The sequence below is a fragment of the Hyaena hyaena genome, unplaced genomic scaffold, assembly GCF_003009895.1.
Source record: "Hyaena hyaena isolate Hyena2069 unplaced genomic scaffold, ASM300989v1 scaffold_171, whole genome shotgun sequence".
Lineage (NCBI taxonomy): Eukaryota > Metazoa > Chordata > Mammalia > Carnivora > Hyaenidae > Hyaena > Hyaena hyaena.
Genome location: NW_024080803.1, coordinates 488679 through 560767, shown reverse-complemented (window position 1 = coordinate 560767; position 72089 = coordinate 488679). Strand labels below are relative to the sequence as shown.

Sequence of the window (72089 nt, the reverse complement as noted above, 5' to 3'; positions counted from 1 at the left end):
AAAGTATGGACTGAACGTGGGTCTCCAATGTAAAATGCAAGTTGAAAGAATTTTGAAGATTCTTGTGGAAAAATAGATTCATTTTAATTTATTCATAGGCATGAGTATCTTAACATGTCTTAAGTTGAAAATATTCAAATTTACTAAAGAATTTTAATAGTATCTCTGCGTTATATAATTTTAATGCACCATAATAATATAAAATACCCCTTCTCTGGGTCAGAATTCCCTTCAGTGTTAATGGTTTTAACATGATAAATAGGTGGATTGGTAGCTATGTTTGTGTCTGTGTATTTTTGAGGAGGCAAACTTAAAACTGAACATGGGTCCATTAATGACAAAAATTGATCAGACATGAAGGACAGGGACTGGGGGCAAGGTGTCCAGGCTGACTCCATGCTTCTAACAAAAGAGGAGAAGTGGGTTTGTAGAAGCGTGGACATGTTGGTTAGACTGGAATGGAGGTAGATTATTGATTGGAATACTCCAATCCCTTCCCTAACTGATTTTTTTTTAATTTTTTAAAATATTTTTATTTATTTCTAGGAGAGAGAGAGAGAGACAGCGTGAGCAGGGGAGGGTCAGAGAGAGAGGGAGATACAGACTCTGAAATAGGCTCCAGGCTCTGAGCTGGCAGTCAGCACAGAGCCCGACGCGGGGCTCGAACCCACGAACCGCGAGATCATGACCCAAACGAATGTCGGACGCTTAACCGACTAAGCCACCCAGGCGCCCCCCTACCCGAATTTTATGAAGACACAATAAACCCAATTCCTAATTCCAACTTTTTCCATTTAATTTAATTTTAAAAATTCTTCCCATGATTATCATTTCTAATCCTTTAATCTAGTGACCTACTGAAGTAAGGATGATGAGGTGATGGTCTTCTGTTTTCCCATACTCCATGCTGTGGGGTATGGTAGCTGTGAATATTTCCTGCCATAGTTCTCCCGTTGCTGAGTGATCGTAGTTAAGGCTTTTGATCTCACTTTGGATCTGAAAAATAAGACCAATGAGGCTAATCTATATCAGTGTGTTAGGTCCCAAGAAATAACACATTTCAACATTTCCCCTGGCAGATAAGGCTGAGGTGAGGCAATTTCATCATATGCAGGGAAACAGGAAGTGTAAAGACAATAACAGAAAGAGGTTAAAAAAAATGAAATGGTGTGTTAAATCCTTTTTTTTTTTTTTTAATTTTAAATCTTCAGAAGTTTGATTTCAGAATTAGGTGAGGGTGCACGTCAATGCCTTTGATAGGACCAGCAAGAGATAAAAAGAACCAGTATGTGGTGAATATCTTTTGATGAGAAAAAACAAATTCAGGTATCTGTGGTAACACTGTCTCCTTGTTTATCTCCTCAACCATCCCTCAAGCTACACAGAACCACCAGAGAAAAACCACTGCACAGTCATCTTGTTGCCCCAAATATATCTTAGAGAGATGACCTGAAAATTCAGATGGAAATTCCGTGACTGGAGTACTGCCTTGCTCAGAGTGTGCTCTTGGCCATTGTTGGATATCCACCAATCTCAAGTGTTCACACAATCTTTCTATTTAATTACTTTGACTTGGAGAAAGCTGGCTGCAATCCTAGTTCAGAATCTATCCCCTTTAATCTGTAAACTGGGCAAACAATCCTTAGAAGTGATTCCTGAGATAAAAGGGATTTTAAAAATATTAAATGCATCATCTAGTAATTACTATTTAGAAAAATATCTCAAATTCTTCTGCAGGGAGTCTGACAAGTTGTTTCCTTGCAGTGTTAAAGCTGAGAATTCTGTCCCCATTTTGTGTATGAAACTTAGAGATGGGGAGCACAGCATTTCTACCACGCTGAAAGGGCTGACATTTCAGAGCTGAAAACTGCCAAGGGCTTAGAAAGGACATACATGAAGCCCATCATTATTCAGTTCTGTGGTTTTGTGGCCTGGAAGCTCCCGTAATTGTGAATTTGGAAGTCATCGCTCTAAGAGGAGATTCTAGATCTAATTTGGATGCTCCCAATACCCTTTCTGGAAAACAACACATTAGATTAGTTTATCTGTTTGTATTTTATACAGAGCAGAATTCAAAGTTTTCCCAGCCGTCCAAACAGATTAATTTTCTAAGTTACCCCAAGTCTATAAAGCTTTGGTCTTTTTCTATTTTATGTTCTTCTGTACCAAGTTGAGTTCTAATGCATTAGATCTACATCAGGGAAATGTACCTTCAGGGAGCTTAGAGCCTGTATTCTTTTCCTTTCTATAATAAAAAATCTACTGCAAATTCTGGACACGTTTTCATGACATTTTCATCTTTGCCTTCTATTACAACTGCCACCACTCTGTGGATGATGCTTAGACATCTTTCAGGACATTTAAAATCTCTCCTAAGCTGTGTTCTAAGATTTTCAACTTTCTGCTCTACGTACTTACATATATCTCAAACTCATGTTCTCTGAGACCATTTACATAAACCTTCCCCTCTTGTCTGCCAACCATAACATCCTCATAACTTTTCCCTTTCTTTTAATGGCACAATACTCCCCCACTCCCTAGTTGGGAACCGTCCCCCTCCAGGGACCCCTACATGTACAGTATGTCAACAGGTCTTTTCATTCAACTTTCTCTGTGTGTTCCCCATCAGTTCTAACTCTCTGCTCCCTTTGCCATTTCATCCTGGTTTAACTTGTCATTATCTCTTGCCTACTCTGTGAAAGTCATCCATCTCATCCCTTATTTTTTCTCTTGCCTTCATCTTAATCCTCATGCATACTGCAGATTACTCTTTCCAAAGCCTTGTCTTTTTGTACCATTCCATTGCTCAATCACATACCTTCATTGGCTTCCTTCTATCTACAAATAAACCCTAAATGAAGTAATATTCATTTTCTGGCCATAACTTACCAATTTTGTCCTTATTACCCAGGATTCTGCTCATATGTCTGTCATTCTTATCAATCTAGACAATCGCTGTTTACAAACATGCGTTCTGCTATGATTTGCTTGAAAATGTTTCTGTTAGAAATGCTTTCTCTTTTGGCTTTCTTTCCCTGAAAATTCTGTTTAAGTGGTGGGCTCTTCATAAAGCCAGTAACAGACATCCTAAGGCAACCATTACTTATGATGGGATCTTACCTCTTCTCATAACATTCTTATTTGGGAATGTATTATATGCTCTTGCACATTTTGAAGACCTTGGGTTCATGTTTCAGGCTATTTTGTGTCCACCTTCATTTCTTACACGATCTCCAGCCAAATATCTTGCTGTATTGGATATTCTAGAATATTTGGTGAATAAAAAAAAGAAAAGAAAAGAAAAAAGAATTAGTTAAAGGGAGAGAGTAAGTGAAGTGGGTAGGTTGGGACTTTGAAGTCAGATGTCTGGCTTCAAATCCAGGCTTTGCCTCATACTAGCTGTGTGACCTATAGCCCTTCAAACTTCAGTGTCATTACTGATAAAGTGAAGGTAATATTAGTAGCTATCACCTGAGGTTGTTGTGAGGAGGAATTATGGTAATTCATGTACCATGCTTAGAGTAACGCCCGGTACAGAGCACTCATTCAGCATGAGCTATCGCTACTACTTTTGTCGTGACACATGCTGCTGAAATTCAGAGAAAAGAGAGTTCGAGGGAAGCCAGAGTAACTGAAGGAAGCTTCCTGAAGAAGGTAGGGCGGAGACATGGATCGTGAATGAAGGACAAGAGGAGAGGAAATAGTATGTTTTGTTTTCCTTGAGATCTTCCCAGGGCCAGTCAACAAAGTGGTGCTCTTCATCATTGATCATAAATGTGGCATTTCTTTCCAACTTGTAAGCCCTTTTATTAATTAAAATAACAAGCACTTTTTAGGATCCTTTACTGCAGGGCATTTTTATCTCCCCTGCACCTGGCTCATATTTTTCAGGAGGGCTATCAAGACCCAGAGTTCAGGGCCGCCACCCATTGCCTCCTGCTGCCAAATCTCTGCTCTCAGCCTTGTTCAGGCTCAGCCCAGGAAACATCTGCAAGGGCGGCTTTGCAGTGACACATTGTCAACCTCAGACCGCCTGGCCTAGAGCAGACTGCTGCACTCACCTCCTCCAGAATGTGTGTGGGGAGGCCCAGGAAAGAGAACTGGGGGGCAAGGTTTGTCACCTGGGCACTGAGGCCTCAGATGACATGATCCTATTGTCTAAAGAACAGCCGTCTGTTGTTTTGTTCTTTTTAGTAAAATAAAAAAAGCCTCCTGTTTCCATGGTAATGCCTAAGCCGCCTGCCCAAATGTGGTCTAATGGCCCCACCTGGACTCATCGGCTGGGCTTTCAGCCTAGCAGGGTTATGGAGCAAGTAGGAGACTAATTATTTGCACAGCCCCAGCCTAATGAATAGCTTTGGATAGGGAGCTTCCTGGAGTTGGCCGGGGAATACTCCACCCATACAGCTTGATTATAGTGACTATTTTGAAGTTCATTTTTGTGACTCCCAGAGGGGAAAGCCGCTTGATGGATACAGATTTTCCCTGGTGGCTAAGCATGGCTTACCCACCTTATACCTCAACACATGGTGGCTGACCCAGCGCTTCCCTCATGCCATCAATGCATTCTCCCAAAGGGAGCTGCGTCCAAATGAGGGCATTTGAGTGGTGCTCTTGATGGCTTGATATCCTGCATCTGTCCTGTTTCCTGCTTCTCTTCCAATTTGTGCCCTCTTACTGGGAACAGGTTCAGCTCAGGTTGGAGGTGAGGAAAGATTTCAGAAGACTTCTATGTTCAGGAAATAAATCCTTTCTCCGTTTCCAACTTCCTACAGGTGTATGAGAGCAGAGGAAAGGTATTTTCCTCTTGGTGGCCCCAGAGGCCACTAGTTCTCCTTTGAGACTTGAAAGGTAGAACCAGTCTACACTTTCTAGATGTTTTACTTTAGTTATTCTCATGGACTATGCCAAACAGTCCAGAAGAGTACAGTAAAACCTTGGATTCTGAGTAACTTGTTCTGTGAGTGTTTGGAAAGACGAGCAAACATTTTTTGGAAGTTTATCTTTTTTTGAGAGGGAGAGAGAGAGAGAGAGAAAGTGAGGGAAGGGCATAGAGAGAGACATACATACTCAGTATCTGAAGCAAGCTCCAGGCTCTGAGCTGTCAGTACGGAGCCCAATACAGGGCTTGAACCCACGAACTGTGACATCATGACTTGTGCCAAAGTCAGACACTTAACCGACTGAGCACCCAGATGCCCCACATTTCTAATAAATTTTAACTTTATAAATAAGTGAACAGTGTCTTGCAATACGAATAGTATGTGATGCCAAACAACACATGATCACAACACAGCCAATGGTTCTTGAAATTCACTTTGTGAAATTCACAAGTGCTTTGTATTGCAATCATGTTTCCAAAACAAATTATGCTCGCAAATCAAGGCTTTACTGTATTTCTTAAAGGGGGTGAGTGAAAGTGGGATGACTTGATGGGTTGGCTAATAGACGATTTGTCATTGGGAATGAGCAAAATGAGGTCTGAGCTGCTCAAGCTTAAAGTTATTTCTAAATGTGTGCCAAGGAGCCCAATGTCACTTTCTTCAAGACCTCTGCAGCCAGTGTGTTTTCCTTTGATATGGAAATACACACATTGATCATGGCTGAAGGACCTGCCAGCCCCTATAGGGATCCCACAGCTCTGGGAGACAGGCTTAGGTTGAAAGTAGGAAAGCAGAATTCATCTGGTCTCTGTTTCCACTTCCTTCCTCCACCTTCTGTCTGAAGTTTTGTTTCCCTTCTGGTGTTCTCTTTCCTATCTCAAATTCTTTCCAGTGCTTAGGGAACTCTCTTTCCATTTTCAAAAGCAAAATAAATGAAGCTGCAGTACAGGCTTGCCTTGCTCCTAAAAATACAGAACAGGGTACAATGTATAAATCTTACAACTAAAGTGTGACTTGAGAGACGGGTGCACTAGGCTCTGCCCATGAATAATTCAGAGTGATAAGGAGATTCTGTCTGCTTTCCAAGTGGTTTTTAGATGAATGGAGAGAAGACATGGGGCTAGGTTTCAGGTGACAGAGCCAAGGCCCAGGACACTTAAGCAAAATGACCACCAGGGACACGCTGTTGCATTTCCTCAAAGTATGAGATATCATGCATCTGCATATTGAGGCTTAGAAATAATGAGGCTAAAAGTTGTTTTTCGAAGTTCGATATTCATTTGGGGAGACTCTGTGCTTATTCTAACTGAGGGATTCTAAACTTTTCTGGGGTCCTTCCTTGGGAAAAACTATAGAGAATGGTATTAAAGCCATAGTTGCCCTATAGTGTATAGAGTTTTTGAGACCCTAAGATAATATCTGAGACTAGGAACAGTGTCAATTTTTTAAAAAGCTGTAAATAAAAATTAATAAATAGATTTGTTGTACCAAATAGTCTTGAACAATTCAACAAAGAGATGATCCATATTTAAGTAAGATATATGTACAATATCATATATTTGATGTATTGTGATGTAGGCATCCACCAGTTAGAATGCTTAAGTTGTAGGAGGGTTATGCAATGGCCCTGCTGCAGGTCTACATTATAAGGCACCGTTTTATTTTTATTTATTTGTTTTTTAAGATTTTTTAATTTTTTAAAAATACTTCAAGAAAGAGAGAGAGAGAAAGAGAGAGAGAGGGAGAGAGAGAGAGAGAGGGACCTTATTTTATTTTATTTTTTTAGATGGAGTTTTGTTCTTTGAACTCGAAGTGCTGTAATAAATCAGCTAGGTGAGAGGGCTCCACTTTGAGAGCCTTTCTGCACATAGTTCAGTGGTGTTCCCATCACATAGGACACTTAGTCATTTAGAAGTACCTCAAAACCTGAAGTATATTGTTCCAAATATCTTTACTAGTTGTTCCTTTTTATTCTTTCAGGTGTGAATTTGATTTCTGGAGACAGCCTAAATTCCACTTAGAGGATCCCAACATCAAGAATACTAAATAGCAATAATGCAGGACAATTTAGGGCCAACAGAAGAACAATAATTGCGATCAAAAGTTTGCTGAGTGCTTCCTATATTCCAAGTACTATACAAAATGGCTTTTCCACTAAAAAAAAAAACATGTGAAGTAAATATAATTACTTTTATTCCTACTTTATTAATGAGAAAAAAATAAAAGCTGTGAGACATAGAGAATTTACCCCAGGTCATATAAAGATTCTGAACTGAAGCTAGGCTTAAATCTCTAGTTCTTAACCACGATGGCATTCTGTTTCTCTGCAATACACGTCTCTAAATTGATGCTTTATAGAGCTGCCTGGCTGAGTTGGTCAGTGGAGCATGTAACTCCTGATCTTGGGGTTGTGAGTTTGAGTCCCACATTGGGTGTATAGATTACTTAAAAGTAAAAACAAAATCTAAAAAATCTTTATGGGACACCCGGATGGCTCAATTGGTTGAACATCTGACTCTTGATTTAGGCTTAGGTCATGCTCTCACAGCCCTGGAATCGAGCCTCACATCAGCCTCTGTGCTGGGCATGAAGCCTGCTTAGGATTCTCTCTCTCCCTCTCTCTCTGCCCATCCTGTGTTCTCTCTCTCTCTCAAAAAATATTTAAAAATTATAAATATTCCTCAGTTTTCCCTACATAAATATTATTTGAAATGACAGTTATCTCCATAGAGCCTAAATGTCTTCCTGAAATTTCCCAGATCCACCATGCTATCTCATACCTCTCTCTTTATTCACACATCACAGTCTTCCTTCACTCTTCTTGGACTGATTGCTGCCTCTCTTTGTCAGATTTACGCCTTCTCATCCTTCCAAACCCTGTTCAGATGTATCTCCAAAGAAGCAATCCCCAGCTCCACCAATTTGCATCAGGTGTATGTATTACTTTTAAACTTCTTGGGATAGGGGCGCCTGGGTGGCTGAGTTGGTTAAGTGTCTGACTTCAGCTTAGGTCATGATCTCACAGCTTGTGAGTTCAGTCCTCAATCAGGCTCTGTGCTGACACCTCAGAGCCTGGAGCCTGCTTCAGGTTCTGTGTTTCCCTTTCTCTTTCTCTCTCTCTCTCTCTCTCTCTCTGCCCCTCCCCTGCTCATGCTAGCTCTCTATTTCTTTCTCTCAAAAATAAATAAACATTAAAAAAATTTTAAACTTCTTGGGATAATATCTAATTTCTATTACATTAGCCTGTATCTGAAATTACTGCCCGATCGTAATTTATAAATGCTTAATTAAATGTCTATGAGGTGTTATATTATTTAAACTTTGTCTATTTCAACTTAATTCATACAGTTATATATGTATAATATTCAATACATGATTTAGGGTTTTTAAATATGAAATGTAAGATGAGGTCTACAAAAATAAAAAGTGCCTAAGGCACTGTGAGGGTCTTAAACCACAAATCTGTTTAATGATCAAGTATTTGAGAGTCTTTATCAAAGAATAGTATAAAATAATGAACATCTCTGTGAGCCTAGGTATTAAACTGTCTGGGGTTGAATCCATTTTCTGGTAGCTACTAATTGTGTGAATTAGGCAAATCATTTAACTTCTGAAAACTGGAATAACAGTAGCAGATGTAGAGGTTTCTTTTGAGACTGAGTGCCACATTACCTGTAAGGTCATGTGCTAATCTGACATATGCCAAGTTCTCAGGAAGCACTCTGTTGGGAAGTCTCGTCAGTGTAGTTGACCATTGTGTCCACAGAGCCTGGAGCCTGCTTGATTCTCATTGATATTTGCTGACAGATACTGTTTGGACTGTGTAAAGTGATCACCGATCAGGCTTTACACAAATGGAAGCACTGATCTAGACTGTTCCAGAGACTTCTTTCTGCCTGTCTCACCTGCCTTCAATTCGTTTTTCACTTGATCACCAGAATTTTTCTTTATTGAAAACATAATCTTCTTGCTCACTTTATTTGTTATTTAATGGACCTCTCGTACCTTCAAGATAAAACACATGCTTTGGCATGGCATTCAAGGCCTCCTGGGATCCAGGCTCTGCCCAAATAGCTATATCATCTCCTCCTCCACTTATTCTGCACTTTATGTGGCTCTCTAAGCAGCCTCAAGCCCTTCTTCCCTCTGCCTCTTTGACAAGGTGTTGCCTCTGTCTACTATGCTCTCCCAATTCTTTTTTTTTTTTTTTTAATATTTTTTTATTTATTTCTAGGAGAGAGAGACAGTGTGAGCAGGGAAGGGTCAGAGAGAGAGGGAGATACAGACTCTGAAATAGGCTCCAGGCTCTGAGCTGGCAGTCAGCACAGAGCCCGATGCGGGCCCTGAACCCACGAACTGCGAGATCATGACCCAAGCGAAAGTCGGACGCTTAACCGACTAAGCCCCCCAGGTGCTCCTATGCTCTCCCAATTCTTAGCCTGCAACTCAGCTCTAATATTGTCTCCTTGTAAAGATATTTTTGATGTTCTCCTCATCCATCCCAAGCAATCTCAGACTCCTTGTGTACATCTCTATTGTGTGTGTGGGTGAAGAATGCATATATACCGTATACATATGTGTATGTATATGGAATACATATATATATTCTCTCATCAGGCTATATTGTTTTTAATGTGTCTATTACCCCCACCAAACTGCTGTCTCCAATGTATTATTCCTCAGAAGAATTACCCTGTCATCTGGTTTAGTGTCTAGCATAAAGTGTGTCATGGATAAATGTAGACTGATAGAGATTTTGATATATCTCTTTGCTGAGTGAAGGAATCAGGGAATGGCTGATTGACTCACTGACTGACTGAATGAGTGATCTTATATGTCAGGGACATATGAGTTGAGTGGTGTTTGGCATGGCCACACAAGTCTCTACATATTTATGGGCTGAACAAGTGTTACTGGGTAATGATGCTATCTTTTTGTGTGTATTCTTTTACTCTCTCTAGTGCTTTATTGCCATGGCTCTTTGACTTCAGCTTTATAGGAAGCAGATCAGAGTAAGGGGTTAGAGAGGAAACTGGCCTGCAGGGCTGGAGGCTGTGGTCTCTCCTATCCCCCCTCCCCCACCTGCAAGTAAGGATGTGTCTCTTGGACTGGGAAGTTCATTCCTGTCATTTCATTCTTCTTATTCTTTTGAAGCTAATCTGAGAAATAGGGATATCCTCCTATCAGTAGCTCATACTTCCTACCTTTCCCTCTTAACCCTGGGGAGGCCCTTCCTGGACAGGGGGGCATAATAGAGATGAAGAGGTCACTGGGATGGACAAGGGAGTAGGGTGCACATTACAGCAGGTCACTTGAGCCCTCTGGACCTCTGAGTCTTCGTTTATCAGAGGAGGCTTTGCCACATCCCCTCTGATTTTAACAGTCTGATGTTACACAATGACTATGGCACTGATGAGGATGATCGTGTAGTAGCAGTAGCCTTAGGAGAGGGTCGGTGGTGAGTTCAAATCCTCCAGGCAAGCTCTTGCCCCCTGTGGCATGAAATCAAAGAGGGCACATTTTGCTAATGTGCTTTATCTTGCCCATCAGTTCTGGAACCTAATTCCACAGGGTGATCACAGTCAGCAGGCCTCCTCATCTAAGGAGACGCAATCCCAGGAGCAACTGCCCTCTGACCTGCTGGCTGGCCTGTCCATTACTCATCCTGTCACCAGTCTTGAGACTGGCTTACTGCCTGCCGGGAGCTCCTCAGTCGGGAGCAGCAGCAGAGCCAGGGATGAAACAGGATGCTTGCTGAGAGAGGCCACAGGGTGGAGACCATCAGACTTGGAAGGTGATGTAGCCCAGACCAAACACACATGCTCAGCGTGAGAGCCTGAGGAAATGTGGATGCAGTGTGATCAGGGACGAAGGGAGTGGCTAGCTGGGCCCCTGGGAGAAAAGGGTCTGGCTTGTGGTACCCAGACACTAGGAAAAGGTCATGGCTTTGCCAAACCAAACAGTCGAGTCATGAGGGACAGGCTTGGCTGATTTGATGGTGGCTCCAGTCTCCTCTATCTGCGTTTCCCATTCACTGGCTGCAATAATATACAAGAAGCAGTCAAAATCTCAGTTCCTGACAGGATCCATAGTGAGGGGAGAACAAACATCACAGAAGCCAGCCGGGGCTAGTGCCCGATTTAATCAGGGGCTCGTCCCAGTAGATGGAGCCTGGAAAGTTCTTCTCTTGCCGCTGTGGGTCTAGGGGGCTCCACAATGAATCTTTCTAAAAGGACTTCCTGAGTTTTGATGGACGTTATGTCAGGTCTCCCAACACATTCCAGGAGAGTAACCGAGCGATAAAAAGAGATGGGGAGACGGCAGACACCGGAACCCTGAGGAAAGAAAGGACAGAGTGACGTCAAGAGTGAGTACATGGCCAAAGCCACAAACCATAGTGCCTCTAGGTAGGAACTGGGCTTTGCAATAGCTCATAACCTTGGGAGAATTTCTTACTCACACTGACTGGGCTCTGGTTCTCTCACCTTATGTATAGGAAATGAAAGGAGCTCCCTATTAAATTAATTTTGAAAATGAACCAGGAAAGACTTGAAATACTATAATCACAGATGCACAAAAGTACTCTTCTTTCCCTTCCCCAACATACAGGATGTAATGCACTCATGCAGTAATCATCTTTGAGCTTGACTCAGGACACCGCCAGTAGCTTAATCCAAAGACTGAAACACCTTTCAAGGTTCCAGCCCGTTATGCAGAAGTCCTTCATCCTTTGGGCTGTTTGATTCTAGGCAAACCGCTAGACTGGAATATGACTGCAACCCATATGCTGGGATAAATCAGCGCTGCCGGGCTCTGAGGAGTGACCAGAGGGATGCTTGCAAAAACACAGTAAACAGGACATGGAGGAAGTCGGGAGCTGGACTCAGGCTGTTAACAAGCTCCCCCCTCATTGTCAGGAAATGTGGGGAGCTGAGGGCCACTGAGCACACAATGATGCAGCGGGAAGTGGCCTTTATAAATACCCAGGGGTCAGGGCCAGGCCCGGCAAACAATAGGGGAAATGATGATGAAGGGCAGTGGGTGTGGGGGGTGGGGAAGGCCAGGATGATTCCATCAATGACAATAGCTGAGCAGGCAGTTGGTGGGGGTGGGGGGTGCGGAGGGAGGCCTGGGGATTGTGAACCAAACAATACAAATTGCCAGGCAACTCAGTAGCCATAACACAGGGCGGTGGATTCTGTAAATAGTCCACAGTATGTCCCATTGTTCCTTCAAGAATTTCTCCCTGGCCCATACGTACGTGTCAAAGATCTCTGTTTTGCTTCATTTACCGGAAGCTACTTCAGCATTCAGAGGATGCCATTCTTCACCAGCGGTGAGAGTGGGCTATTTGGCCGCATTTTCTGCCTTGAGTTCATCCTTTTAAGCAAATAACCACCAAAGGAAGCTTGAGAAGCCTGGTGCGGAAGGGACAGAGGGTAACAGACAATTGTCTTAGATCTGCACCTTGATCTGATCTCTCTAGATCTGTATGGTGTGGATGGGGATGCATAGATGAGGATATCACCCCTCCTTTGCCATGTAAGAGGATGCATCTACAGAACATAGCCTATAATGAAGCCGAGTATATGAAAGGCTAAGGGAAAGGAAATAAACCAAAGTAGGATTCTTTTGTCACTTATCCACCATGAATTGTTACTTGCTGGTCAAGCAGGCGAGCGAATGGCTATTTGTAAAGCTCTCTAAAGGAACTAGATAACTTCTTTCATAGGACAGTTCCTAATTCTTTCCATGATAAACTGGAAATAGGACAGATCATTTAAATTCTTTGGGCTTAAAATTTCCCTTAACACACGTGTGCCATTGAGGCTCTCCAAGGCACTACTCTCATGGAAAGAAAAGTTTTAGATAAACCCATTCCCCCCACCCTCCCCCCCATCTTAGCCCAGCCATTATTCATTGGACTTTGGACGTTCAACTTTTCTTCTGACACGTAGATTGTGTTAGGGAAGCAGCACCTGTTCTATTCATGTGTGATTTCATGAAACTCTGAAACTCAAAGAAGAATAAAAGAAAGAAAGGGTCATCAAGTAGCATTTTCAGTCTGACTGTGTGTTTACAAATCACAGGATGACTTCCATGTACAAAGATAGTTGTGACATATGGCTATACCTCAAACAGAAATTGCACCTCACGAGATCAAATGTTCAGTATATCCGTTAATACATTTTCTTGCACCTCATTGTAAATATGATTAAAGATCTAACTGGGTAATCAATGGTTGAATATCATCCCTTTCTTTCAACTGTAAGCTTTGCAGAGCTAGGTACTAAGCCTCTCCTGTTAATGTGGTTTTTCCAGTGCTCAGTATAGTTCTCCCATGTAATTGGCTCTTATTTCACATTTATTGAGTGACCAGGGGAAAGGATGCTCTCGTGCTGATGGGATGGGTTCCTTCTTTATTTACAGACACCACAAGCAGCGAGCTGTAATCTGTAACCAGGGCCTTGCTTCTTTCCCAGTCCTCGCCACAATCCTCCAAGTCTAGGGATGGCTTCATCACGAGCATGTCTGCATGGTGTCCTCCAGGGTGACAGGGTTTGCTGTGTCAGGTGCATCTCTGATGGCAAAGGAGGTCTTCATGGCATATGTAATTAACTAAAGTTGTCTAAATTGGAGTGAAATAAAGATGTGAAATTCAAATGGGGAGTAAGTTCCTTTATATCTTTTTTAATATTTATTGTTTATAACACACATTTGAAAAACACAGGTTTTGCCTTTCAGTGAGAAGAGATTAAACAAAACATAAAATTAGAGCTTGCTAAGGGCATCCCAATACTAACATTAAACTTCACATACTGCTGGTGAAAAGTATAAATAGGCATATACTTTCTGGCAAGCAGTTTTGTATTAAGGGATAACAAAATACAAAATATAAAGATATTTATATTCTTCCACTCAACAGTTTTATTTTAGCGATCTTTCATAAATGTGGACAAAAGTTTATAACCAAAGATGTTTATCATAACTTTATAGTAATAATTTTAAAAGTAAGAAATAACTTTTCTAATAATAGAGATATTTAACTAAATACCTGAAGAATAATGAATATCGTGAGACCATCGAATTAAATTATGAAATTATGATATCATTAAAATTACTTTTATATGTAGTTTGGATCAGTGGCTATTATTTGACGAAATGGGAAAATGCAGGATATAAAATATATGTAGAATATATTCCCAATTATGAAAAAATACATACAAATCTAAAAAAGTCTGTTAAAAGCATTATTGTAAAATATTAACAGTGATAGTTTCAGAATTTTAGAATGGTAGTTTTCTACTTTTCTTCTAGATATATGTTTTTTGTTTTTTCTGAAATTGTTTTAATTATAGACATGAATGCTACAATAAATTTTAAAAAGCTTTGCTTTCATGAGTTTATCTGTAAAGTTCCAAATTTAATGTTTCTCTGTCAATCTCTGGAAGAAATGAAGATGTAGGCATGATTCTCTTCAAAATGAAGAAGAGGAGAAAGAGAGGCAGACAGAGGCTCAGTATTGTTGGAGGCAATGTTCTTTTGGTTTTAGAAAAGATCATGAGGGAATCACAGCTGTAATATACAAATACATGGTAAGTACCTGTGCTCCTCCCCCTACCCCTCCTTGACAAGCCATTGAGTGGAAGAGAAGATCATTTATGAAGAGGTGATGGAAAGTGGCAGCTGTACGCCAACTGAAGATGAAAGTTCTCATGGTCACAACTGCTAGATATTGGAATGGTCTTTGATATCAGAAAGCATTTAGGGAGAGGTCTGTTTTCGTGAAAGAATCAGCTAAACAAAGTACAAGCAGAGGCACCACAGGATGATAGTGATGAACAAAGGTAGACTAAGCAATAAGAGCTAACATAAGTTGTGTATTCACCTTTCGCCAGGTGCTTTTCTTAGTGTTTGATATGTGCTAATTCCCTTAATTCTTGCAGTAAACCCATGACTGAGATGATAGAACTATCCTAATTTTATCCATTTGTAAATTGAGGCATAAATGTTAAGTAACTTGTCTGCTGTCACAGAACTACAGGAGAAATCAGGAATTAAATCCAGGAAATCTAGCTTACAGCCTTTGCTTTTTTTTTTTTTTTTTTTTTATCATGACATAATCCTTCATTGATAGGAGTTCTGAACAATAGAAAGGCATTACATTATTCCCAGGTGTTTGTATTCCCATAGCCATGAGATTCATTCAGTAGGACAAAAAATTGCACTTTAATAGAAAATAATATTGTAAGAGGAAGTAGCTATATTTCCCTTAAGACCAAAAGTCCCATTCAATATTCATTCATTCAATAAATATTTATTGAGGGCAGGATGCCCTGGCAGTAGAGATAAAAGACTTACTCTAGAAAGACAGATCGACAAGTAAGTGATGTGCTGAAGGGCACTGAGAGCCTTTGATGGGCTTATGCAGGACTGATATAATTACATGGACATTTTAGAAAAGATACTTTGACAATGTGAACAATGGCAAAGAAACTACAGGGAGACAGATTTGGAAGTAACATAACAATCAGCTCAGACATACTGAAGGCTTAAAGTACAGTCATCTGAATTGGATGAAAAAGATAGAAATTGAGGACTATAATAGTTGGAGTCCTATCAGGAAGGCAATGGTCCACTCTAGCGTTAATAAGTTTAATATAGGGATTATTTACAGAGTGCATGAGTGAGGCTTAAGAAAGGAAGTGTGGACTGAGCAGTGCCCTGGGGTTGGTAACATCCAGAAATAGGAGTCTTTATTACCTCTAATCCTCATGGGCAGCAGGGATGATTACCAGCACCCAGAGTGGGCTGTGTGGGAAGGGATGTGTGATAGGCTCTGCCCTTATGTCTCAGGAAGAGCCAGACCATGGTGACCCTGCAGGGAGGAAATAAATAAAGGACTCTCACCCCTGCTGTATTCATCTCCTGCCAGTGCTCACCAAAGTCAAACCCAGCTCATGGCCAGAGAGCAAGGAAGCTCTATGGTTTATGTCCTATAAGTCAGTCTCCTTGCTCGTGTGCTTCAGAAGGGGATGTGGATCTGGAGGAGCATGTGGAAGGTGACTGGCTCAGTAACGATTCACACGTAGTAATAAGAAAAGAGGGCGAAATCTGCCATTTATCCTGGATTTGGGGATGGGGTCATTACTTCTAGGTCCTGAGATAAGGAATTGAAGAACACATTTTTGAAGTGCATGTGACAAATGCATATTTGGTATGCAATAACTTTTGGTATGCAGTTATTATATGGCAAGGAAGTGAGAGATACAGAAGACTGGTAGTTACCACTGGTTTACATAGGGAGAGTCACAAGCATGGCGGCGGAAGAGGTAAATCAGGAGGGTATCTGTAGAGGGATTTGAAGATGAGTAAGGGCTCACCAGTGTTTAGTGATGTGATGAAAACAAAGGCAGTCAGAAGTATCAGTTGCCGGGGTTCCAAATCCATCTAAACCTGGCCTCTCCCTGTGGGCCAGGATTCTTGGGTATACGTTTGCTTTAAATGGACTTCCACAGTTCCAAGGTGGAAAATACACAGTGATGGGGATTTTAAGCTGAGAAGTTAAAGACTGGGCCTCAGAATAGAATCTCAAATGATGACCTTTCCTCTCAAAGCCTTCCTTACCTTTCTGGAATAGCGTTCATTGACCACGTCCTACCTCACAGGGTGTTTTTAAGGATAAATGAGATAATGTCTGTAGAGCCCCTAGGGAGGAAGCACCGATGCAGATAAGCACATGCTCTGGTATTTTTAGCTGAGAGTGTTGGGTGTTCAGGACGTGCCATTTAGCAATTCCTGGAGTCTTGAAAAGGAAAGAGAAAGGGGTGGGGAGACAGGGAATCAGTGGCATACAACAAATGTTGTTTTTCGAGAAATCCCTCCCACTCCGAGTGTAAGAATCCACGTCAAAGGAAGCAAACACCATGTGTAGATAAAACAGGAAGGTGACAGGTTTGCCTGCTTGCAACCAAGATGGGGTGATGCCAAAGGGCTAGTCTGGCTGCTTGTTCACTGTAGGGGGCAGAGGTCCAACTGCCGGCTACTCCGCTGATAATGAAACCAGGGTTAACTAACTCTCTGTCCCGTGTAGAATGGCAGGAAACATCTTCATCACCCATGACTCCTGGAGAGAGTGGTGGGGGTTTGGGAGGGAGTGCGCTTCCTGTCAAGATTCCAGAAAGGGTGATCACCCTCTACAGAGGCATGAGCACTAGCTTGCTGACCCAACACAAGTGAGGCTGCAGAGGGACTGACCAGGGGGTCTGGCCCGCCCTTCCCAGTCCATATCTGCTTCATAAGCACAAAGCCTTTGAGAAAGTAATAACAGGAACCTTGGAAAGATAACTTACTTGGAGAAAGGTCTTGGAAGAGTTCATCCAACGGCTTTATCAATGCGTTTGTCTTTTTTTCTTCCCCATTCTGTAGTAAGAATGTTTATTTCTAAACCTCGCACTACAGACCTGTGTCTTCTTATATTTCAAAAGGCAATAAAGTTTGAGTACCTATTATGCCACAGGCCCTGAGTTAAAAATTTTATATACATCATGTCATTTAACCCTCTCTACAAAACTGTGATTTATTGATCCGTGTTGGATCAATATATTTACTGATATATTATGAATCCATTTTTACAGGTAAGAAAGCTGAGGCAGATATCTAAGACTGGATATCAATAGTTAGATCTGGGTTCAAATCCTATCTTGCTCTACATAAGCAGCATGGTATTTGGGAAACAATTTAACCCTTCCAAGCTCGGTTTCTCTAACTATGAATCAGAGGGCATAAGTTCCATCATTGGATTATTATGGAGGTCCAATGAGATAGAGCAGATGAAACTTGAATTTAGTTTTATATTGTGTCTCTGTTCTTTCCATGCATAGTCTGTTAAAATCATAAGCACATGGAGTAAAATCAGGATGTTTTTCTCAGGCTGCTTGACCTCAAGTATTTAAATTTATTTCAGAGCAAAATTAATGGGAGAGAGTAATTTTATTTTGACCTTGGTCAACTTGTTAGTTTTGCTTCCTTAAAACTGAAGGAGTATGCCCTCTGTAGATACCTACAGAGATATCTAGACATGACTTTTTGATTGGGTAAGACTATCCCTTGGTTTGTGAAGCAATGACACACAGACCTATTTTGAAGGAATGAGTGATGAAGTTCATATCACATCTCCTGGTCTCTCGTGGTGAGTGGCTTAGTATCAAGCCAGCAATCACCTGCAAGATAAAGGATTGGGAGATAATGCAATTTCCTTAGGAGATGGAGGGTTTTCATTACATAAAGCCATAAAACATTAACTTCACCAAGGACCCAGTTCTCTTAATTTACAGGTGAGGAAATTAGGAACCAGTTCAGTTAAGCTCCAATTCTCACAGCCAGGTAAGCATACGGGCAGGGTTAGAGCTCAGCACCAAGGCTTTTCTCATTCTATTATACTCTCATTTTTGCCTTTCATATCTTCTACATGTTCTCTTAGCTGGTCCTCCCCCTTTTCTGAGTATTCTCCCCCTACACAATGGGTGGGGTTTGTGATAGTACCTTCCCATGGGAAATGTTCACAAAATATTTGTAGCATGAATAAACAATGGCATAGCTGGAAGTATTTTACTAACCAGTTTCTTGAATCTCTGACTAGCTCTTCCTGTTACTAAGATTTGGATTTGGATCAGTTAGTTCAGGTAGTGTAGACAGCAATTCACCTGGAGTTAGAGAATGAAGAGTAATTGTTCTTCTTCTTTTTTTTTTTTAATGTGTCATCCTTTCCTTTATTTTCAGGATTGTCCCTCATTTGCGGAGTATTAAATATTGCAATTGCCTTCAAGTAATTACACCCCCAATGACAGGCCGGTCTCTGACAGTGAATATTTCTTACTGGTAGAGAATTAGACTAAGTGACAGGGTTAATTCCCAACAGGACATAAGGGTGTTGGTGGTGTGAGGCTGTTGTGCTGTGGGAGGCACATCAATTATGTCCCTGACAGTCCAAAACGAGTGGAGGAAGGGCTTTATCTGTGCCTAGAATATTACCTCCTTCCATCATTTATCAAGGCTTTTGATGTTCTTCTTGATGTGAATGGGAGGCAATCAAGGTGCTTTCTTCAAACCCGACTCTGGAAATTTCATTTATGTGAAGTTTGAAAATGATTAGGTAGAAATGAACTCCTAACGTGAAAAGGAAAGGCATGCATTAACATGCCCTGTGCCTCTTGACTCCGTTCTTCTGACCAACCTGCTGAGATTCATCAGGCATGGAGGCAATTATCAGCCTATCGAGTGGAAAGGTTAAATGGGTTTTATCATCTTCTCACTAAGATGACAATTCTAGTGTCAAGTTTCATTTGGTTGATAAATGTCATGTGGGAAAGAACAACAGCAGACCCTGGTCTCTCTTGGGCAGCCTGCCTGCAAGATGGCAGAGTGGAAGAACTTGAGGGGAAGATGGGAGGGGTTGGAGAGAAGGGCAGGTTGAAGTCTGTGCTCACCTGAGAGCAATGGAGAAGTCCACGATCCTAAGACATAGCTGTGTTGAGTTCCAGAGCCACCTCTGGCATACAAATTTATGTCCATGTCAGTCTATGTCATCCATCACAATGAAACCATCATCGGTGACAAAGCCAATGAGGATTCAGAATCTTGACACTGCCTTTGGGATCTTCCTTGGTTCATTCCACATTGAGTATTTACACCAATGACAAAATGACCACCCGAATTCCAAAAACTGTATACTGTTCAGTCTCTGGTTTGGGAACCCTCTTTTTATATAAAGAAGGGCTGATGGGCGTTTAACATAGGCCAACTTCAGTTGATACTCAGGGAATATATGTTGAATGAAAGAGTACTGGGTGAACACAGCGTTGTAGAATTCAATTCCTTCCTTTAACACCTTGCTACTCAAACTGTGGTCCACAGGTCACCAGCAGCCTGAGTATCTGCAAAATTGTTACCCAAAGTGCCAAATCTCAGGGCTCACGCCAGACCAACCAACTCAGAGTCTGTATCTGGCAAAATCCTTAAGCAATTACACTTTAAGAAATTCTGCTCTAAGACATTATGCCCATTATGTCCATTAGATGGCTTATACCAGATACATGGTAATACTCTTATGTCTTCTAATCTTAATTATAAAGACCCTCACAGACCTGCATAATCAAAAGGTGCAAATGTGTGTGTGTGTGTGTGTGTGTGTGTTGTGTGAGTGAGTAGCACAAAGCAACAACACATCACTTTGTGGAAAAACTATAGGTTTTCTTTTTTCTTTTAAATTTTTATTTATTCTTTTTTTTGCCCAATGTTTTATTTATTTCTGAGAGAAACAGCGTGAGCAGGGGAGGGTCAGAGAGAGAGGGAAACACAGAATCTGAAACAAGCTTCAGGCTCTGAGCTGTCAGCACAGAGCCCGACGCGAGGCTCGAACCCACGAACTGTGAGATCATGACCTGAGCCGAAGTTGGATGCTTAACCGACTAAACCACCCAGGCACCCCAAAACTGCAAGTTTTCAAATAACTTAATGAAAAATCTTATTTCTCCTTTCAAATATTATTATTTATGTATCAACATGCCTGAATTCCCTAAAAAGTTTTGAACTCCTGGCAAGTAAGGATCATATTTCAGGTATTTATGTGTATTACTATAATTTTTACACATAGTCATTATTTTAAAATGCTTATTGAAGAGACTCAAAACTTCTAGGTAAAAATATTCTCTATCACAGCACTACATAGTCTCTTTTAAAAACACTTATTACAATTTGGGGCGCCTAGATGATTCAGTCAGTTGAGCGTCCGACTTCAGGTCATGATCTCACAGCGTGTGAGTTCGAGCTCCGCATCGGGCTCTGTGCTGATAGCTCAGAGCCTGGAGCCTGCTTCAGATTCTGTGTCTCTGACTCTGACTCTCTCTGCCCCTCCCCTGCTTGTGCTCTGTCTTTCTCTCTCAAAAATAAATGTTAAAAAAATTTTTAAACATTAATTATAATTTATAATTATCTATTTCTGTTTCTTTCATGTCTGTTCCCTTGACTTGGTAAAAAAAACAACTATACAAGAACAAGACAAGTTTTGTCTCATTCACTTTTGTATTGTGTTGACCAAATCAATGAATGCATAGTGGTTACTGTGGCATCAACTTAGAAGTTTCAAAGGCTAACTTAATCAGGTCACAATTTACCTGTCTACTTGGAGGGGGAAAAAAACCACTTCTTTATACAAAATCTTCATACAAGAATCATATTTATCTGAGAATAATTGTAAGAATTACTAACAATTGTCAGTCCCTGCCCCCTGCAGTGCTTAGCCGGTTGAACAATGTCCATTGCCTCCTTCAAGGACCAAATATGGGCTTTCCATGCTCCCTCTACCCTCACCTTCAGAAAGAAACTGTTTCCAATTCTCTGAAGTATAAACGTTCAGTTTCAAACTCTGAGAACAGGGTTGGTTTTGGTTTTTTTTTCCCCTCTCAGAACTGCTCCCTCAAAGAGCCGATGGCTGCCACACATCTATAACACCATCCCAGGCCCTAGACTCTTCTGCCACAAAACCCATCTTTCCTTTCCAGTTTTATTGCTTCTTTGCTGGCACACAAGTACTTCCTCTAGCTCCAGGGGCTCTGGGCTCAAACTTGATTTTGTTGTGTGTGCACATGTGTATGTCTCTCTGTGTTTGTGGTGTTTCGTTAGCGGCCTTCGCCATTCTGTGGGTGTTTTCTTGATCTGAAATGGAACCACTGACTCTTGACAGCCACTGATGTTTGTGCAATTCTCTGCAAAAATGGCTTCAAGTGTTACCTTGCCTGCTCCACTTTGGGGCAACCACAATGATGAACAGACACGAACTCCTTGACACATTCACTTCACCTCCCTGACAGGCCCGATAAGATCAACCATCAGGCTGCAGGCGGTCTGGTATGTCAGTGTACTCTGCACAGAGGTGGTGGGGAGCACTCCATGCTCCTCCATGTGAGCTCGCTTGGGCTTCCAGTGCTCACCCAGCACCTCGCTTCCAGGAGGTGGTGGGAGGCACAGCTGAGTTTCCAGATGGCTCTATGGGTGCCTTTCAGATAGAAATGGGGCTAGAAAGACTTTAGGTTTCTTCCCTTTCTCTTCCTCCCTTGGGTTGTTTATTTTCACTCTTGGCTATTTCTCTACCGCTAATGACAATAGTCAAGAAAATTTCTTATGTGGTGAGCACTGACGCTGAACCCCATCGTGTGCTACAGTGTTTAAAAAGATAGACTTATAAATATTCCCTCTGAGCCACCAGTCTGCTCTAGAAGCATCTCTGCCTCTGAGCTGATGGGCGGAGTCCCGCAGACGTCAGCATCTAACCCAAAGCGAGAACTCACCACCCCTGCAGCCTGGTTAGGTGGGTGGCACATGTGCTGGTATTTCTGATAGGCTTTTCAAATTTTATTTTTTCATGTTATAAGGATCCCTTGTGACTCAAAAGGGAAGAGTAACCCTTGATTGGGACAGGGTTAGATAGTAATTGTGTTGTGGGCAGGATTATCTGGGGCTCATCTTTATTACAAAAGTCATGTTCCGTACACTGTGACATTGCCTGAGTGTGGAACACTCAGTCTTAGGAATCTGCTAACCCCTGACACGAGGAGCTGGTAGAAACCATTTGTATTCAGGAGAAGATGGTGCGGGGGTGCTTCAGGACACTTTCGTTCAGTTGAACTGAAGGTGGTAGGAGGTGGGGAATTTTTTCAGAGACTAGGAGATTGAGGCAAGGAGCAGAAGACTGACTCTGGATCAAAGATACCCAGTGAGTCAGTGACATAACAGTAACACAAGAAAATGTGCCCTGGCAAGGGAATTCTCCCCTGCCCCCCAACTTTGCAAATGACCACTAGTTATGAAAAGAAATTATTCACTTTATCAATTTATTTATTTTCCAGAAAGACACAAACGTTCAAGCCTCACTCAGAAGAATAGAGTAATGCCTTTAGGGACATCTTCAGTGTTCTAGGCCCCTTCACTTAAAATGGGGTATTTTGAACTTTGTTTCATAGACAGAGAACCTAAAGCTTTGAGAGGCTGAGCAACTTGTCCCAGGTCATTAGGCAAGTCAGTAGTGGAGTGGCTGTGCAAAACAAGCAGACAGGGCTCTAACTCTGCCTGATGAGAGCTCACAACCTCATAGAGTTTCTGGTTGTCCGTTCCCAGACTGCGAGCTGAGCCTTTTTTCCTTGGAGTCTATTTAGGATAGGAATCTGTAGAGGTCCCTGAAAGGGGTGTGCTGACACCTTTCATCCACTGGCCACAGCTGCCTGCTTCTCCCCAGGCTCTGCCACTCTCTTTCACCACATGTCGTTGGCCCAATGTGCATTTTTCCCCTTTGGTGCCTAGAGTCAGATAAATGAGGGTCTTCTAAGATGACCCTATTAGTAACTGTGAAAGCATCCTCTGCCCATCTTCCAAGGCCAAAAGCAATCCACCAACCATCATAGCTCCCTCACTGGCAGCAAGTTTGAAATTAAGAGTCCATGTACTGGGCAGAATGACTTTCCAATGAGAAAAAGAGAATGAAAGCAACAGGAGGAATAGTAAGCAAGATTTTGGTAGGCTTGTGGTGCTGCTTATAAGCTTTCTGTACCCCAGAGCCCAGAAAGGAGAATTCAGGGATACCTAAGGAAGTCTCTATACCTAAATGTTCTTGGGCTCAGCCTGGGAAGGGCAGTGTCAGGCAAGGGAGCCCCTCGTCCTGAGAAATCTGCACTACTCTCTCATCCCACTCTCTTCTGGCTTCTCTGCCTCATTTTCACAGTTTCCCTCTTTCTAGCCTGAGCTAAAGATGCTGACTGTACAGAATGGCTTTGGGGCACTGTTTGTTAGAGCTGCATCACTAGCTCCCAAACTTTATTAAATACTCACACTTCTGACCTTAACCAGCAAGTCTACTGCCTCCAAATCTCACAATGCCAGATTCTAAAGTTGCAAAGATGGGACGAGCTTAACCAAAGTCTTGAGATTCTTTGGGGGTAGGGTGGGGGTGTTGCTTGATAAAAGGATCAGAAATTTGTGAGGAGCAAGCATGGGGACTTAAGCAAGTGTCCCACCTACCCAACCCCAGCATCTTCTTTGAACACCTAATTTTTTGTCTCCAGTTTCTTTTCCTTCAACACATGATCAACAGTAGGGCAGGAGCCATTCACACACATTTAAGAACAGAGTCACGTCTGATGGTCTCTCAGATGCTACTTTCCTCTCCTCATCATTTCTCCCTCCCAGCGGACTTGGAAAAGTTGAGCAAGTTTTATGGTCTTCGTGCTTTCAGAAACTTCTTGTGAGTCACCCTTGGTGCCAAATCTCTCTTCAAAAATTTGAGCTGCAAAAAATGCAAGTTTCACTCCCAAGTATAGTAGCCATTCAAATACCTCAGGTCAGGATGGTTTTGTCTTTTTCAATCACAGAGTTTCAAAACTGGAGAAGCCCGGGAATTTTTCTCATCTGTCATTTTACAAATGGTAAACTGAGGGACTGAGAGGTGAAGTGATGCAGCTTTTATGGAGTGCTCTCTGGCCTCAGAGCTCTTTGCCCAACATCCTCGTGACCATCACAGCAGCCTCCTTCTTTCTTTTTCTTAAATGCAGCAGCAGAACAAGAAGGCTTTAAAGTAGTCTGGCATGACTTGATGCTCTTGTCACCTTTTTCTGCTTGTTGTTCTTGTATTCAGTTACAAATCTGGCTGTGACCCTTGTTGAAAGGGGTCATTGGAAGTGGTAAGGAAAGAGAGGGAGAAATAAGCGTGGTCATGACCCAATCTGTCCATGGTTACTAAGTTTCTCAGGAATGGAGCTCCTTTCGGAAAGTCGATGGGGAGAAGTGGAGGAAAAGCAAGAGCCATGGAGACAGGATCCAGGGCAGAGGCAGACATTGCAACGCCCTTAGCTCCGGGGTCACACACAATCCCAGGGGCCCATGTTGGGCCTATACACTAACCAAAGCAGAATGGGTAAACAGCATCTCCATAAAAACTGGTTGCTCAAGAATTCTAGTGCAGATTTGATTCCATCACTTAGACTAAAAGAGGCAGGAAGAAAAAAGGTAATTTTTAAAATTATTGTTAGGAATGTCTTAAAATATAGCTGCTTTTAAATTTTAAAACTTATTAAACTCTTCTTACACTACCCCCATTCCCACCAACTCCAGATTCTTACATAGTTTAGTGTAGAGGCCAATAATATACTTTTCTTGTTGGTAGTGGGGTTGGTCTAGTCATCCAGTAGTGTTTTTATGCTTTTTTTAAATAATTTTTTTTCTTGCGGAAATAATTTTAGATTTACAAAAAAGTTGCAAAGATAGCATCGAGAATTTAATATAGCCTTCATGCCTTTTCCCCTGGTGTTGATTTCTTTTTTTTTAAGTTGTGGTAGGGACGCTTGGGTGGCTCAGTTGTTTAAACATCTGACTCTTAATTTTGGCTCAGGTCATGGTCTTGAGGTTCATGAGTCCAACCGTATGTCAGGCTCTACACTAGCAGCGTGGAGCCTGCTTGGGATTCTCTCTGTCTCTGTCTCTCTTTGCCCCCTCCCCTGTTCCTACTCTGTCTCTCTCAAAATAAATAAATAAACATTAAAAAATTTAAATAGTTGTGGTAATATATACATGACAAAAAATTTGCCACCTAACCATTTTTAAGTGTATAGTTCAATGGCATTAAATACATCCATAGGTTTTACAATAATCACCACCATTCATCTCCTGAGCATTTTCATCTTCCCAAACTGAAACACTGTGCCTATTACATACTATCTCCCCATTCTCCCCCTCCCCACCCTGGACACCACCCTTCTACTTTCTGCCGCTATGAATTTGACCACTCTAGGTACCTGATATAAGTGGGATCATCTAGGATTTGTTTTGTGACTGGCTTATTTCACCAAGCATAATGTCTTCAAGGTTCATCCATGTTTCAGCCTGTGTCTGAATTTTCTTCATTCTTAAGGCTGAATGATAATCTGTGATGCTACGTCTAGGAGGATTAGGAGGAACTTAACAGAGGACCATGGGGGAGAAGAAGGGGAAAATATTGGGGGAGAGGGAGGGAGGCAAACCATGAGAGACTCTTGAATGCTGAGGACAAACTGAGGGCTGATGGGGGTGGGGAAGGGGGTGATGGGCATGGAGGAGGGCACTTGTGGGGATGAGCACTGGGTGTTATATGGAAACCAACTTGACAATAAACTATTAAAAAATAATAATCTATGATGCTATCAATTATAACCAAGCCACGGAGAGAGCCCAAAAGTCCATCAACCGATAAATGAATAAAGAAGATGTGATAGAACTATAATGGAATATTACTCAGCGATCAAAAAGAATGAAATCTTGCCATTTGCATGACATGGATGGAGCTAGAGTGTATTATGCTAAGTGAAATAAGGCAGAAAAAGACAAATACTCCTGATTTCACTCCTATGTGGAATTTAAGAAACAAACAGATGAACTTGGGGTGGAGGTGGGGGGAAGAAATGGAAACAAACTATGAGAGACTCTGAAAGATAGAGAAAAAACGGAGGGTTGATGGAAGGAGACTGGTGGGGGATGGGCTAAATGGGTGATGGATACTAAGGAGGGTGCTTGTTATGATAAGCACTGGGTGTTATATGTAATTGATGAATCAGTGAATTCTACTCTTGAAACCATACTGGCCCTGCATGTTACCTAACTAGAATTTAAATAAAAATTTAAAAGAAAAAAATAATCTGTTATATGTATGTACATAGCATATTTATACTTTGTTAACGCTTGTGTTGCTTCCACTTTTGGCTATTGTGAACAGTGCTTCTGTGAATGTGGTGTACAAATATCCATTTGAGGCTCTGCTTTCAGTTATTTTGAGTGTATACCCAGAAGCCTAATGTTAATTTGTCACATAATCATGGCTTATTACTATTCACTAAACTACAGATTTTATTCAGATTTCACTGCTAAAATATAATCTTTTAATAAGCACCTCAGGGGATTCTGGTTAATTGAGCCAAGGTTTTAGAAACATTGATTTTTTTTTTTTTTATGATGGATTTAGTCCAGAAAATAGTGCTGACTATTAGAGGGGCAGTCAGCCCCTAGGCCGAATCCAGAATAGTTTCAGTGACAGCCTGTTGTGATTCATTGTCTTTCACTGGGCCTAACCTCAAGTTTCAAAGAAGAATGATAGCATAGATGGCTTGTGAATTATCTGAGGAGAAGCTCTAGGATCTAAAGTTGTTCTGTAGGTAAGGATTTCCCAGACAGCAGCTATCAAAGGAGAAATGGGTCAGTGTTTCTGAATCTTAGAAGCAGATTCAGTAACATCAAAAGGTTCTGAAAGAAATATGACTGGAGGCTTCCTATATCTCATTTGTCTGGCATTGTCAGAACATGGGGTCCAGACAGGTGACATCTACCTTCCATAGTCCCTGAGCACAGAATCAGAAGAAATGCACTTTGCCTGTAATGGGTGGGATATATGTTTCACCTGAGAAAGCACTTCCTGATATGACAGTGGGTGACCCAAATCTTAGTGCCCTGGTTTTGCTTTCCCAAGTGAATGAATCTTTTGTAACTTACTAAGTAACTATACTAGTTTTATTGCTTCATTTTCTCAACAGATATTTATTTAAGAACTAACTATGTACCTGAACTCTTCTAGGCAATAAAGATGCAACGATCAGTCAATGCACCTCTACCCTTAAAACACATTCAGGCTGGTGAAAGAAACAGGTCCCTATATAAGTACATTTCAGAGCAGTGATTATTTCAAACTAGATTATTTTTGCATGGATTAAGTGTGGTTTTGACTAAATGCCAGGAATCCCTAGGATCCTGATACGGAAGCATCAAGTCCTGACAAAGCAACGTGGGAGTATTTTTGTGTAAGAATAAGCTCAACGTGGCCATAACAGAAGTAAGCCTCTGAAGGCAAACACTGAGATGAAGGAGAGGTGATCCCTGACTTAGGATTGTTCCCCTTACAATTTTTCAACTTTACAGTAGTATGAAAGCAATATGCATTCAGTGGAAACTGCAGTTCGAATTTTGAATTTGAATCTTTTCCTAGCTAGTCAGTGATATGTCCTCGGATTCCCTCTTGGGATGCTGGGCAGAGGCAGAAAACTGCAGCTCCCAGTCTGATAGGTGATCACCAAGGCAAACTCAGCGTAAACCAATAAGCTTACAACCATTTTGACCCCATACAACCGTTCTGGTTTTCACTTTCCATACAGTATTCAATAAATTACATGAGATATCCAACACCTTATTATAAAATAGGCTTTGTGTCAGATGATTTTGCCCAAGTGTAGACTACTGTTAAGTGTTCTGAGTACCTATAAAGTAGGGCAGGCTAAACTATGAGGTTGGATAAGCTAGGGATATTAAATACATTTTTGACTTAAGGTCTTTTCAACTTGGGATGGGTTTACTGAGACCTAACCTCATTGTAAGTTGAGGAAGCATAGTAGAGTGTAGAAGAGCTCATAGATCTATAAACTTGTGGAGTAGCATTATTACTGCTGCCCCAGGCATATGGTATTCTTCAAGCATTCTTTCAACTCAGTCTTTTTGTGAAAAGATGTGGGAGAAAATATAAAATAACTCAGGGGACCATCTTTATGATGCTGCTTTAGATGGAGCACAGGGATGTGTATTTCATGGTGGAAGCAAGTGAAACCCAAAACAGGCAACCCAAGATACTCCAAGGAAGTATTAAAACAGGGAAGCAAGGGGAATTCAGAGAAAGGGGAGGACCTGGGCTGAAATCTGGTTTGGATTCTATTTATCTCAGTGACTTGGGAAAAGCCCTAGAGGGCCCTTAACAAAGGTAGAGGTGGTCATGACCTCAGCACTAACATCTTTACATCTTTTGGGAGAGGTGTCAATTCCTGGGGACCCCCTTGTGGCAGCTTTGACTCAGAAGGAAACTCACCAGCTACTACATCACATCATCACAGACCACTTCCTGAAGGGCTTTGGGTTTTCCCTAGAAGGCTCTTGTTCACGTCCAGATCCTGCCAGGAACAGACAGGAGATCGGCGAGGCAGGCCAAAATGAAACTGAGACATTCTATATAATAAATGTGCACACCATAATACATAAGTAAAGAGTAGCTGTACAGCTACAAAAAAAAAGGAACAAAGTAGAAGTTGGACCTTTCTGTCTGTGTTTGTGTGTGTGTGTGTGTATACATATATATACACATGTGTATATATATATACAACACAGACATACCCTATGCACCAAGTATGTATTATCTATGCCTTATATAATGTGTATGTAAAAGGTAGACCCAAAAACATCTCTAGAAGGGGGAGAGAAAAACAAAATCAATGACCTAGGTCAGCCTTTCCCAAATTCATTGTGCTTCACGATAAGAAGTATTAGGCAAAGAGAATTGCGTAATCAAATAAATTCAGGAAAGGCTGGGTAAAACAAATTCAAACATTCATTGTTGGACCTCTTAGAATTGTTAATATGCTAATGGAATTGTAAGTCTCATTTCTCACACTTGTGGCCATTGAACACAGTTTTTGAAAAGCAGCTTGCGGTAGCAATCTACAGAGGAGCCTTTGGGAAATGCTGACCTAGGCTGATGTATTTGCTTTGTTTGAACGTTAGTTCTGCTTGGGCTTTCTAACAGGCAGGGCAATTAAAGAAACATAATGAGTTATAGTTTTTACATCAGATACAATCTAATTTTGTTTCAGATTCTAAGTTCAAATGAATTTTTGGATGCAAGAAGGTTATTGAACTACATAAAGAACCATCTCTTTAGCAATGGCTTAAGGAAAAATGTAGAGTAATAATAATAGTAATTATTATTACTTGCTGGGTACAAGCCAAGGACATAACCTGAAAACTTAACTTAGGAAAAGTATTTTGCACTGTGGGAAGGGGAGTAGAGCCTGTTGCTTTCCAATCACCCCATTTGATAAGAAAAGTCATTACATTTAGAATACTTTGAACTCTTTCTCTTTGAATACTAATTCATTTGTCTCTGACTCAGACAGGAATTGAAATTCACTAGTTTACATTTCAAGTCTACAGCTGGATCCAGAGCTGCTTCTGGAGTGAAAGACCTTCCACAGCATTTTGATATGGATTTGCAGGTGACAGAAGTTCACAGATTGTATTAGGCACTTGAGGAGTCTACCCTCTCCTTTTGCCTAAATAAAAGGACTTCCAACCACTCCAGAGACGGGCTCTGGGCGGATGCCGCAGGCAACACCAGGACTTTCTCAAGAAGCCATCTTGGATTTTCTCAAATGCTCAGAGGAGTCCTTGAGTGGATTGTACAGACCCCCAGGGATGGTTGGCTGAGTCACCGTAGCAAACCATGCCACCGGAGTTAGGGAAGAAAGATACCATCCCTTTTCTGATGGCGGAGAGTTTCTTAGAAAGTAAAGAAATGCAGACAATCTTCAGAACAGCTGTCTTATCCCCTTGATCTCATTACTCCTTGTTAGCACAAACCATTCGGGACAGTTATAGTGAAAGTCGTGATAAGGAGGAAGTGATCACTTTCAAACTAACCTAGTATATCTGCATGAGATTGTGATAAACAAGGACAGTCTATTATGTAATCAATCAATCAATCAATTATTGATTTATAATTGGAGATATAGTATTAGTTCCTCCCTGACTATCTCTCCCACCACTCCCTCCCCCTCCCCCCCACACATACACACATGCATTTAGCAAGCCCAGTCTGGTTCTTTTTTTTCTTTCCTCCCCTCTCCCCTCCCTCCCCACCTTCCTTCACTTCCTTCCTTCCTTCCTTCCTTCCTGCCTTCCTTTCTCTCTCTCTCTCTCATGTCCCAATCGTACCCAGTATTTCTCTTTATCATAGAATCTACCACATGATGTTGAAATTAACTGTTCACATATTATCTTCCTCACTAAATCATATGCTCCTCAAAGACAGGGTCAATATATTTTTCCTTTAAAAACCTGCTGGCTAGCACAAAAATTACTTCACAAATGGGATGAGAATATAATGTCTAGACTAGTTCCATGGGCACTCATTCATGCCATGCTTACAGATACATTTGACTAGATGTTTCTTTCTTTGATTTAACCTATTCTTTTTAGATGAGTGGCCCATGAGAAAATAAGCTTTTCTTATTATAAAATGGAGATACCACCTCTAAAGAACTTACATGCATCTTTTCATGAGAAATATAACTCATGAAAAGTTGAAACATAATTAGAAAAATACAAACCTAAGACAACCCAGGTCAGTCTCTTTTGTGAATTCTGTCAAAACTGAGAAAATCAGAATAATGATTATATGCCAGAGATGGACAAATAAATAATCCTATTACTATCATCTGAGTTTAGGATCCCCCAACCCACTCTGAGTTCTACCAAAATTTCTTTGTGTCATGTCTCAAAAAGAAAGAGATTCACACCCCATGCGAAAGGGAATTCATTTCCCAAAATCTTTATTCCTCACATGCAAATAATATGAAATCCTTCAAAGATTATTAAGAAATTGGGCTCTTTACTCTTTGATTTGCATCCTGACATTCATTCCCCAAAATGTTTTTAGATATTGGGATATCATATTCTATAACAGCACTCTCCAGTAGAAATATAATGCAGGCCATATTTGTAATTTTACATTTTCTAGCAACATAATTTAAAAAAATAAAAAGACAAGATGGGCTCCTGGGTGGCTCGGTTGGTTAAGTGCCCAATTTTGGATCAGGCCATGATCACGTCGATGAGTTTGAGCCCCACATCAGACTCTGTGCTGACAGCTCAGTCCCTGGAGCCTGCTTCAGATTCTGTGTCTCCCTCTCTCTCTGTTCCTCCTCTGCTCATGTGTTCTCTCTCTCTCTCTTCCTCTCTCTCTCTTTCTCAAAAAATAATAAACATTAAAATTTTTTTAAAAATAAAAAAACAAATAAACTTTATTTTAATAATATATTTTCTTTGACCTAGTATCTCCAGAATATTATCATTTTATTTTTTTCATTTTTCATTTTAAAAAATTTATTTGAGAGAGAGAGAGCAAGCAGGAGAGAAGGTGGGGGGGGGAAGAGAGAGAGAGAGAGAGAGAGAGAGAGAATCTTAAGCAGACTCCAAGATTCATAGGGATTCCACAACCTTGGGATCATGACCCAAGCCGAAATCAAGAGTCAGACACTCAACCAACTGAGCCATTCAGGCTTCCCCAAAATGCTATCACTTTAACATGTAATCAGTATAAAATTATTCCTGAGATACTTTGCATTCTTTTCTTTGTACTAATGGTTTGAAATCCACTATATATTTTATACTTACAGCGCATCTTAATTTTGACCAATCACATTTCAGTGCTCAGTAACACATGTGGCAGGTGGCTAGTGTATTGAACAACACCATATGTGAAGCCCTTCACCTCAGAAAAAGCTATCTGTTTTCTTATGGCATATATATAGTTTTGTTGAGAAGATATTAGCACGGGAATAAATGGGTCTTGTAGTGCAGAGTTGAAGAGTATACAAAATGTTGAGGTAGGAATTTAGGTTTTACAAATAGTTGCCAGAGAAGATCTCACTGAGAAGGTCGTGCTTTGTCAGACCTTCACATTGGTAATATTCCAAGAAAATTATGGTCTTGGATAACTTTTATATTTATTTTGGTAAAAAAGATTGATGATGAAAGGTACAAGTTAATCTGATTTAACTTTTTATTTTATGTATGTATTTATAAATGTTTATCTTTGAGAGAGAGAGAGAGTATAAGTGTGAGTGGGTGAGGGGCAGAGAGAGGGAGACAGAGGATCTGAGGCAGATTCTTTGCTTAGAGCAGAAATCCCCATGTGGGGCACAAACTCACGAACAGTGAGATCATGACCTGAGCTTAATGAAGTCAGATGTTTAACTGACTGAGCCACCCAGGCACCCATGATTTAACTTCTTAAAGTAAAAAAATATATATGTATGAGTGCACCAAAATAAAAATGATTTCATTCGATTGTTTGTGAGGGCTGACCATGTGCTAAGCAACAGAGATGTGACCAAGAGTAAAACAATAGTCTCTGCTCTCTTGGGGTTTGTATCCTAGAGAGAGAGAATATTAATTCAATAATTAAATACTTGTTGTGATAAATACGTAATTAAATATTGGGCCCTTAAGTTATATATGAATTGATATATAACTAAAGGACCCTAACCAGACCTGAGCTAGACAATGGATGCCTTAACTCCCTCAGCCAAAAATGAAGGGAACAGTGTAAAGAACATTCTAGGAGAAAGGGGCAGCATATGTAAATGCTCTTGGTAGTGTACTAAGAAACAAAAATGTAGCTTGTCTGGCTGGAGTGAGGGGAAAGGTCTACCAAAATGAAGCTGAAATTTAGACTGGGATTCATAGGGACTTGTTTCCCATGTTAAAAATTTGATTTTTATTCTCATTAGGAGTGGCGGGATGTCACTTAAGCTGGATTTTTTTTTCATTTTTATTTTAATTCCAGTTAGTTAACACAGTGTTATATTAATTTCAGGTGTGCAATCTTGTGATTCAACAATTCCATACCTCACCCAGTGTTTATCACAAGTGCACTTCTTAATCCCCATCACTTATTCAACGTATCCCACTACCCCTCTCCCTCTGGTAACCATTAGTTTTCCTCTAGCATTAAGAGTTTGTTTCTCAGTTTGTTTATCTCTCTTTTTTCCCCTTTGCTAGTTTGTTTTGTTTCTTAAATTCCACATATGAGTGAAATCATCTTGTATGTGTCTTTGACTAACATTTCACTTAGCGTTATACTCTCTAGCTCCATTCATGTTGTTGCAAATGGCAAGATTTCATTCATGTCATGGCTTAATAATAGTCTATATACATATATATGTATGAATATTATCCTATGTACATATATATGAATATAGAGTATGTAGAATGCATATGTATATAGAATGTTCTATTCATATATTCTACATATATACACATATATACACGTACGTATATGTATATAGTGTTATATGTATATAGAATGTATATGCATACAGAATAGCATTCTATATGCATATACATATGTGTATATGTACATGTAGATGTATATGGACATGGGTATATACATATATGTATGCATATGTATATAACATGTTATTCTATATACATATATACACATGTTCTGTATACATACATGAACATGTGTATATGTGTGAATATATCTGTACATATTTATCATGAAAAGGTGCTAATCATCATTTATCATCAGGGAAATACAAATAAAAACTACAATGCAATATCACCTCACACCTTTCAGAATGGCTAAAATCAACAACACTAGAAAAAAAAAGTGTTGGTGAGGATGTAGAGAGAAACGAACCCTCATGCACTGTTGATTGGACTGAAAACTGGTGCAGCCACTCTGGAAAACAGTATGGAGGTTCCTCAAAAAGTTAAAAATAGACCTACCCTATGATCCAGCCATCACACTACTGTGTATTTACAGAACACTAATTCCAAGGGATACATGCATCCCTATGTTTATAGCAGCATTATTTACAATAGCCACAATATGGAAGTAGTCCAAGTGTCTATCAGTTGATGAATGGGTAAAGAAGATATGGTATGTGTATCCAATAGTTTTTTTCTTTTAAACTCTTAAGGTTTTACAGAAGGTAACTAGATAAGAATTCGTTTTTACAAAATCTTGCTGGCTGCAGTATAGCGAATGGATTGGAGGGCTGGCCAGAGATCAGTAGGTAGCACCCCGAGCTGTCCTCAGTTCAGGAACAGAATATACATCTTGTGAGCTCTGACAACCAATTCCTTGTGACAAGAGAATAAACAGACTTTTATATACTATGACTTTTCAAGTGAAGTAGACGAGGAGCAGCCTAAAGACACGAGCCCTTGGAAAAAAGTCTGGCAGGTAACTCTGCAACACAGGGCCATTTGGAAATGAAAATGTTAGTAAGATACAGATGGGACAGAGTCCTAATCAGGGAAAGTTTCAAGACAAGGCAAAGGGAGTATGGGCTGTCCATATTATGTTGAACAATTTAGAACCCACGTGTTAGTCTTATATATTAATTAACTTGTTTTGCAAGTTTCAATTCCGCTTATGATAGTTTCTTTTTCTTTTTTTTTAAAATGAAAGTGAACAGAGTACAGGAGGCAGTCATTAACTGGTTTCCCCATTTTTAAATGATATCTTTGGGCCAAATGTGACCAAGATGTAAGTCCATTGAGGTTCTTGGAAAGTTGTCCTTGATCAGTGCAGTTCCTATATTATGCTTGCATGGGTCACTTTTAGTGGCACAATGTAATCCATTCTAAAAACTTGATAAGGGGGTTATATAATTTTTTCTTACAGCCTAATAGGACAGAGGACAGGGATTTAGAAGGATTTTTGTATTAAATTAGTTCTCTTAAAGCTTTCTGTTGATTGAAAATAAGTAGAAAATGATGCTACAGAGTTCCAGATAACTCAAAAATACAAAACCTTTTATACAATAAATCTTATTGGTATGATTAATAATAATGCCAGCTAAGCTTTAGTGAATGCTAATTACATCTAAGCTCTATGTTTTCATGTGTAATGTTCACAATAAACTTACAGCATTATAGCACTGTTATCATTACCATTTTTAAAAGGGGCAAACTAAGATAATAGAAACATCAGGTAATGCTTCAAATCATTTGCTTCAACTTTTATATGAGTTGTTGTTCTACAGAGCTGATATATGAACTTTGTCAGTGTGTTTGGGTACTCATGTGCTCCCTTACTCTTAGATTCATGTTTTCTCCCTTTACCCTAGGAGGCACAACATGAGTTACTCCTTGTAACTCACTGAGGCTCTCAAGTGAGTGTGTCCTTTGAACTGAAATTTTGTTGAGTAGATGCTGCCTAACTGTGGCCACAGAAAGAGTATTGAAGCTCCGCTTTCCAGATTGTCCCTGAACCAAGCAATCTAACTGCATTCCCTTGGTCATCAGCTGCTTCTGGTGACACCATTCCCAGACCTCACGTAATACAGTACAAATAGTGTACTTGAGGAACAGATGAGCTCCAGCCACCTCCCTGAGCTCTCCCAAGCTTTCTTAAGTGTGCAAGACAAATACCTCATGTAAAACATTCCTCACTGATCCTCTTGCTGGTTTTCATAACATGAATGAATAAAGTGTACCTCCAGGCTACTTATTTCCTAATTAAAATGATTCCAGGCTATCTATTTTATTTGAAAATTTAGACTGATATATGATACTCATTTCAAGGGGGAAAAAAGGAAGAATCATTCTGAAAGTCACATGAGTATGTGGTGATGGGAAGGAAAACACTGAATTTAGTCAACTGGGACAATTAACTGAAAAAGAGACTCGGGCAGAGAGAGAATCACTACATGTCAAAATGCACGAGACTGGCTGAGATCTCATTGTACCTCCCTCTTCTTTCCTTGGGAAGGAGTTTAATGAAATAATTCCACATAAGTGAATTTTTATTAAATATGTTTAGGGGCGCCTGGGTGGCTCAGTCTGTTAAGCGTCCAACTTTGCCTCAGGTTATGATCTCATGGTTCGTGGGTTTGAGCCCTGCATTGGGCTCTGTGCTGACAGCTCAGAGCCTGGAGCCTGCTTCAGATTCTGTGTCCCTCTCTCTCTCTCTGCCCCTCTCCTTTTCATGCTTTGTCTCTCTGTCTCTCAAAAATAAATGTTAAAAATTTTTTTTAATGTTTAAAAGTTACAGAAAAATCCTCTAAAAGTAAGAAAACCGAGACAGGCAAAGTTATAGACCCTTTAAAAGCACCATCATGGGGTAGCTCAGTCGGTTGAGTGTCTTACTTTTGGTTTTGACTCAGATCATGATCCCAGAGTCATGTGATTGAGCCTTGCCTCAAGGCTCTGCACTGAATGTGGAGCCTCCTTGAGATTCTCTCCCTCTGCCCTTCTCTCCTGCTCTATAAATAAATAGAGAAATCAAACAATCAAACAATCAAATAAAGCACCACTATGCATTGAACTTCTACCTTGAGCTCACCCTAGAGATCAAAGCTGTTCCAAGGCCAGAGCAAAGTGCAAGCTCTGAGTCCATTTGCGTTGGGGCTGCTACCTCCTTTTCCTAAATATTCATTAAACAGAGTGATTTAGTTAGCCATTCATCCATCACTCTAGAGATGGGGAGATCAAGTAAATGGCTGTCAGAAACTTGGCCTTTCTCCTGGGAGGGTCCCTTTATGATCTCCTCTTTCCATCCCCCCCCCCCCCACCTTTCTCAGCTCACTTTCCCTCATGGACCTCCATGGTGAGTTTCCCGTATTAGATCCTCTGCCACCATCCATGATAAGCAGGTCTCCTCAGCACTCATTCTGTTCACACAAAGGGCCCTGCAGCCTGAGAGCCCACTCAACAGTATGCATTCTGGGGTTCACCCTCAGAGACATGTCCACTGCCCTTGCCTAGCCTGCTGGGGAAGATATCTGGAGGCGAGGGACTTATGAGGCCACAGCTTTGCTTCAAGTTCGCACTCTTACTGCTACCCTTTTGTCCCTTCTTGTCCAAGTCTTCATTTCATTTCCATTTCCTTTCTTTGTCCCTTGCTGGGGAATTGCTCCATGGAGTCAAGGGCCATCTTGGTGTCTTATAATGAAGGGATGTAGCACTGGACAGAGGTCGATGTGCTCTGGCATCAATTTTCAGGGAACATCAGAGACAGTGAGAAAAAACTCTTCTAATTCTGTCAGTGCCACTTTCTCTCATTTCAGGTTCCTTGCCTGACGGATGGAAAATTGCTGTGGAGGAACAGTGTCACGGGATCCAATTTATTCACAAAAACCTGTCTTAAGAGCCCCAGTGGATTGTGACAGTGGCTAAAAGAGATTCCCAGTTCTAAGGGACCACACTCAGAAAAGCTGAGCACGATACATTGATGGACCTGCTGACGCAAAGGGACAGAAGGAGAAAATGGTTTCTGTCAATGGTGTGTCAATTACTCGTGTTGAGACTTCATCTGAAACTAATATTTAGTGTCATATTCTTCACTCGGTCGGTTCCCCTGTCTCAAGGTTTTTATTCCATCAGCTAGTGGTCTGGTCTATCCATTCTCCACCCAGGGGTGAGGGGTTTATTCCACAAAGAACAGTGGACAAGAGCAGATCACTCGAAAGAGATAAAAATGGGGGCATTGGGAGCACAAGGGACTTCCTAGAAATAAGCCCCTATTCCTTGACTCATTCTTATTTTTGTAGGATTCTTAAGCCAGGCCCATAAGAACTTTTACAGGATGTGTGTAACAGGAAGGGTCCTGATGCTCAAATCAGCAGTCACAAGCTGTGTCTGTGACTTAAATTCCCCCATCTCTTTGGATCCTTAGACAAAGACAAGTGATAATAGACTGCTTTCAGGGGTTTAGCATTGCATTCCATTGAGGTAACCCAGATCTGTCGATTACTGTCGCTGGTCTAAAGTGCAATTATTCATTGATCTTTTTATAGTCATTCATTATTTTACATATTCATTCAAGAAACATTTACTAATTACCTATCCTGTGCCAGGCATTACTTTGGGTTCCATTGTAGAAGAGCAAATAAAGCAAAGTCTCATCTCTTAAGAAGCATACATTGTGTAACCACCCTTGACATTTACACAGCAACTTTCACATAGATTTGTCAGCACCCTTATGGGTGCACTTGGAGGAATGGTTTTCTCCAAGCACCAGTCTTTCCTCACATCGGAAGCCCTCTGTTCAATGTGCAACTAACTCTTCCTTTGCTCCCACTGCATATTGCCTGGCCTCTTTCCATTACTGATCCAACCAGTTTTTTCACTAATGACTCTCCTGATCTGTTAGACGGTTCTTCCTTCTGTACCTTTGTTCCTGCTCTTGATTTATGCTTGTAATTGACAGATTCTTCTCATGTCATTTTATGCATAACATTCTGTCTGCCCAGTTACCCTGAAAACTTTCTGAATGCTGGGCCTAAGTCTTTTAATTCTTATTTATTATTCTTGAGCAACGAATTTGGTTAACATAGCACAGTGAATATAGTACCACAGGCAGGCTCCCACCTTCACTCCTTCGCATTATGTTATTTTGCAGTCTGCTCATCAAGGTGTGCCTAATAAATAACTGTGCCTCACTTCTTGCTTTCTACTGATAATTCTCAAACATCTGTTTTGTTCACCACAGTACAACAGAGCACCTGACCCGATATGGGAACTTGCTACATTATTTCTTGATTCCCAGTGGACTGACTGATTGGCTGGGACAGAAGTAACAATCCACACAGTTTGTAGTGTGGTCAATCTTTAGGAACTCTATGCCATATATGAGAAGTCTGGGGCCTACTTACTGAGTTCTGCAAATGCTTACTGACTTACTCAGAGAAATGGATGTTGGAGAACAGGCTGCTACTGAGGCATAGAGTGATGCTAAATATAAGGGTCAGATGTCACCTCATGCCCTCTAGAATGATTTTACTTTGGCTGAAGGGCAGAGACTTACACATTTTTACATTTGACTTAGACAAACGAGAGAGAAAGCGGTAGGCAAGGAAGAGGAAGACAAAGATCCTACACTGTTGGCCTTGAAGATGAAAGAGGAGGCCACAATCCAAAGAATGAATGCAAGTAACTTCTAGAATCTGGAAAAGGAAAGGAAACAGATTTTCTTCTAGAGCCTCCAGTGGAAATACATTGATCTTAGGACCTCTAGCTTTCGGAATCATAAGACATTAAAGTTGTCTGGTCTGGCAAAACACATATGTAACCCACAATGCCATACACTAGAGTAGAAGAGCTGGATAATTCTAGAAGAGGAGGGACCCTTACTATATGAGGCACAAATTGTGCTGATTTTTCTAAACGTCTATAGGAAAAAAATGACTCTTGAGACAGAAGAATGGAGTTAAGATCTTGAAACCCATGCTAATTTTGACCACATACACCTTGTCCTAAAACCCCCCAACAAGACAGGTTATGGGAGGGTTATTGAACACATCTTGGTTGCTTCCAGGTTTTGTTAATGATGAATAAAACTGCTATAAACATCCACGTGCAAGTTTTTGTGTGAACATGAGTTTCAACTCCTTTGGGTAAATACCAAGGAGCATGATAGCTACAACATATGGTAAGGATATGTTTCATTTTGTAAGAAACTACTGAACTGTATTCCAAAGTGGCTGTACCATTTTATGTTCCCACCAGCGATGCATGAGAGTTCCTGTTTCTCTAATATTTGGTCTTGTCAGTGTTTTAGATTTTGGCCATTGTAACAAGTGCTCCTTTTTTTTTTTTTTTTAATGTTTTTGCCTTTACACCATAAATTATTTTTAAAATATTAATGTTTATTTTTGAGAGAGAGACAGAGTGGGAGTGGGGGAGAGACACAGAAAGTAGGAGACCCAGAATCTGAAGCAGACTCCAGGCTCTGAGCTGTCAGCACAGAGCCCAATGCGGGGTGCTAACTCATAGACTGTGAGATCATGACCTGAGCTGAAGTTGGACATTTAATCAACTGAGCCTGTAGGTGCCCCTACACCATAAATTCTTTAATGGCAAGGACAGTGTCTTGTCCTCTTTTGTATCCTAAGTCATAGAAATAAGAAAAAATAACATCTGCTCACTGTAGTCTACTATGTTATTAACTATGTGATTATTCCCAGGTTATTCTATGTAGCAATTAATGCATCATTCACACAACCATTAAACTGTAACCCCTTTGAGGGCAGGGACCATCAAATCATCTCTCTTTAAAGCAAGATTGAAGACCTTTGCAGACCCTTGGACGTGGAGGGAGAGGGTTGCTCTGTCAGGGAGTGGACTCCTCCTCATTGGAGGTGTGGCCTAGATATTATGCAAAGAACATAGGCACTGGGGGCAGATGTTGTATTACATGACCTCTAAACTCCTTCCAACATTATAATTCTATGTCCTTGTCATTCAGGTGGCACCTTCTGAGAAGTTCCATCCAGCCAGGCCTTTGGCTGTGAATGAAGCCAAGACTGCAAGATCCAATGTGATCTTCTGCATGATTTTTTTGCTACAAATTCATCTCCTTCAATTCTCTATCTTCTACGCTTTGTCCAGTTATATTAAAAAGCTCACTATTCCCGCCATATAATCTGATGTCTTCCACCTTCAGGCTGGATTCATTGCATAGAATGCAGACCAGGCTGCACCTACTGCTTCTTCCAGGACACAACTTAGAAATATGTCACCTATGAAGCTTTTCCTGACTTTGCACCACTGTTCTGGGTACCCCTGTCTAAGTTACCATTGTGCTCTGAACTTACCGCAACTGCATCTATTTTTCCCTTAAAGTTTATTTATTTACTTTGAGAGAGAAAGAGAGAGACAGAGAGAGCGAATGGGGAGAGGGGCAGAGAAAGAGGGAAAGAATCCCAAGCAGGCTTGCAGTGTCAGCATGGAGCCCGATGCAGGGCTAGAACTCATGGACTATGAGATCGTGATCTGAGCCAAAACCAAGAGTTGGACACTTACCCAACTGAGCCACCCAGGCATCCCTGCACTTTATTTACTCTTCATTTGTATCTATCCAGTGGCCTGCAAACTTCTGGAAAGCAGACAGGGCCTTGTTCCCTCTAAATCCACAGCGACCAGCATACTGCCTCGCTGTGGATAAATGCTCAATAAGCATTTGTGGAGCACATGCTTAAATAATTAAAACTTAATTAATGAATGATTGAATGCCCAAATGCATCAATTTAGTGCTCCACTTAAGCCTAGATTTCAGTTGCCATGGTTATACATCAGTAACAGTTTAATAGATATGGAGAGAGAGAGAGAGAGAGAGAGAGAGAGAGAGAGAAATACAATTGAGAGCATTGTGTGCCGAGATAGATTTTCTACTTTTATTCATAAAGGCCCACAGTTTAAAAGCCTTGCACTCACAGGCAGGAGAGCCGGGTGAGTGTCCACACAAAAGCCTCGCCCGTTTCCTTAGTGAAGTGCCCAATCAGGAGCTTGTAAGAGTGTTAAGAGTCTATCCCCAGTGTATCCACCGGACAAGGTGAGGCAGTTTTCTGCATGGTCTGATTTTACAGACCCCAGAGTTTTGTCTGCCATTAATCTCTTCTGTCAGCTTGCCATTAGGCATGTAATCTCGGCAACTAAAACCACTCCTTTCTCATAAGACTGTGTCCCTAGAAGTTCACTTCTAGAAAAAAGCAGGTACCTAACGTAGTTGTCATAATCAAGGTTAAGGAACATGGATGGCTTGTCAGGGCTGGTTTCTACCACTAGAGGATTGTGCCCTTGAAGAATGGAGATGGCTGGTGAAGAATGTGATGTCCAGACCTATTTGAGCCTGGGGTTACTGAAAGCAGGTATAGATGGGAGAATCCCATGCAAAACTCTGTGTCCTGTGAAGAAGGTCAAAGTCTCAGGGGCCCATTGGGTAAAAAGGGGGAGAGTGAGTGAGGACAAAGCAACATCTTGGGTTTGTCATGGTGTGGTCCTGCTCACCCCCCCAAGATGGGCTTTGAAGCTGGGGCACATTTTTCGTGGTATGTATGAGCTCTCACAAAGTATCTTGGCTTCTCTGTTTTCTTGTGAAGGTGTAAAGCTCCCTGTCTTCAGGGTGTGTCTCACCCTGTTGCCACAATTTAGAAGTGTAACATTCTGACTGCACTTTTGAAAATAGAGTGAAGCTTTGTGGCTACGCATGTTCTGCGATTGTGCGTAAAGCAAACAAAAAAATACAAACTCGGCGTTAAGCAGGAAAGGCCTGAAGCACACAACAAAATATTTATTGACAGATTATTAGTACGATAAAATCACACCGTTTTATTTCCACAGAGATGTGAGAAGTTCAGCTAAATCCTGCTCTGTGAAATATTTATCTCTTCTACTGGGAACTTTCCTTTTGTTGCTTGAGACTGGAGGCACTCTCAGAACATTTTTCCCTTAAAGCAGAAATGCTGATGAATGGCCAACCTTCATAATTAATACCCACCAATAATTGAAGCATTGGACTTGACACTTAGAATTGCATTCCCTGTGAACTTTCAGGTTTACTTGCCTTACTTTTTATGCTTACTTAATATTACCCAGTAGTTTCTGCTCCTTGCCTATTTGCTCATTGATGCCAACCCAGAGCTGAGAATTTGAGGAAGACCTAATTTTCCTGCCGCTGACCTCATGTTCTGTTTCACTTACAAAAGCAGACTCAAAGCAATGGTTCTCATCAATCATTTGTTTTCCCACAGCACTTATTGGAAGATCAAGAAATGTTGCTTCAGATGTCTAACACAGAGTGAAAAATGTGCTTTTTATATTCTAAATGAATTGCAGCGTACAGTTAAAACGATTTGAGTGACTCTAGTTACATTTTGCAAAAGGTGCTTCAAAGCCTTTAAAGTAAGTATTTTCACGTGTATTTTCTCTGTGGAGTCCTCTACACTTGTAAAATAGTGCTGAGTCCATTTCAGAAATGAGAAAATGGAGGTCCCAAGCAGGGAAGCAGCACATGCCAAGCCACCCATCTCACCAGAGACTGAACTGTAACCATGTACCACAATAGGCTGTATATTTTTCACTCTCATCAATGAGAGAGACAACAGTGGATTGGCCACCCAAGTTTTCTTATGATGTATTTTTGAACGCCAGGCCAAAAATCAAACAAACAAAACCCCCCAACTAGAGATCAAAACATCCCTGAACTCAAACACCCAGAAAAGAAGGAAATTATTTTTTTCCTACGAGGAAGCAAATAGAGAGAAGTACCTGGTCGGTTTCAGATGGTATTAGCATTCACCCCTGACTGGCCTCATGGTCTTCTGGATCTTCCTAAACTGAGGCTCTGGGGCACTAATTAATCAGGCTGAAAGTCCCGGAATTTATCAATCTGCCATCACTATTCCTGTTGACTGCTGATTTAAAGAGGTGAATCCACTTGATTATCTAACAGGTAAGGAGAAGTGAGTCCAAATTTCAATGACACAGAGATGAGAGCCCAAGGAAACACCTAACACTATGACTGGCAATTAATTAGACAGATAGCATCTTACATTTGGGAAGGACCTGAGAGGTCTAATCGAATCTTGCTCCTCATGCAGAAATCCTTCCACAGCAAGCCTGACAGTCATCAGACCTTTGTTCCTGGGATGGGAATCTTCACTTGTCTTGAGGCAGCCATTCCCCATTAATAGATGGGATCTTGTGGTTAGAATGTCTTGCCTCCATGGAATTGAATTCTATCCTCTTTTAAACTGCAAGTCCACCTTTTTGACTAAGTTCTACCTTCCAGCGCCTTAATGAATATGGCTACCTATGCATTTATGCTATTTTCCCCATATGTGACGTCAGCCCTCATGGCTTTCTTAAAACATTTCCTCTCCAGCAAAATCTACCCGGCTTCTCCCACTTTTTCCATATTCACTAATTTTCAGGCCCCTCTCTGGAAGGTTTCTTGTTTGGACATTCCCCACCCCCATTTTGAGTGATATGTCTGTAACTGGATAGGATCTGTTTTCCCTGCTCAGTCTGACCCAAAATTAACATACTTTCAATACCTTTACTGGTCATAAGCTCCATAGCAAATGGGGCTATATATACGGTGGTTGGAGATAGTATCATCCCTTCGGCTCTGTAACACACTGGAGTTTGCAAATTGAGAACTGGTTTTCTTCATGTAATTTACCTCAGAAGCCACACCAGCAGCAAGAAGGCCAGGACCAGTAGTCAATGTACAGGCCACAACGAACACAGAATTGTCACTTTGAACCAGTTTTCGCTTCAATAAGCTTTTTGTCTATCTAGTATCGCATCTCTTAAAATATAGAGGGGGAAAAAAAGCAGGTAAGAGACTAGTTTGCCAGCAACTTTGACAAATAGCGTTTGAGGGAGACTGAGTGACATTCGGAAAGTTGGTAAAAGCCACCAGAGTCAAAGCAACTTCTCAAAAAAAAAAAAAAATTGTGGCTACGCTATGTTCAACCAGGCCACACCTGTTTTGAGAAACCACCAAGAGTTCTGCAGATAAACAGAGATGCCAGGTCTGACAGTTTCTAAGGCAACCAGATACTGATCATCGCTGCACAGGAGAGAGGCAGAAAGAGGCAGCAGTGACAAACATGAAGGCCTGTTCTCTCATCTACTCAATGGGGTGGCAGCAGTCAGAGACAACTCAGCCTCAAGAGCCCGTCTCACATCCGGGTTCAGACCCTAAGCTCTCACTGTAGTGGATGGAATCCTGCAGTTGGGAAAATTCTTGAAGGATCCTGATGCCACCCCTTAAGCAGGAATCCTGTAACCTAACATGGACTTCTGGGGAAAGAAGACAAGATGTACCTTCTGTCAGTGTTCTCATTTTGTCACCTGCAAAATAAAGCAAAATGGTTATGTGGCCAGAATTCACGAGGGTATACACTTGGTGAGAAGCGAGTGAACTTGGATACAAAGAGGTGGTTTATGTCATTTGGCTCTCTAGTGGGTAGATTGGATTTTACTTAAGAAACCACCATCCAAATACAACCATGTCCCTGCTTTCAGAGCATTTATATCTATTAAAGATTTATAATGTCACACTTTCCCATCTTGCGACATTTCCAACTTGTGACATTTTAACAAGAATGGCACAAATGAGCGTTTCATAAGAGGTTGGCAGATACAGGATAGATCCAAGAGTTGGAATGGGTGCTTGGATGCTGCTTTTGAAATCATCACATTGCAGTTACCTACTCCTGGGTTTTCTTGATGCCTTGCTTGGTGCTGTTCTATCTTGTTCCTTGGTGCCATTCCCACTCTTCTTGGTGTCATGTTCCGGACCTCGGTGGCACTCAAGAAATAACTGTTGAATCGAATCGATATGAAGCCTTGAGGAGATATAGCTTGAGGACAATGAAGATAAATTGAAATCTTATGGCTCAGGAAATGGGAAACCATATTGCAAAGATGGACTCATGAATGATTTAATGAACCTTGAAAAAATAGAGTCATAAATACTAATCACAAGTATTAGTTTATGAAGCTTGATTATAAACAGTGACAGAAGGAATAAATTCATGAATCCAGCTGGTCAGATAGCAGCCATCTTTACTAAAAGGCCTGAGCAGGGTAAGAAGAGTTAAATAGAGATGGGGGGGTGTAAAAGGTTAGAATTAATCATGATGATAAACATAGCCAACACCAAGGCATCAAAATGAAATTCTAAATGTCACCCAGTGTTTATTTTCTATTTTATTGCCAAAACCTTATGAACAAGCAAAGAGACAAAACCAAAATCCCACCAAGTCCTACAACAAGAAATAAAATAGCTGTTTGAGTATTCTCTCCCTTTGAGTTTGTTTTTCTCTATAAATATCACAATATATATAATACACACACTCATTTTTGTTGTTTTTTAAAAGTGGGCTAACATTATATATGTGTGTGTGTGTATATATATATATATATATATATATATAAGTTATTTCATAAGTTACTATTTCACTTGAGAGTGTAGCAGACCATGGTTTCATGTTATTTAAATATTCTCTATTTTCATGGCTATATATTATTTCATTATAATGATGTATCAATATATATTATGTATTAATGGACATTTAGGCTGACTCCCAGGTGTTTCTCCCATCGTGTCTTTGTCTCTGTTATACCTCTTGTTAAAGCTTCTGTTAATATAGTCTTTTGACAAGTTTATGCAATTGATTTTCTTGTTGGTAGTATGTAGATGGGCCTTTTATCTTCTACTTTAAGAGGAAGTGTGACCATAGCTTAAAAATGACGTGACACACATCTTTCTAATAATTTAAGAACACTTGCTATTGAAAAATAAGAAAGATTTAGGGGAAGTGACTTATTCATCACATCTGTCTGCATTGATTATGTCCCTAAAGTTGATAGTTATAACACAGCAACATTTTTTTAAACATAGGATTTAGAATCAGTTTAGAATAGTATTATTCCAAGATATTTTTATATCATCCAAAGTTAACTGAATATTATCACTTATAAGAAAAAGTTCTCAAAATTATATATTTTTCTTTTTTTTAAGTGACCAGAGAAAATATCGGTAAAAATACTGAAATGGAAGGCAGTCTTCAGACAGTTCCTATATGTATATTTTCCATTGGTTTAACCTCTCTTATATTTCTCCAAAGGTGTATCATAAACATCTTGCTTGTGTTCCATACCTGAGAGACTCTAATGGTTACTACTTCCAATTCTGACTTTTCCTTTTTTCCGATGAAAGCTGGAAGGATGTTTCAGTTGGTGAGAATATTAGGATGTGTAGCCAGCTGCTCCCTTTGGGTTATCTAGTTTTGAGTAGAAGAAGATCAGACACTCCTCCACAGACCCAGGTCATCTGTCTCTCACTTAGTCAATGGAGGCAAGGACTGAGGTTGCATGGCTCAGGGCAACTTGTCACCACAACTAGAAACTGCTTAGCTTAGAAGCCTGGTTTTGGATCAGGAGTGTCATCCTGATGTGCAGCACACAGCAGCTTTCTCCACCTAACAGCTTCCCTATAGGTCTTTCACCTAAGTGCTTGGAAATACCATAATCACCACAAGGTAGGTTTATGGCTGGCAGCCATATTGTGAAAACAAAAACAAATCTTCTTTAGGATGGAGTCAGATGGCCAGCAGGGGGAGCCCTGCCGCTCATCAAGTGGAGACCCAAAGGAAGGGGCAGATCTTGCAGGTGGATATACTACTTTACTATCTCAGCAGGAGGAAGGAAATTTTTCCTCCCCCAGCAACAGCCCAGCCAATGAGAGTCTTTCACAACTCAGCCAATGAAAAGCCACTACACTTTGAAATTCCAGGTTATGCCAGTGGACTTCTTGTTTGTAACAACCCTCCCAATGTCCCGCTTTCCTCTGTAAAAGAGTGTCCCTCTCCTTTGTTTTCCTGGCTTGCCTCTGGTTTTGCCAAACCTTATCTGTCCAAGATGGCAATTCTCTGCTATTCTTGAATAAAGACATTTTTGCTGGTAAAAATATTGGCAGTTTGATTTTTAAGATTAACAATACTGAGGTAGAGACATAGCATAATTCTTATTTTAAATTGTCCCCATTTGTAAAACAGGAAGTACTTGTTCTTATTTAATGAATGTTTCCTTTCTTTAATTAGCAAGAACAGGGTTAGTATGAAATACTCACTCCTCGCTCTGCCTTTTTTCATTCCTGGCTGCCTGAAAAGAGAGATTGCTTAGAGATGCTGAGATCTGACTGCATACGCCTGAGTCCTACTTCCTCCATCTACTAGTTGTGCGATCTTGGCAAGTACCCTAACCTCTCTGTGCCTCAGTTTCCTCATTTATCCAAAGTGGACACTGATTGCAGTTATTTGCCAGCATTGTTATGAGCATTGAATCCATGAATCCATGTAGAGGGATTAGAACAGTGACTGCCATGTGCTAAATGATCAGTAAATGTTAGCTCTGTTGTTATTCCTCAGTTCTGCTTAAGGTTTGGACATACAACTTTGTGAAGGGTTATCGGAGCAGAGTGCTGTTTCACTGCTGCTCATGTTCAGAGTAAGTTTAAGAATATGTACTGAAAAGCTGTAATTCTAAACCCTGATGGGCCCCAAGGCATTAACAAAGACTGTGGGAAATTTGTAGAGGGCACTAGAGAGTCATTGCTTTCACTTGAACGATTACTGCTTCACCAGCCTTTTTCCTACCCATCAGTGCCCGACAAATCCACAGAATAATAAGAAACATGCATTGCAGTTGGGTGGAGAAAGCAGAGTAGGGCAGAAATCAGCAACAGACCTGCCCACACTCTTCAGCCTGTACTGTGATACCCCGAGTTGCTGTCCCCCTCCCCTTTCCTTCTGTGACTAAAGGAGCAGGCCACAAGCGTGTGAACACATGTGCACACACAATTCCCACAGACACTTAGAGGAGACCCTCTTTCCTGACCAGAGTGAGTTGTTTCCTCACGTCAGAGGCGGTGATGTTCCTGGTGCCAGCTTCTGGAAGGAAGCCTGAGAGAAGCTGGCTTCAGGCAGGGACCAGAGTCTGGGCTTGATGGAAATCCTGAAACCCTTCCCTTCCTCCCTCAGTTTACAGTAGCGCACAGAAGGCAACACAGTAGAAGAGTTGGTTAGCTCCACCAAGTTAACTTAACTTACCCCCTGGGTGTGTACAATTCCCTTCTTAGCCCACATGTTCATACGTTAATACAACAACCAACCATTTCCCTTGGCCATTCCAAATACATTTAAGAACATATTGTTCCTAATGATTACAGTAAAACGATTGGAAAGGATCCCTTTACACAGTTGGGAACTCAAATCTCTTTCCTTGTGCACTTGTCAGGAAGCTTCTCTTCTCACCTGTGTCGAGCTTCCTTTCTGGTAGTAAAATGAGACAAATTAACGATCAAGTTTTAGCCAGACTAATTGCCAGATTAGTCAGGGAGATAGTGAGTGCTCGTGAAAGGCCAACATTCAATTGGGGTTGGCTTGTCCAGAAGGAAAACAAGCAATGGCCTTGGAGCCTAATCTTGGAGTTCATCAGAGCAAGCCTAACCATTCAAGGTAGCTCTTCTTCCTTGGGCCCAGTTCCAATTTCTGAATTACAAGTGAGAACCATCTTCAGAGGCATTTAGGCTTAGAAAGCAGAAGGCTTGAGGGTTTGAGTTCTAGCTCTAGTCACTGAACGGTGCACTCGGACAAATCGTACCTCCTAAGATTGTCCTCTCATCCTTAGAGCAGGTGCTGAAAATATCTACCTCCTGAGTTTGTGAGAATTAGGTGACATCATGGACGTGAACCGTTTTGTAGATGTAAAGTGTCAAATAAATATAAAGAGTGCTTTCTGCTGAGATTTTTCATTAGGACCTATAGATGCAAAACACAAATACCATATGATCTCACTTATCTGTGGAATCTGAAAAAAATAACTGAACAAACAAACCACCACCACAACAACAGCAAAACAGACTCCTAAATACAGAGATCAACACTAGTGGTTGCCAAAGCAATGGGGCTGGGAGATGAATGACACAGTTAAAGGGGATTAAGAGGTACAAACTTCCAGTTATAAAATAAATAAGTCACAGGGATGAAAAGTACAATATGGGTAATATAGTCAGTAATACTGTAATGACTTTGTATGTTGACAGATGGTGACTTCACTTATGGTGCTGAGCATGGTGTAATGTGTGTAATCGTCGAATCACAATGCTGTACACCTGACACTAATATAATATTGGATGTCAACTATACTTCAATTAAAAATGAAAACAAAACAAAACACTAAGGCCTAGAATTGAACACTGTTATCTCTTCATGACAAGTTCTGAAGGTGAAACCAGATAATCTACAAATAGGCCATGAACATTCTATGGCACCAAACATGGTAATAGTACGGAGGTTGAGACACAGGTGGCACTTTTGAGAATGAACACCTGTATGAAAAGGTGAAATGCTCTTTTCCACAGCACTAAAAACTTTAACATTCTCATTTGCCCTTTGTCAATGGAAAATAATTCCAGTTTGATGGCCTGTAGCACCACTGCTGTCCCCCCTGACAAGTATGCTGGCAGGGGTGATTCACTAAGTTACGTGTCTGTCTCTTGGTTTCGGTTCAGGTCATGATCTCACAGTTCTTGGGTTTGAGCCCTGCATCGGGCTCTATGCTGACAGTGTGGAGCCTACGTGGGATTCTCTCCCTCTCTCTCTCTGTCTCTCTCTCTCTGTCTCTCTCTCTCTCTCAAAATAAATAAATAAATAAAAAAGAAAAGTGTGATGAGAAATGGCTGCAACCCCGTACATTCGCTAGGAGACTTTGTTCTTTGCAAGGCCGCCTTACTAATCTCAGAAACCTTCCAAGTGTTCTCAAGTTTCCAATTGCAGATGAAAAGAGGTGATATATTTTCTCTCTTTTTATACTTTGGACACTTAAAATAATCTGGCGTTATTTCGGTACCACCCTTCTCTGTTTCTTTGTTCTAAATAAAGAACTCAAGATTCTATCAGGGATTAATCTTCGTTATTCTCTGGAGGGGCAGGCAAAGGAAGGCCCAAGGTTTAACAAGTTGAGGCAGGGATGTTTAAATCATTAGCATAGAGACTTATCCAGGGTCACCAAGTGAGTAAGAGACAAAAACTGGAACTCCTAGCGATCTGGTCTGGTCCTAAAGATCCCCCAGGGGAAGCATCACTGCATAAACACTTCCATAGCGAACATTTGCAAGAGCAGGTGTTTTATCAAGCCTACTGTACAGCGAGACCCACCCTTGCCTATCTGTTCCTATCTGCTTTTATTATGCTTTGGGGCTGGAGCATGATAAGACCTCCCATATGGTACTTGTATTAACATTAAATAATGGCCATTGTATTGTGTATACTATCACCATAGAAATATTTACTTAGTTGAACACAGACACCGGTCAAGCATAGTGACTGAAAACAAGCTAATCATAAAAACCATTCATGCTCACATCTATTTATAAAATCTGTTTCATTTGTGCCAGTGAAGTATAGGCTTTGTTCTAAACAAACACACGCAAACCTTCAGCCCATCCAGAGACATGAAAGGCACCTCGCCTCCCCCCATCCTCAGAAAGCCAGGCCGCGGGGTGTGGCCTGTGTGTGAATTATCAGGCATGCTTGCTGGGGCTCAGCTAGGCTCCTGTGATGCTTGAGCTGCTGACCCTGGCTTTCAGGGCTCCTTTCTTTTCTCCCTTCTTTGGGGTGTCTCAGGCCTCTCGTTCCCAAATTTTTGGGTATGCTCGAAAGAAGTTGGGGTGTTGGTAATAACTGACATTTCTTTTAGCTCTACACCAGAGATCCTCTTTGAGTTGCTGAGGAGAGGGGGTGGAGGAAGTGGATTTTTAGGAAGCACTTAGGTGGTTCTGGTTTTGAGGGTTCATATTCTCCACCTGAGAAATGGCCTTCTGGACCAGAAAACCTTGCCTCCTGCCCCACCTTGCCCACAGCAGGTATCCCGGGGCTAGAGCTGGCACTACTGAGCACTGCCTTTCCGTGCTCTTGAATTTTGTTTCAGTTGATACCAGCGATTTCCATAAATGCATATTTCTTAAGTTGTGTATAGCACCGTGGGTGCGAAGCTGGATTTTGGAGTTAAGTGGTTTGAATCTGTCTCTGCAACTCATTAATCATATGGCTTGTGCAGACCGTGCAACCCCTCCAAGCCCCTTGGTCTTTCCTAATCTAGAAAATGAGGGTAATAATAGCACCTTCCTCATTGAGTTGATGTGAGAACAATGGCCATAATGTGGAAAGTGTAGTGCCTGACACGCAGCCCGTGCTATTGGTATTTCTGTTTCACAAATCAATTAAGTTGAATTGGGCTCCTTTTGGATCAAAATGTTTGGGGAAATGCCACCTGAGGGAATGTGGTGTGGTGCAAAGCACAGAGATGACCTGTGTGGATACTTGGCTCTACTACCAAAAGGCTGAGGGACCTTGGACCAGTCCTTCTCCTTCCCTGGAAGAATCTATAAAATGTTACCTGTGAAATGAGGCAGTAGGTCTAGGGCAGTGACTGGCAAACATGGGGAGCAGGGGATTCTTTTTGAATAGAAATAAAATTTCTATTCAAAATAAATAAAGAATAAAATAAAAGAAAAGAATAAAATACCTGCTTGTGTTTCTACACACAGTCTTCACTGACATACAATGACAAAGGTTTCTGTATATTTTTTAAGTTAGAAATTAATCTCACCCCTCTTACATGTGTTTGGGAAACAGTCCTGCTTATTTTGTATGAGAGATATTATGGCCTTGTTCCACGCGGACTCGGTCAAAGTGGCACCGCTTTCTGTAGCTTCAGCCCAAGTGGCACCAGCCGATGGGGACTCCATCAATTGGACACTAATTCACATGGAAGCAGTCATAATGGCACCTACTCAAACTCTGTCCAAGTATAACCAGCCCACAAGGCCTTGGTCCAAATGGCACCCACTCATGTGGCCTTGGGTTGCCTGGCTCACTTCACTCAGAATCCTCTAGCACCATCTCAGACAATAGACAGTGTTTGGCAAGGCATGCAATGATGCTGAGCCCCCAGTAGTTATAGTCTCTCAGAGTGGGAGCCACCGGCCTGGGTGGCTGTGTGTGTATGTTTTGTCTGTGTGTTTGTGCGTTTGTTTTACAGGTTCCACTTGGTAAGAAGGTGGATCTGGACGCTGGTGTGAAGAAAGAGGGGCTGGGGCCCATTTAAGGGTTCCTCTTTCTCTCCCTGAACTCCTGATTTTCAACCAAGAGCAAGGCCACTCTGTTTACTCAGCAAGTGGTTGCTGAGTACCTACTGTGGCAGGACTGTTCTAGATGCTTGGGGTATGTCAGGGAACTAAACTCCATGCCTTGCCGAGGAATGCTTGCCTCTGAGGTCACAGTTCAGAGGTCACTGGTCTCTCTGTGAAGACCCTTAGTCTCTTGGGCTAGAATTCCTGGGAAGACCAAGGATAAAAGAAGATGGGAAGCTTGCTTTTGGCCACCTGCTCTTCTCCTTTACCTCCTCTCACCCCTTTCCAGTTGCTTCTTTCTCTACCCGGCACATTTTTATAAAACCAGCAGCTGAGTTTGTGACTGTGGACAAATGCCTTTCTCTTTCCAGAGTTTAGTTTCCTCATTTACAAGAAGAGGGGTTGGGACTCTAGAGTCCCAGGCCCCTTCCAGCTCTGTAATTGAGTCTAATTAACTCAGCAGAAATAACACCACCCTATTTAGCTCGACTGTCTCCTCATCTCCCCCCCCCCTTATACGCAAATAAACACACGATGGTGTCTTAGAAACAAGCCAAGCAATGTTAGCATAACTTTGAAGCTATGTTGGTTAGCAGAGTTCAGTACTACTTCCCTCTCTAGATGCCAGTCTTTCCACAGGCATTCTAGAACCTTTCTTTCCTTAGGCCTGGCCAGGGGTCCATGGAGAGCGAGAGCTAGGGAGGCCAAGAGAGCGTCATCAGGAGTTTCTGGGACACTTGGGTGTTAGATGCAAAACAAGCAAACCAAAAGAATGTTCCCCAACCTGCAGCCTCCATCACATCGTCCTTTACTACTTTGCTCGTGTGGCATTCATATGCGGGTGGGACCTGTGTTCCTGGCCCGTTCCACATGGTGGACGGCCAGGGAATATTTATTGAGTCAGTGAGCAGGCTCCAGTCTGGTCCTTTTTTTCCGCTTGGTTCTACCCACCCTTTACCAGTTGGCTCTGCATTGGGAAGGAATACACAGCACGTTGGGCAGAGTAATCTGCAAAAAAACCATTGAGAATAGGCTAAAGTCAACCATGTCAACAGCCAGACTGTCCCATGTCCTGCTTCCTATTTGTTCGGTGTGTTGTTACTCCTATTCAACATCTGACAAAGCAGCTAAGACCCCTCCGTTGTAGATGGTCTTCTAAGAGCAATAAAACTTCGGCAAGGACTCCGTGGGAAGTCAGCAGGAGGAGAAGGTTCAGATGGGTGGTCATATACCTCACACACCCTGCTATAGAGAGTGGGGGCTTTGGGGACACGCAGGCCAAGCCTCCTACACTTGACTTGCACCTGCCAACAGCATCAGCACCTGAGCACCTTCCGCCTACCCTACAGCTGGCCCTTCCAAGGGAGCCTTTCTGAAATGATCCTGCCCGGGAGAGGAATCTGATATATAAACCCATGGAGCAAGCCTTAGTGAATGCAAAGTGGTTACATTAAGGATTGGGGTTCTGTTTATTGACAGGGTCATGGCCTCTCCTGGTTATGACCCCCGAGGGACCCCGGCATGGAAACTGGATTTGTAACGTAACACTAACAATAACACACTAGAGGCAGCCGTGACAGGGCCCGCTTCCCCTACACGCTGCAGCTGGTTCCGCGGGATGAAGACAGAGCAGGGAGCAGACGGGCCTGGCAAGGGAGCAGGAGACAAAGGGGCAGGCATGGAGTCCATGAAGTGCCGGGGGGTCCCCAGCCAGGAGTTGGGGGCTGCAGTGATCCCCGCAGTTGGAGAGTTAGCCCCCTGTTCCTGGTACCTGGATCACTCCAGCCTCTCTGGATGGTGCTGTGGGCTCTGGAAGCTCGCTCCCCCTCAGCCAGCTCCCAGCCTCATCATGGGGACCCTCTCCACAGATCTCTCCCTCCACAAGCAACCCTGCTCTCAGCCCACCGCACCTCCACTCCCCATCCTTTGTGAACATTTATTTTTTCTCTCAGTGGCTGGGGAGGTAATAAGGCAGAGCTCGGAGAGGAAGAATGGGAATCTGAAGTCCCAGAGGTTTCTCGCCACAAGCAGCGAGGCAAAACTGGAAGAGGACCTTCCCTGCAGTTCCCGCCCTTGCCTCTTGGGGGCAGAGTTTGGGGGGGGTCTGTGAACTATCTGGTGGGGCCAAAGGGGGTCCCTGAAATCCCGTCCCATTGGGGATCCTCTTCCCTAGCGTTTCATCACCGGCTTCTTTTCTGGCTTGCATGAAATGAGAAGTCCTTGTGACCCGTGGGGCCGGACACAGGAGAGTTTCCCGGTTGGCCATTGAGTGGAGGGTTTAGAAGAATAGCCATCATCTCTGCTATTTTTTTTTCCATCAGATCTGTACTTCACCCCGGCCCATCCAAGAGGTACGAGGCACCCGTGAGTGAAGATTCTAGATTAACCTGGCATTCATTCGGTGGTGGTTTCCAGAGGAAATAGCTAAGAACGGTTTTCTCCATCGTGCACTCTGGGAGTGTCGATTTCCTTGAACTGAGGCGTCATGAACAAGAACAGTGCCGGCAGCCCCTCAATGGTCTCCACTGGGGCCCTCCCTTCCTGAAATCTTCCAGTATCTCAAGTTTTCTTTTCGGATGCCAGCATTTAACCATGCCTGGCGTCCCAGAGGCTCCCCTGCTCCCCAGGCCTAGCACTTTTTTTACCTCATGGTGTCATTCGTCTGCTTAGTGGAGAAGCCAACTAACTCAATGCTGTGTTTGAAATATTTAAAATATCCCAGAGAGGGTTGGCCCTGGAATTGCCTATCCACTTAGCATTAGATTCACAGCGAGAGGTTGCAATGGTTGCCTAATCATTTGTCACTGGTTGCTGGGCACACCCAGGTTTCACAGGCAAGAGGAGGGGCCTTCACGTATAATTAATTTTCCGTCCCATTGGTTTTCTGTACTCAATTATCAGAGTTTAAACTGAATAATGTTTCTCCTGGCCTTTTAGTTACTATGTGGAGATTCGGACCAGAGTGCTTCATTTTATGTCTTTGGTTGGCTAAATTTCTAGATAGTGAGAAGGACATTGGTAACTAAATGTGACTTTTTTTCTTCTTCCAAACGGATCTCTTAGGATGCACACAAACTCACATCCACCTCAGAATGCAATTCCCACCTCACTCATGAACACTTCCTAGACTGCCATAGCTTGCCGATGTGTTTTCTGTCTATGTGTATTGGACCCATATAAAATACTGTGTTGGATCCTACTTTGTACTTTTGTATCTCATCATTGGTCATTAGTTCATGGCTATTTCTTATTTCCCTCAAACAATGATATTCCCCGAGGACAGAGGCTTTAGGAATGCTAGCTGGATTCTCAGCAGGTTCATGCTTCTCCTCAGCACATGCGTGGTGGCCAAACAGGAATGTCATCGTGTCTTGAAATTCAGTGTTAGCTGCAAGCTATAGTCGGGGATTCTCACAAAGGCCGCCAAAGCAGAGAGTCCCAGATTACTTGCAAGTAATTTAGATATTATGTTCTTAATTTTTGCATGAAACCTACATGACTATCGTTTCTTCTTTGGATCCACTTTTGTCTTCTCTCTTTCTCTCCCTCTCTGTGTCCCCTTCCCCATTCTCCCCCCTCCCCGTTCCCTTTTACAAAAGTAGAGACAAAAGTTACCGGAAGTCTCAATTGTCAGACTTCAAAGTCTTCGCTAAACATTTGACATTTGACAGTGTGTCCCCCTCCCTTCCTCTTCACCCCCACCTCACTTGCATGGGCACAAGCCTCAGAGAGATAACCATATCAGGCAGAATAAATGGAGCTTGTTTCCTTCTAAATTTGCTTCCTCCCACACAGCATGGCTCTGTGCCCTGGGGTTGGCAAGGCACTTCACCCCAGACTTCTCTTTATTGACTTTTAGGTGGAGACTGTGGGATGGAAATGGTAGAAGAAGCTACACTCACCAGACAGAAATCGCAGACCTTTTGCGTCAGACATATCTTAACAGAAAGTCTTGTCTGACATACTCATTTTACAGATGTGGAAACCAAGGCCCAGAGGAGCTCAATGGACTGTCTGAAATCAGAGGTAGGCAACCAATGGAATAGGCGCTAGAAACCCAAAGTCTCCCAATACCCAGGGTGGTATGCTTTCTGCCTCAACACAAAGACTGAGAAACTACAAATTTCAGCAAAAACACTGAAAGTACAGATAGCAGCCTTCTCCAGTATCCAAGGAGACTAAAGTGTCCCATGAGTTCATCAGAGTGACACAGAGAAGCCTTGTCCCCTGGCAGCCTATCCTGGGGGACACCCACGTGCCTCGGGGCCTGTGTGAAGCGGAGGTGGTTGGGTTCTCTGTAGAGTGCGGTGTGCATGCCAGACCCTCATGTGTTGTGTGGGGTACCCAGGATGGGAGGGCTGTAGCCTGCTCCTAGCCCACGGTGCCCCAGTCAGGTTTCATGCTAAGGCACTGTGTGGTATTCACAGCTGAGAAAGAGAAGCTGGAGCCTGTGGAAACGGGGCTGGGATCCTGAGGAGGGACAGTACCCAGGTCCCTACTGCGAAGTCCAGGGTATTTCCTCAGATACTCTTCAGAGGGACAGAAATCCCACTACTGAATTTTTTTTACTTGAACCCTAGAGGGGGGTTCAGGATGAAATCCACAGAAAGATAAAAATGACTCTAAAAATGATAACTTCGAAAAAGAGAGAGAGAAGAAAAATGTTAACTCCTTACTAGAAACTGGGAAACTGGAGGGGGAGGGAGGGAACGTTAGAAGGAGGGAAGTGGGAAGAACCCCCCCAGATCGTGGCTGTCTCCATTCTCCTCCTTCTAGCACATGCTTGTGATCACACACACACACACACACACACACACACACACACACACACACACGTTTCCTCCTCTTGTGCAGTCCAGAAGACAAACAGAGACTGGCAAGCCCTCATTCGTCTGCCACCAATTGGCTGAAAGAAACCTCTCATCCAGAGCTGCCTGTCCCTGTCACCTGTGTGGGGGCATCAATAGCATTAGCTCAGCGGGGAGGTCCGTAGCTCCCACCCAACTTTCTGCTTCCACGGGGTTTGGCGAATTAGGCCTGCCACGGTTCTCCTGTGCACCCGTAGCACAATCGTGTCCGCTGGTTTTGTGCTTTCTTTAATGTGTTCTTGTCCCGCACTCCCAGCCTCCAGGGACCCTCGGAGGCAGAAGATGCTCCCGCTTGCCACCGCTCCGCCTGTGTACTTCTCAGTCAGCGAGGGCAATTTTTCAGAAAACTATTTTTAGAAAGAGTAACCTCAGAATAAACACAGCACACCAGATGCTGTTGTTTTTCTGGGGCAACTGAGCTGAGGATCATTTGTTTAAAGAGAAAGGTGAAACAGCCAAACTTGCTACGGCGATGATGGCTCGCGGATTGCTGGGTTTTACTCCCTCTAGTGGCAAGATTTTAGAAGACAGGACTCCCCCTTGGCCCAGACTAGAAGGACTTCCCTTGTGGGCAGGATTTTTGTGCAAACTTGATTTTACTTCCAGGCTGCTAAGTTTGAAGAGTGAGGATTAAGTGCACCCTAGTTTTATGAGTACAAAATGTGTTAAGAAAATCAGGGCAATTTCTTGGCCCATTTTCCTTATTTCTGGAAGGACTGATCACTAAATAAAACTCTATGTTGAAAATGAGGTTATAGTAAAGCTACTGGGAACTTTTATTTAAACAAAAGCTATTCCTTAAACAGACTATGCATATAACAGAGGGAACGAATAGCGTAAATTCCACACCATATACCTTTTTCCTGAGTAAAGATCAGCTGGTCTGCTAGATCCACAGAGGAAAGGATAAAAAAGAACAAGTTGGGGGGGGGGGGGGGGGCAGGGAATGTGTCAGTCGAACACTGCGAAGAAAACACAACAAAATAATAGCAAAAAGCTTTCTGATTGTAAGGCTTGGGGGGCCAGAAACACATTCCCTAAAGTCATGAAGGTTTTCCCTTTGGGGAAGTTTTAATCGTATTTCTTACAATCATTTTTTTCCTTAATAAATTTGGTACAGCCTGTGAAAAGACAACAGAAGACAAGTAAGTGACTTTGTACACCTTCTCAGTTCTAAGATTCTACAGCGCAGTGCTGTAAGAGTCTTCTGGCTGGGAGAAAGACGTAAGTGAAAAGATCTTCACCGGCCTGAAGACCTGCGTCCTCAGATCAGAGACGCACATCAGTGTGCAAAGAGCAGATGGACAATTATGTAGTCACGTTGTACGTGACTGGGTTTCTCCTACAACTTGGCTGCAGCTCACTAGTGTCTGGATGACAGTGTTAAACCAAAATGGCTGTGGCTGACAGAAGGGAAAACGTGCAATCATTGATCAGTCAAACAGTAATTGATCAGTCAAATCATGCTCGTACCTCAGCCCATTTTGAGTCATTTTTTTGTAAATGATGGAGCTTCATTCATTCATTCATGCAACAGAAAGCCTTCCATTCACAAATAGTTCAGCTGAGTTGACAATTGATTCATTATGAGATCTTAGCTGAAGGGCAGACTGGTTTCCCATAGGAAAAGCTTCTCCTTTGACTGCTCTCTCTCTATTCATGTACACAATTTTTGTATATTTTTACTCATAACTTTTCTAACTTTTAGTAATTACTGCTAGGGAGACCAGCAAATCCATCTCCCCATGGCCCATGAGTTCCAAGTGACATATTTATCCTCTGAAATGAAGAGTCACAAAGAGTGTGTTGGTGCTGATTCTCCTGCATACACTGCTGAGTTTCCTTTTGTTGCCATAGAAAGGAAGAAATACACACCATCTGACCCTGGGAGCAAAATTATCCCCAGTTGAGAACCACTGACCTAAGAAGAGATGTTCAGATTGGGAGATTTCATTTTTCCCTTTTTTGTCATTCACTATTTTTTGCCCACTTATATTTTTCAACAACTAATTACAGAAGACCTATGCAATGGAGTATATTTTAAGGGTCAGTAGTGAACAAAAATCAAATTCCTGTCTTCAAAGGCCTTAGAGTACAAAACATGTGTGGGAAGGAGACAGATAGTAAATACAAAACAAATACACAAGAGGGTTTCTGATAGCAATAAAAAACCACGAAGAAAATAAAACAAGGTCGTGAGTGAGAGAGTGACTAGATCAGGCTTGACGAGGAAGTGTGAGGTCCCTGGAGAGCCCTGAATACCAGCTCTTGTGTTTAGTGGCATCTTGAAACTCAGCAGCTGGGAGAAATTGCCACGGTGGCGGCGGCATGAGGGGGTGTTGAAAAGGAGAATGACACTAGCCAGGCCCTGTTGTAGAAGGTCTCCTCTGACAGTGGTCTGTATGTCAGGTATTCGGAAAGGAGAAAAGCCATAGAAACCAATAAATTGGTTAGGAGCTTATTGTTGTAATTATCAAGAAAGAAGAGAACAGAAGCCCGAGCCAGGTAGTGGCAGTGGGGATGGAAAGCAGGGACTGCAAAAGAACTTAGGGCAGAATTTCTTTGCTTTGGGGTTCAACAGATGATTAAAAAATAAAACCTTGTATGATTTCTCCACATGACCATGTCAAAGCAAATTAAACACTACTATCAACTCGACTTCATGAAATTGGGACTGCTTTAACATATGAAAAGTAGGGAGAACACAGTCTCAGGATGAAGGGCAATCGTCTAGGTTGATACATTTTAATTTTGTGTATAACTACCTGTATAACTACCAAAAAACCACCATTTTTCTCATTGCATCACAGACGGGTAACCACTCTGCAGGTCCAACATGATCCTGAGACCAACAGTTTGTAAACTGTGGCTTTGGGACTTACCTGAACATGTGATGGGTTATGAGGCTGAAAAAAAAAAAAGTGATGTAGAAGATCCCTCCAAACTTTTGTACTTGTATTTGAGGAATTATTAACAAAAATTAGGATCTGAGAGTGTGCATGGTATGATCTCAATTCTTTTATATTTATTGAGGGCTGCTTTATGTCCCAGTATGTGATCTATCTTGGAGAATGTGCCATGCACACTTGAGAAGAAAGTAAATTCCCTGGCCTCAGGATGTAGAGTTCTAAATATATCTGTCAGATCCATCTGGTCCAATGTGTCTTTCAAGTCCATTATTTCTTTAGTGATTTTCTGTCTGGTTGACCTATCCATTGCTGTAAGCAGAGTATTAAAGCCCCCTGCTATTAGCACATTCTTATCTATAACCTTGTTTCTGTTTGTGATTAATTGTTTTAAATATTTAGGTGCTCCCATATTCGGTGCGTAGACATTTATGTTTGTTAGTTCTTCCTGATGGAGAGACCCTGTAATTTTTTATGTAATGCCCTTCTTCATCTCTTGTTATTGTCTTTAATTTAAAGTCCAGTTTGTCTGATATAAGTATAGCTACTCCAGCTTTCTTTTGATTTACAGTAGCATGATATATTTTTCTCCATCCCCTTACTTTTAATCTGAAGTGTCTTCCAGTCTGAGTTTCTTGTAGACAGCAAATAGATGGATTTTGTTTTTTTATCCATCCTCCAAAGCAAGGGAATCAAGAGCAAAAATAAACGATTGGGACCTCATCAAGATCAAAAGCTTCTGCACGGCAAAAGAAACAATCTACAAAACTAATAGACAACCAATGGAATGGGAAAAGATAGTTGCAAATGACATATCAGATAAAGGGTTAATATTCCAAAATCTATAAGGAATTCACCAAACTCCGCACCCAAAAAGCAACAACCCAGTAAAGAAATGGGCAGAAGATATGAACAGACAATTCTCCAAAGAGGACATCCAGGTGGCCAACAGACACATGAAATGATGCTCAGCATCCCTCCTAATCAGGAAAATACAAATCAAAACCACACTGAGATACCACCTCACACCAGTCAGAGTAGCTAAAATGAGCAAATCGGAGAATGCTAGATGCTGGCGAGGATGTGGAGAAACGGGCACCCTTCTACACTGTTGGTGGAAATGTAAACTGGTATAGCCCCTCTGGAAAACAGTGTGGAGGTTCCTCAGGAAACTAACAATAGAACTCCCTTATGACCCAGCAATAGCACTGCTAGGAATTTACCCAAGGGATACAGAAATGCTGATGCACAGGAGCACATGTACCCCAGTGATCATAGCAGCACTCTCCACAATAGCTAAAACATGGAAAGAGCCTAAGCATCCATCAACGGACGAATGGATCAAGAAGATGTGGTTTATCTATACCATGGAATACTACATGGCAATGAGAAAGAATGAAATCTGGCCATGTGTAGCAACATGGATGGACCTTGAGGGTGTTATGCTGAGCGAAATAAGTCAGGCAGAGAAGGACAAATACCATATGTTTGCACGTATAGGAGGATTAGGAGGAACTTAACGGAGGACCATGGGGGAAAAAAGGGGGGGAAATGGTGGGAGAAAGGGAGAGAGGCAAACCATAAGAGACTCTTGAATGCTGAGAACAAACTGAGGACTGATGGGTGTGGGGGGGAAAGGGGGAGATGGGCATGGAGGAGGGCACTTGTGGGGATGAGCACTGGGTGTTATGTGGAAACCAACTTGACTATAAACTATTTGTAAAAAAAAAAAAAAAAAAAAGCTAGTCAAAGAAAACTAAAAAACAAAACAAAACAAAACAAAAATTAGGAGGTAGGTTTGAATCAGGAGCAATAAATCTGAATGGAAAGCTGATAAATTTAAGATGTTAGAGGTGCATCCCTGATAAAAAGTTTGGTGAATAGTTGTAGACATAGTATTGAGGTAAAGATTAAGAGTTAGGACCACAAATAAAGATTTTTGTAATGATTCACATGAAGATAACTCTAGTCATTGGGGTGAGCCCAATCTCTAAGGGAGAAAGGAAGAAGGAGAGGGGAAGTAAGCCTAGAATATTGGAGAAAAGCATCAGGCAGAAATGAGCCAGAACTCAAAGAATAGTGGAGCCTGAAGAGTCAAGAGCATGAGTGAAGCAGAGCAGCCAGGTGCCAAAGAGTGAACTAGTTTAAGAAAATTGAGGCCAAAACTGTAGACATCATTCTTTTAAATGTAAGGGGAACTAATATATGTTTCCTATGTTAGTAAGATAAAGGGAAGATCTGTTTTTAGGATGGTGAAGATCTGGACATATTTATAGGGAATGGAAAATTCACCATGCATGAGGAAAAAGTAACAAAATGGCAATAAAATGCCAAGGGAACCCTTGGTGGACATGTGAATAAATACATTTTGAAGGTAAAGGGGATCACTCTATTCCTTCAAGAAGGGAGAAGGATTTCATGGATGAAGATGTGGAGATATCAAAGCAACTATAAGGGTACAGTCATAAGGGAGGAGAAAAGATGGGAAGGAAACTTTCATAGATAACTCTAGCCATCTGCTGTAAGAGTTGAGGAAGGATGAGGGTTTCCAAGAATGAAAACATTTTGTTATACCTTTGTGGAAATTTGGGAAGGAGTTAACAAGTTAAGCTGAAAAAGCATCACCAAGAAGGGCTGAGGGGTCAACTGGCCTTAAATAGCTTGTGTGTATTATGGACCAAAACAGCAACCTGTCAAACATTTCTTGAGCTATGCTTTGCTGTTGAGGAGTAGGAAAAGAGAAAGCAGAAGTCAGAAATTAGCAGTAGAAGAAAGGAGAAAGGTCAAGAATTTGAGATGTCTAGGGTTTTAGAAAAAGAAACACTGACAAAGCCACATCTGGCCAGCAGTGGGGGAAACAACTAGGAAATTAGGTATATGTTTAGGGACAACAGGTCACAATGATGGTAAGAATATGTTCAAGGGATTTCAGTAAGGGGCCTTGTAGCTTTAACGTAGTCAGAAAGGAAGAGGTCTAAGATAAGATTAATTCCACAAGTATGCCTTGCGCATCAACTATGTGCCTGACCATTATGGTTAATAAGACATATGAGGTCCCTGCTGTCATGAATTTACATTCTTTTTTTTTTTTAATGTTTATTTAGTCTGAGAGAGAGAGTGTGGGCGAGGGAGAGACCAAGAGACATGGATAGAGGATCCAAAGCAGGCTCTGTGCTGTCAGCAGCAAGCCTGATGCGGTGCTCGAATTCATGGAACTGTGAGATCATGAACTGAGCTAAGGTCAGATGCTAAACTGACCAAGCCACCCAGTCTCCTCATGGATTTATATCCTAGTAATGAGAGCATAAAGCAGGACAAGACAGAAAATAAAGCAAATCAAAAAAAAAATGGGGAAAACATCAGGTGGCAATGACAATTTTTAAGTACAGTCCTGTGATTGCAAGTGGCTGTGGTTGCCATACACTGAATGGGTCGGGAAGTTGTCTGAGGAAACACATTTAAGTCAAGATCTGAATGACTAGATGGAGATAGCCATGTGATGAGTTCAGGAGATATGCTTATGTTGGGGGGGAGGGGAGGCACAAGGAAGAGAAGCATCAAGGATAACTCCTAAATGTATGAATCAAACAAGAGATGATTCTTTTTACTGAGATAGGGAAGACTACAGAGGAGTGAGGTTTTTGTTTTAAATGTTTATCTTTAAGAGAAAAAGGAGCGCAGAAGCAGGAGAGGAGAAGAGAGAAAGAATCCCAAGCAGGCTCCCTGCTGCCAGGGCAGAGGTTGAGGCAGAGCTCAGTTTCAAGAACGATGAGATCATAACCTGAGCCAAAATCAAGAGCCAGATGCTTAACAGACTGAGCCACCCAGGCGCTCATACAGAGGAATAGGTTTAGCATAGGGTAAGGATTGGTAGAACATCAAGAATTCTCTTTGCCACATAAACTTTAGGATGTCAAATGGGCCATGGTGAAAGTGGAAATGTTCTAAGCATGAAGAGATTTGAGTGAAGGCCAAAAGGGGTTGTGAAGGTCGAAGAATATTCAGAGTAAAAACCTCAGGTTGCAAATAGCTTCCTTGCTCGATATCCTTGATGTTGTTACAGATGAGAGAAGAATATTGGTTGAAAAAAAAAAAAAGGAGTATCAAGAAGGGACTGAAAATTCAAGGAATAAGGGCAAGTTTTCTTGATGATATCCTAAAGGCTAGTGAATGATGAAGAAAAGGATCTAGGAATAGATGATAAATAGGAGAGATAGATAGATAGATAGATAGATAGATAGAATAGATGTGTGTATACAGGTATATATGTAGGTATATTTATATGTAAGGCAATTGAAAATCATAGACGATAGTGACTAAATAATTCTAGTTCATAATAATCACAATAATATTTTAGCAATTGGGCAAAGAAGTTCATTAATGTAGAATGCGTGCAAGAATAAAATGTAAGCAGTGAGCATACCTGTAATATATGACTATATTATTATCTCATTAAATACAGCAATCTACTGAGGCATGCTATTAAAAGATACAACCAGGGTATATTAGTAATAATAGCAATGAGGATCTAAGAAGATTCAACATTACGATTGCAACTCTTATAAGTTCAACCTAAGATTTCCTCTTTTCCGCATCTACTTGTGTGGTGTGTGTGTGTGTGTGTGTGTGTGTGTGTGTGTGTGTGTTCTCAGCACAGTTTTGGGCTACCATTTCTCTAAGCAAACATGTGATACTAATGAAATTTGCTGAATTTCAAGCAGCCACACGTGTAGGAAAGCTGCCTGAGTTGGATATTTGTGGAATGCTGATTTTCCGTATGTATCAACATTTGGTAATTATCATCAGAACTATTCATGCAAATTTAAAAGTGGAAATAAAATTAAGAGAGATTCAACAGGAACCTCAGATGACTTATTGGGTAACCCTTAGAGGTAATCAGTCCTTTCAATGAATGCATAGCCATCGAACTCTGTGTGACTACTCACTCTTCTTAGCTCATTTCCCTGGAAATATTCTTAACAAAAACATCTGCCACTTCTTCTTTAAAAGCCCCCCCCCAACATGGGTTTTAAACTAACGAACCATAAGCAAATTATTTTAAGGATGCTGCAAAATTGACACTAATCTGTATTTGTATCCTTTTGTAATTATGTAGGTTTCCTGAGACCTGTTTCTTCATATTTTTAAAGATGTCTTTCAAAGACTTAGCATATAGGTTTTAAGTCATACCCATGGACAAAGTATTTTGGTTATTGATTGCTGTGTGACAAATCACCCCAAAACGTAGCTGTGAAAACAACAAATACTTATTTTCTGTGAATCAGGAATCTGAAAGTGTGTGTGTGTGTGTGTGTGTGTGTGTGTGTGTGTGTGTGTGTGTATGGCCACATGATTATGGCACAGGGTCTTTAATAAGGATGGAGCCAAATTGTTGGCAGGGGCTGCAGGCATCTCAAGGCTCAATTTAGGGAGGACCCGTTTCCAGGATTGCACACATGGCTGTCGGCAGCCCTCAGTTTCCTGCCATGTGGGCCTCTCCACAGAGCTGACTCACAACATGGTGGCTCGCTTCTCCCAAAGGGAAGTGGTCCAAGAGAGATGGGAGAGAGAACCTATGACACAAAACACAGTCTATCTATAACCTAATTTTGGAAGTGACATCCCATCACTGCTACAGTGTTCTATTCATTAAAGACAAATCAATGACTCCACCTAATATTGAAGGGAAAGAGATTATACAAGGGTTTGAATATCAAAAAAGGGTCAATTGGGACCATCTTATAGATTGCCAATCATGCCTGATGAGTTACATTCGCCTTCTGCTTCAGATGGGGAGACTAATATTCTGTGAGAATTTTAATTTGTCCAAACCCCTGTCTCTCACAAAAGGAGCAAAAATGAATGTAAAGTTTGCAACACACATCTGATAATGGAGTGCTGTTGAAAATACATAAAAACCTTTAAAGATCAACAATAAGAAAACAAACAACCCAATTAAAAAACAAGTCCAAAACTTTAACCAAAAAAAGATATACATATGGCAAACATATGAAGAAATGCTCAACATCAATGTCATTAAGGAAATGTAAATTAAAATAATAAGGAGATATCTGTAGATCTACACACCTGCTAGAAAGGCCAAAGTCCAGAATACTAAAAATATCAAATGCAGATGAAACTGTGGAACAACAAGAATTCTCATTCATTGTGGGTGGGAATGCAAAATGGCACAAGCACTTTGGAAGACTTGTCAGTTGTTGTTGTTGTTGTTTTTTAACAAAACCAAAATACTCTTACAACGTGATCTAGCACATTCCTTGATATTTCCCAAAGGAGTTGAAAACTTATGTCCGTCCCGAATGGATCAAGAAGATGTGGTTTATCTATACCATGGGATACTACATGGCAATGAGAAACAATGAAATCTGGCCATGTGTAGCAACATGGATGGACCTTGAGGGGGTTATGCTGAGCGAAATAAGTCAGGCAGAGAAGGACAAATATACGTTTGCACGTATAGGAGGATTAGGAGGAACTTGACGGAGGAACAAGGGGGAGAAGAAGGGCGGAAATGGTGAGGGAAAGGGAGAGAGGCAAACCATGAGAGACTCTTGAATGCTGACAAAAACTGAGGACTGATGGATGGGGGGGGAGGGGGGGATGGGCATGGAGGAGGGCACTTGTGGGGATGAGCACTGAGTGTTATGTGGAAACTAATTTGACAATAAACTATTTGTAAAAAAAAAAAAAAAAGAAAACTTATGTCCATCCAAAAACCTGCCCATGGGTGTTCACAGTATCTTTATTCACAATTTCCAAAACTTAAAAGCAACTTAAGATGTCTTTTAGTAGATGAATGGATAAATTGGCATATCCAGGCAACGGAGCATTATTCAGCATAGAAAGAAATGAATTATTAAACCATGAAAAGACATGGAGGAACCTTATATATTACTAAGTGAAAGAGGTCAACCTCAAAAAACTACATCAGGGATGACTTCAACTATAACATTTTAGAGAAGACAAAACTTTGGGAACAATATAAAGATCAGTGGTTGCTAGGGCTGGATGGGGAGCAAGGGATGAATAGATGGAACAAGGAGAATTTTTAGGGCAGTGAAACTGTTCTTTATGATACTACAATGTTGGGTACATGTCATTACACATTTGTCCAAACCCATAGACTGTACAACACCAAAAGTGATCCCTGATGTAAACTATGGGCTCTGGGTGATAATAATGTGTCAGTTCTAACAAAGGCACCACTCTCATGGGGAATATTGACCTTAAGGGAGGCTATGCATGTGTAGAGGCAGTGAGTAAATGGGAAATTTCTATACCTTCCTTTTAATTTCCCTGTGAAGCTAAAACTGCTCTAAAAAAGTAAAAAATAAACTTTTAAAAGAAGATACCCAAAGGAAAAAAAGAATATAAATGCAGATTAGACTGATTCCAAATATTCATGTATTTCCCAGCAAATTAAGCTGCAATACAATAGTATTATACTGATAATCATATGCAAAATTGGATCTAAACAGTTAAAATAATTCAGTATAGTAATGAAAACAACTTACATGTCTGCCTCTCTAGACCTCTATTTTGCCAAAAATATTTGCCAAAGATGCACTCTAAGGGATATACTTTTATGACTACTGTCTATTAAACATGATAAAACAAAGTCTCTACCATAGAAGAGTTTGTAATTCAATGGAAAAAAAAAACCACTGACCAGATAATAACAATACAGAACACAGAACTATGAAACCCAGAAAAGAGAGTGAATAATTGCCTTAAATTGCACTTGGATATGACATTTGAGATGGGGGAATGGACCTTAGTAGATAAATGAGAACCAAGGAAGAAACGTAGAGGTTTAGGATAGCATAATGGTTTAACAAGTGTGCTTTGTTTTACAACTACTCCTTATTAGCTAGGTAACCTTGGGGAAGTTTTCAACCTCTGACTCAGTATCCTTATCTTTAAAATGGACTATAGGAACAAAACCTACTTCCTGGTATAACTGTAAAGATAAATGAGAATATACAGATCTTAGAACAGTGTCTAACACATTAAGCCCTCAAAAATGTCAGCTATCATTATCTGGAAGGGCATGATTTTTTTTTTTTTTTGGCATGGTATTTTGGAGGACATGTTTTATTACAGAAACGTGATTTTTTAATTGTGGAATTTCAAGTGACTTGTGAGGAGTTTTGTTAAAGATTTTAGACTCAGTAGACGTAGGAATCCCTCAGACTCTGTTCCAAAGCCATAGGAATTTTAAATCTATTTTTAAAGTTTTACATATATACTATTCAGACTTAAAGCCCAGAATTGGACATTTTTGTATCAGAAAAGAAGAGCAAATCCACTCTGATAGTGATGACAGGAAGTTGGTGCTACTGCCGATGGGGTAAACCTACGACAAGCTCCTAAAGAGATTAAACACCTATGTGGAATGAGAGAGGAGATTATAAGAGTGGGGACAGATGTTAGTCAAAGGGTACAAACTTCCAGTTAGATAAATTCTGGGTTTCTAAGGTAGAATATGATTACTATAGTTAAATGTGCTATATTATACATACTTTAAAGTGGTCAAGAGACTACATCTTGGATGTTATCACACACATACATATACACAATGTAATTATGAAATGTGATAGGTGTGCTAACCTTATTGTGATAGTCATTTCACAATAATACATATATCAAATCATTACAGTATACACCTTAAATGTATACAGTGTGAATGTAATTGACAGATATGTCACTTATATCTCAATAAAACTGGGGAAGAACTATCCCATAGGGATTCATCACCATCTGTGAATCTCCATGACTCCGGTGGAAGATAGCAGCCATAGAAGATAAACACTTAGGTAAAAATTGTTAACACATACAAAGATATCTAACACAGTTGATTCTTGTTATTCACCATAGTTACATTTTATAAAGTTACCACAAACACTGACTTAGTGAATACTGAATCATTGCCTTTAGGGGAAATGAAGGGGTTCCTGTAAGCCTCTGGTCACAACTTTTGTGCCAACGGATCAAGTCATAACTTAGCTTTATGTATGTTTCTGTTTAAAGAAAATGTATTTAATATACATTGTCAGTTCTTTAACATTGAGCTCATAGCCAACAGCACTATAACTCATACCTGATGAAGCTTTTCTAACACATGCATTTCTCCTTAAGGCACACCATGGCCTTCTTGCACTTAGGAGCACTAGACAGTACTTCAGCACACACTTGGGAGTATTTAAACAGAGAAATCATTATCAAGAGGCACACAAACAAAAAAAGAGCAACAACAACAAAAAGCACTAAATATACTATGAAAAGGCCATGTTTGTAGTATGAGAAACAAAACAAGAAGACAGAGCATCACCTAGTTCAACCTTAGCTGGGAATATGGAAGTTGAGACTCAAATATTTTGATAATATTTTGCTGTCTTTTGTATGTGTGTGTCTGCAAATGACTGCAAAACTACCTCAGTATTGATTTAGGGGTTACAAATAAATTTTAGCAAATAGGTAAATACACAAATGCAAAATCTGCAATTAATGAGGACTGACTCTACTTAAGTATATAGTGTACTGATCCAATAAACAGAGTTATATTCAAATACCTAGATATAGGAGATTTTACAAGAGGCTAAAAATACTGGAAGAAATAGAATTCACAAGATAAGTACACGAATGAATAAACTGATATAGAAAAGAACCACAAAAGATATTAAGGTTGAAAAATACTGTTGGGGTGCCTGGGTGGCTAGGTCAGCTAAGTGTCTGACTCTTGATTTTAGCTCAGGTTGTGATCTCACAGTTTGTGAGATAGAGCCCCAAGTCAGCGCTGTGCTGATGGCATGGAGCCTGGTTGGAATTCGCTCTCTCCCTCTCTCTCTCCAACTCTCCCCCCTCAAAATAAATTAATAAAAATTTTTGAAAAGATATAAAAAGGGGAGGCACCTGGGTGGCTCAGTTGGTTAAACCTGGACTCTTGATTTCAGCTCAGGTCATAATCTCATGGTTTGTGAGTTTGAGCCCCACATTGGGCTCTGTGCTGACAGTGTGTAGTCTGCTTAAGATCCTCTCTCTCTACCCCTCCCCAGCTCATGCTCTCTCTATCTCTCTCTCAACAAATAAATAAATAAACTTTAAAAGAGAAAAATATTGTTATTGAAAATGAAAAGCCACTAGAGGAGTAGCAAATATAGTAAAAAATTATTATAAATGGTAAAAAAAGAATGTTAAAAGCTAAAAGTAACAAAATGCACATAAAAAAGATATTAAAAATTAAGTGGAAGTTAAAAATATGGATTATAGAAAATATAGACTCCTTCATAAAAGGTTTAGAGTGTACAGAGATTCGTGAACAGGCAATATTTGAAAAGATAATCGATGAGAATTTTCCAGAATTAAAGAGAGTCATGAGTACTAACATTTAAAAAGTATACGAAATATAAATAAAATTCTATACCTAGTTAATCTAGCCTTCAAGAATGAAGGGGAAAGTGAATCTTCTGAGATTGAAGAAATAGCAAACACATTTTTTATGCATCTAAATGACCATCATACTTTAATGGAAGAACTTTTATGAGTCATAGTTTAGCAAGAAGGAAATAAATCAAGAAGAGGAAAAATAGACTATATGGTCTATGTAGAGCAATAGTATTAGAACAATGGTAAGCAAAAACATTGGTAAAACGTATTAATAAATCTAAAATAGTATAGGCTCTAAAAAGTAATGATTTGTGTTTAAAACCAGGATAGAAATAAAATATTAGATAAACATGACTTACCAGATGCAAAGAGAGGAAAGTTACTATACACTAAGATCATTATCTTCTTCATGGGGGAGGTAACAAATAAGTAATTTTTGTTAGAAAAAGCATAAGGTCTGATTATTACATTTTTAAATGTAGACTCCCACAGAATAGAAATGGAGCGCGTATCTTCCAAACCAGTAGAAGGAAAAAAAGAAACAAAACTCTACCGAGCTTACCGTCAAGATATAGCATAACTTCACAATCTGAGGAGGCTCCTGCTAACATTTAGCAATGAAAGATGAAATTGGATTAACAAAAAAGAAGGAAAAGATGTTGAACATGTTTAAATTGGGCCTGAAAATTAATGAGAATATAAGCCAGTGAGCAGTAAGTAGGGCTGGAGTGTTGGGTCTATTACACTTGATAGAATCGGGTGGGGTGGGAAACCTCCCTCACCATCTTTTTGAGCTCCTTTGGCATATTGAACATTATAACTGCCCCATACATTGTGGGTGCCAGAGCCTTGTTTATAATTTGACTTGAGATCTTTGAGCCAAACCCATGAATGAAGAATGATTAAAAGTAGC

At 41.1% G+C, this 72089-nt stretch overlaps 1 long non-coding RNA gene across 1 annotated transcript; it reads left to right on the top strand.

Annotated features, from left to right (window-relative positions):
* The first annotated feature begins 14341 nt into the window (after positions 1-14341).
* LOC120237093 lies at positions 14342-37786 on the top strand. The gene is made up of 2 exons (XR_005529853.1): positions 14342-14479; positions 37574-37786. It is a non-coding gene; the product is annotated as an uncharacterized LOC120237093 (long non-coding RNA).
* Positions 37787-72089: the final 34303 nt, after the last annotated feature.